This window comes from Bubalus kerabau, chromosome 5 (assembly GCF_029407905.1).
Source record: "Bubalus kerabau isolate K-KA32 ecotype Philippines breed swamp buffalo chromosome 5, PCC_UOA_SB_1v2, whole genome shotgun sequence".
NCBI lineage: Eukaryota > Metazoa > Chordata > Mammalia > Artiodactyla > Bovidae > Bubalus > Bubalus kerabau.
The window spans coordinates 10,900,131-10,961,078 of record NC_073628.1 but is presented as its reverse complement, the minus strand read 5'-3'; the positions used below and the strand labels follow the sequence as shown (position 1 = coordinate 10,961,078).

The window sequence follows — 60,948 nt, the reverse complement described above, 5'->3', positions numbered from 1 at the left end:
AGCCCAGGCTAACAGGGTGGGGGGGCCAGCCTCCATTATCGCGGTTGACGCATCTCCCACGTCAGCCCCCTTATCACCCCGCCCTCCAACTCTCCCTACAAGGTGACCCCGGGAGGGGGGATCAGGGGAGGGCATCTCCTCCCCTGCTGATGCCTGAGAGCACGGGGGCGCCTTTTCTGAGAGTCCGCCCCTTGGTGGGGCCAGGCCAGGCCAGGGGGAGGGCCCGGGGCCCCTGCTGTTCCCTGCTGAACCTTTCTGAGGCTGTTTCCTCCTCTGGGCTCAGCACCCTCGCCCTCATTATGAGGGTGGTAGGCACACACACTGAGGGGGAGCTGGTCGCTCCTGACTCCGACCCCAACTCCCTCTCCACCTGCAGCTGGGCCCGGGGTGCAGGAATCTCCCCCAACCCCATGCGCCACCCCCGCCCCCCCACCCAGGATGTGTGGTCCAGCCCAGCCAGGCCCGATGCTCCTGGCTGCCCGCAGCTGGGCCGTCTGGAACCGCTGCCTGGAGGACAGGGCAGGACAGAGTCAGCGAGTCTGGGCCCAAGTCCGTGAGGGTGAGCACCTCATTTGCTGCTCACGGCACCCCATAAGATGGGGACACGTTCACCCCATCTTATAGACAAGACGAAGGGACTTGCTCGTTTTACACATCTGGGAGAGGGGATGGAGGGGCAGGAGCCAGTGGGTCCGTCCAGATGCAGACTGTGGGCCCCTCCCCTCCTGGGGGAGTCCAGGGGGCCTTGTGGGCTGGGGACAGCAGTGTCCCTGCCTGCTGGAGGGGCGGCAGGTGGTGACTGTGAAGGGCTCTCTCTCCACGTGGACACAGGTAGGGGGCGGTGGGTGCTGGGTCTCTGCCCTGGCTCACATCCACTCCTCCCCGCAGGCCACGACATCAACGGCGCCCTGGAGCCTTCCAACATAGACACGAGCATCCTGGAGGAGTACATCAGCAAGGAGGACGCCTCTGACCTGTGAGTGGCCCCGCCCCCAGCCCCTCGGGCCTCACCTGGGAGGCGTGACAACGCCCCGCCTCCGAAAGCCGCTCCTCCCCCTCCCCCAGCCTCCGAGCCCTCTGCGGGGTCCACGCTGCCCCGCGGGTGGGGCCCCGGGAGGGGCTGGGGGCCCCCGCTGGCGCTGAGCTTCCTCCCTTCTCCGCAGCTGCTTCCCTGACATCTCTGCTCCAGCCAGTGCGGCCTCCTACCCCCATGGGCAGCCAGCGATCCCCGGCTCCAGCGGGGTCCACCACCTGAGCCCCCCGGGGGGCGGACCCTCCCCGGGGCGCCACGGGGCCCTCCCACCCCCGAGCTACAGCGCCCCGCTCAACTGCAACAACAACAACGGCATGGGTGTTGCTCCCAAGCCCTTCCTGGGGGGTTCTGGGCCCCCCATCAAGGCAGAGCCCAAGGCTCCCTATGCCCCCGGGTGAGTGAGGGCAAGGAGTGTGGTGGTCGGGTTAGGACGCAGGGGCCCCGGGCCAGGCAAGGCGTGGGCACAGTGACAGTGGGCCTGGGGCTGAGGCTGGGCAGTGGGGAGCGGGCTGCCCTGTGGGTAGCAAGGTGGTGGTGGTGGGCGGGGGCTCCAGGGCTAGGCCGAGGAGGCTTTGTGCTGAGGCAGTGGGCAGCTGAAGATTCCGAGCAGGGGAGTGATGAGGGCTGATGTAAGTTCTAGAAAAGGCTCCACCCTGAGCTCTGTGGAGAGTTGGAGGGGCTGAGACCAGCAGGACTGTTTGCATTCAGGGGCACTTCCACCTGCAGGCAGGCACCCCAGGCACCCAAACCCCTCACGGCGCTGTTTTCCGTGGCCCCAGGGAGTTGGCCGATGGTGCAGGTGTGGGACCTGAAGTCAGTGCAGCTGTGGGGACAAGCCAGCCTCCCCCTTCCAGGTCCCCCCCGCACCGCTCCTCTCCAAGGAGCCCACGTCCCCGCCTGACCCAGGGGCTCAGCCTGGGCCCAGCTGTGACCTGAGGTTCTAGGCGGCCACCCGCCTAGCCCACGTAGAGGCAGGGAGCATGGGTTTGCCAAGCCCTGCAGAGGTGCTCAGAGAAAGTTCTGGGTCCACCCCCAGGCTGAGGCAGGGGGCAGGGGACCCCGTCTCTGAGCAGAAGGATAGTGGGGTGCTGGGAGCATGACACCCATCAGACAGCCAGGCTCCATCTCCAGCTCCACTATTCCCAACCTTCTGGGATTGCAGGCGGATTCTTTACCAGCTGAGCCACCAGGGAAGCCCATTCTTCCGGGTACTGACCCGCAACCTCGGTTAGGGCCTCAGCAGCTGCAGCTGTAAAGGGAGCCCCAAATGCTTCTGCCCCATCATGTGACTGTGAGAATCGGGGGAGGAAGCCCAGAGGAAGTACTGGGGGACAGTGGCCATGTCCTGGCTTATAGGGGGGAGGCCAGGCAGGGGTGAGCCGTAGCGGTAGAAGGCAGCTGGCTGCTTCAGGCTGAGACGCTGTCCTAAAGCTGTGCGGACCCTGAAGGGTAGGGAGGGAAGAGAACTACCACCACCTAACGAGTGTCTGCTGGGTGCCTGCTGCAGTACCCCAGGCCTGTATGTGAGCTCATCAGCTGCCCCAGTAGCCAGCTCCTGGGGACCCCAAAACCAGCCAGCCTGTGCATAGAGCCCCGTCTCCCTCACAGCAGGATTCAGATGGCGCACTGAAGCCATTTCCCAGGGAGAGAAAGCGCGTGTCCAGAGCCACACAGACACTCCATGGGCCCCGGGCGGCTCCCACTGCCCCACCCCTGCCAGGCCCTGTTCTAGGTGGAAAACAAGGCAGGCCCGCCTCTCCTGCAGTGGGTCTAGTTGAGGAGGGAGTTAGTAATCAGTAAATCAGCAACTCGAGCGCTGTGAGTTAGGAGGAAGAAGGCAAGTCCTATGGACTTGGCGTGTGAGTTTGCAGGGGCTAGAGGGAGAGAAGGGCCTTTACACAAGATCACTGTCAGGGCAGTGCAGGCTGCAGGGGGGGAGATGGAGCTGGAGAGGCCCCGGTCCGCCCGCCGGGCCGCGAGGCCCACAGCAAGGACCAGGTCCCCATCACTTCTTCCTGTCATCCTCACTCACGGGTCCTGCGGGAGCTGGTGAGGGGTTGGCTTGTCCAGAGGAGCTTGGGGACCCTCAGTTAGCCCAGGGCCATGTCTGCAGTGACTAGGCTGCCTCAGACACTGCCTGGGCCTGGTGGTGGGCAGTCTTCCCAGATGTGGGGGCCACGATGGCCAGAGAGCCAGCCCCCTGCAAGTGGCCACCGCCTTCCTGTTCAGGCGAGCGTAGGGTTCATGTAGGACGTGCTGACCTCTCAGAGGCGAGTCTGTTCTTTCTCGCCCGAACCACTGATAACACAAAACCTATGAGTGCAGGCCTGGCAAGCTGGCTCCCTGCCCAGCCCACACCTGCCCATGGCAGGGCAGCCCCTCCGGTGACCTGACGTTTCCCAGGCCCAGCCCCCTAGGGCCCCCTAGAGTTTCCAGGAAGTGGGGCTTCAGTGGGTGCAGGAAGAAAAAAGCTGGCCTGGCCTTTGGCTCTGAGGAGGGAGTCCCTGAATCCCTGAATCAGCCTCAGGGACACAGCGGACAGGCCCCCCTAGTGCCCTGTAGGTCTGAGGGGATGCAGGGTGGGAGCCCAAGGCCCCCCACCTGCAACTCAGCCCCAGGCCCTGCCGGGCACCCCAAGGGGGCTGGTAAAGAGAAATGCCTGTAACGGGGGAGGGGGGAGACCTCAAGGCCTCCAGCCCCTGGGTCTGTGGGACCCTGCCCCGCAGAAGAGCTGCCCGGCTGGGAGGCAGGGGTCCCATGGCCCAGCCAACAGCCCTTCCCTCTTCTCCACAGCACCCTGCCAGACTCTCCCCCAGACTCGGGCTCCGAGGCCTACTCCCCCCAGCAGGTGAATGGTGAGTCCAGCGGGCACCGCCCTCCCCCTCTGGGGTTTGGGCAAGTGGTTGGGGCAGCCTTATCGGGAGGGAGGGAGCGAGCCGGGGGTGGGGGTGGGGGGCCAGCGGCCGCCCAACAGGCCCAGATTATCGCTGGTCAAATACTCCCCGGCGCTGGCTATTGTTTCCCTGTGGGCGGGTGGGGAGCCGGCCGGCCTCTGAGCAAGTGTCCCTGCCGGTGATGCCACCCGCCTGCCCGCCTGCGCCATCATGGACGCACCCTTCGGCGGTGAGTGGATGGCTGGGGGAAGCAGCCTGGGTGCAGCTGGCTGGGCCCGACGCGCCTCGGGGGGTGCTCAGGGGTGCCGTGGCCCCCAGGTGGCCAAGAGCAGAAGGATGGCAGGCAGCCGTCTCCCTACGGCCCAGAGAGGGGTCAAGAGTTCTGTTTATCTTACCAGAAACATCTCTGGAATGCCTCCTGGGGAACAAAGGGAGCTGGGGCTTCCCCCCCTCAGGCTGGGGGGCTGGCCCCTGGGAACCCGGTAGAGGGGCTGCCGGAGGGAGGAGGGCCCCCCCCGACCGCCGTAGGACTGCACTGGGGGTCCCAGGAGACTCCTTCCTGAAGTCCAAAGGAGGAGCAGGCCTGCGAGGGGCTTGGGAGAGAGCCTTGGGACGCGGGTCCTCCCCAGGGAGCTGGGCCAGGCTCGGCCCAGGGAAGGAGCGGGCTCAGATGGGGTGAAAGGCTGCCTACCCCCTGGACAGGGTCTGGCCTCCCCGCCCAGGCCTGCAGTGGGATTGGGCTGCCCAGCCTCCTCCCATGTGGGATGAGTGGGAGGGCAGCCCCCAGGCTGGGCTCAGGAGGGGGTGGGTATGAGGAGACCCTGCTCCAGGGAGAGCTGGTGCCTGGAAACCTAATGTCCACCCGCACTCCCCTTCTCTCCCACAGACCCCCATCTCCTGCGCACCATTACCCCCGAGACCCTGTGCCATGTGGGGGTGCCCTCCCGCCTGGAGCACCCGCCCCCACCTCCAGCCCACCTGCCAGGCCCCCCACCGCCCCCGCCGCCCCCACCGCACTACCCCGTCCTGCAGCGGGACCTGTACATGAAGGCTGAGCCTCCGATGCCCCCCTATGCCGCCATGGGGCAGGGGCTGGTGCCCACCGAACTCCACCATGGCCAGCAGTCCCAGATGCTCCACCAGCTGCTCCAGCAACACGGAGCTGAGTAAGAGCTGGGCAGCCTCCTCGGGGGTGGGGAGATGGGCTGGTGGGGGCAGGGGGTTTTGCTCAGGGCAGCACCTACAGGACAGAGACAGAGGTAGGTGCAGGGATGAACCCAGGAAGGGCAGAAGGCTCTGACCCCCCAGAGATGGGGATCAGTGAATGTATATGTATATGCCTAGCAAAGCCTAGGGTATTTACAGCCAAGGCCAAATGCTCACCATTAACTTATTTGATGAGCATGGCCATCCCTGTTGCCCAGATAGGAAAACTGAGGCTTGGTTGGGGCAGGGGGGATGCTTGCCAGGTCACGGAGGTAGGAAGGGGCAGAGCCACAGCCTGAACTCGGGCCGGTGCTCTTACCCACATAGCAGTGACTTTCTAACCACCACGGAGTCCTCAGTTTTCTGAGGAGGTTCTAGGTGTAGACCCAGAACTACTTCCGCTCTGACTCCAGCTGCAGAATTATCTTTTTATCAGTTTTGGACATTTGAGATTCCGTGAAAGATTTCATTCAAGCAAAGATTCCACTGGCAAAGCTTTTTGTAAACCAGAAGGGGAAGGGGTGCTGCGTAGCCCCCCCAAATCGTCAGCCCCTTTTCCAGGAAACTCTCCCAGCCTTGGTGGTCCAAGCCCTCTGGCTTGTTTCTGGAGGCTGCTCTCCAAAGAGCCCTCACTATAACGGGTGATGCTGAGAATGACCCCACAGGGAAGGGACAGACTCATTCATTCCACCAACGATTCTGAGCACTTGGTGCACCAGGCCAGTTGCCGGGGGTGATGGGGACACATGGGCGAGTCAGGTGTGGCCCTGCCCTCCTGGATTCCACAGCCTGGGGGGCAGGGAGGAGGGACAGACACAGAATGATAGCACAGCATGATGGGAGAGCACAGAGGAGGTAAAGACGCAGGCTTCCTGCAGGAGGTGTCCACTGGGCTGGGTGTATCCTGCTGGAACAGGGCAGAGAGGGGAGCCAGGGTACTGCCCAGTGGGACAGGTCAGGGGGGGCACTGGTCCCCATGATGCACACCTGTATCCCCCAGGCTCCCCCCACATCCCTCCAAGAAGAGGAAGCACTCGGAATCACCTCCCAACACCCTCAACGCCCAGATGCTGAACGGAATGATCAAACAGGAGCCTGGGACTGTGACGGCCCTGCCCCCGCACCCAGCGCGAGCCCCTTCCCCACCCTGGCCTCCCCAGGGCCCGCTCTCACCCGGGCCTGGCTCCCTGCCCCTCAGCATCGCCCGGGTCCAGACACCCCCTTGGCATCCACCAGGTGCCCCCTCACCAGGTACACGGCTGGCCTGCTCAGGCTTTTGAGTTGGGGGCGTGGGGCCTGGGGCTCAGGGACAATGGCCGTTCCATCTCTCCAGGTCTCCTGCAGGACAGTGACAGCCTCAGCGGCTCCTACCTAGATCCCAACTACCAGTCCATCAAGTGGCAACCGCATCAGCAGAACAAATGGGCGACACTGTACGACGCTAACTACAAGGAGCTGTGAGTGCTTTGTGCCCCTTCCCTCAGTAAACAATCTGCCTGCCAATGCAGGAGACCCGGGTTCCATCCCTGGATTGGGAAGATCCCCTGGAGAAGGAAATGACAACTCACTCTGGTATCCTTGCCTAGAAAATCCCATGGACAGAGGAGCCTCGCGGGCTACCAACCATGGGGTTGCAAAAGAGTTGGACACGACTTAGTAACTAAACCACCACCACCACCACCACCAACCACCCCTCCTGGTCATGCTGTCTGGGCAACCCCAGCCCTGGCTTCAGGATCCTAGAGCAGGGCTGGAAGCACCCTAGGAACAAGATAGTCCCCTTTCACAGAAGAGCAGACGGGCTCAGGGGAGAGCTAGGACTGCCACTCAGGGCTCCTGATTCCTGAGCCGGCCCGAGGCCTCCTTAAGAAGGTGGTGTCGGCCAAGGAGGGGCCAGTGGGGGTGAGTCTGGCAGCAGTGGGTGGAGAAGGGTATTTTCTGGCTCCTCCTCCCCGTCCCCCCTCCTCCTGCATTCCAGGAAGGTAGCCGGAAGCTGAGTGTCAGGGAGGCCCTTCCAGCAAGCCCCCTCCCTGCAGGGGAGGGACCAGTGGGTGGGGGAGGACTGGTCAGAGGCTGCTCCAGCATTCCTAGCTCTGCTCCAGCACCCACCCATGCGGATTCAGCTTCCTGGGACCCGGCCAGGAGCACTCTGGGACCACTCCCCTCACTCCCACGGAAGGCCAACAAGGGGTGAGAGCATGGCTCACCATCAGCTCACTTTGGACCTTCCTGGGACTGGACTGGGCAGGGTGTCTGGGACTTGCCTTCTCACAGCTAGTCCAGCCTCCTGGAGTTGGGGGTCCCTGGCTTTGTGGGGTTGTTAGCGTGAAGCCCTCAGGGCTGGGGCAAGGAGTTGTCCAACCGATGTAGTGGCTAAAGGATCCTTTGAGACCCTATCTGAGTGGCGGGGAGAGGTCTTTGGATGTCCAGCCCTATGGCCTGGTGAAGACCCCCCCCCATTCCTACGGCCATGCTTCTCAGGTCAGCCCTGCCACCCCAAATCCCAAGGCCAGGAAGTTGACACCTGAGGTCCACCCCAGTGTGGTCCAGGCACTTTCTGGGTGTTTCCTGGGTGGTCAGGCAGATGAGTGGAGCCCAGAGAGGGAGATGCAGTGAGCTCTGTGTCTTCCCGTAGATGTTAGCCGGGCCCAAAGGCCTCTCCAAGTTTGGAAACATTCTCCCTGCCCAGCTTCCTCCAGGCAGGCCTGGGCATCAGGGGCACTGCTTGTGCCTGGGGACCTGGGGGAAGGCGGGCCACCAGTCTCCCTGTGTCCTACCCGCTGGAGATCCCCTGAAGAGCCCAGACCTAGAACACCTTCCCAGCAACAGATGGGTAAACTGAGGCTGAGTCGAGGCTGCCCAGAGAGCCCCCTCCCCACCAGGCAGGAGTCAGGATGAGGATGTCTGGGGGCTTGAGCAAGCTGGTGGGCAGGGGATGGGCCCATGCAGAGCCGGCGCCTGGTTCCACCGTTTCCATGGCAACCAGCTGTCAGGCACAGTGAGGCTCCACAGACGCATCCCCTCTCACCCTGTCTCCCTGGAGGGAGGGGGCCTTCGGGCACCTTTCTGGGAAGAAGCCAAGTGTGGTGAGGGGCTGTCAGGCCCCCTCGTCAGGAGCTCACTCCCGTCCTAGGGTCTTGCCCAGCCTCCCCCATCACCAGGGCGCAGTGGTCCCAGGCACGTAAGGGAGGAATATTGGCCGAGGTATTGTCACACCAGAGCTCAGATCCTCCTGGGGAGCTCAGTTTCCATATCTGAGAAGTGGGAGCAATCCCGAGAGAGGTTTGAGGATGGGGGCACCAGGTAGGAAATTGGCTTGGGGACACAGGCCACAGACGGGACAGGCAAGGCAGGCCCGGCTGGGGGCCCTCGGTCGAGTGTCCTCGCCTGCCCCCAGGCCCATGCTCACCTACCGCGTGGATGCTGACAAGGGCTTCAACTTTTCGGTGGGCGACGACGCCTTCGTGTGCCAGAAGAAGAACCACTTCCAGGTGACGGCGTACATCGGCATGCTGGGCGAGCCCAAGTACGTCAAGACGCCCGAAGGCCTCAAGCCCCTGGACTGCTTCTACCTGAAGCTGCACGGAGTGAAGGCAGGTCTGGGGCTCAGCAGTGAGGGTGGGCAGGAGGCCGGGGGAGCCGAACGAGCCCGGGGCCAGGTGAGTGTGTCCTGAGGAGACTCCTGGGGGCTGAGTCCAGCCCCCCTCCCCACCTGAACCCCCGTGCCCGCCCCTTAAGGGTCATGCCCCCAGCCCTCTGCTCAGTTCCGCTTCCCGTTTCCTTCTCTACCCTGTGACCCCAAGTCTGTGCACCCAGCCAGGACCCCGCTCCTGACCCTGCTGTCAGCTGCCTCACTATAGCACCCCAAAATGAGTTCCCTGCAAACTCGCCCTCCCCAGGCTCTCCTCTCCGGGAATGGGGCTCCGGGGCCCTGGTTACCCAAGCCATGAATCTGGGACCTGCTTGCCCACCTCTCACCTCGCACTAGGCCCTGCTCTCTCTCCTGGAACTTTCCACAACCTGGTCCCCTCCTCTCCTCCCCGCACCTCTGCCCAAACCAGGCCAGTTCCCTCCTTATCTGACCACCCACAGCCGGACTCCTGTTCCACTTGAGACACAGGTGGGCCCAACATTCCCCATTCAAGGCCCCCAGGACCCCGTCTCCCCCATCCACCCCAGCACGGCCCTGACTGCTAGGCTGAGCCAGCAGAGGCTTTCGGGACCCCCATCCTCACCCCGGCCCTGGTTTGCTGTGCCCAGTCACAGCCCCTGCCTCCCCCCAGGCGGCTCCTTCTCTGGGACGCCCTCTGAACCCCACTGCCTGCCTCCTCCCCTGGCTGACCACTCCTTGACCTTCACCGTTCACTCTGCTGCCTCCTCGGGGACACCTGCCCTGAGGCCCATTTTGACTTGAGGCCCCTCCCTGTCCAGCACCTCCACGGTGGTGGTGGTTGATTTTGAGCCCACGAGTTCCCTGATGGCCTGGCCGCGTGTGTCTCCTTCCGTGTCATGAGTGGGGCCTGGCATTGCCGTGGCTCAGCTGGTGCTCTGGAGGGCTTGAGAGGCCTGGGAGTGGCATGGATTCTGGGGAGTGTGGTTTTGGGTGTGACTGGGTGTTTGTGAATGGGCTTCCCGGGTCACTCAGCAGTGAAAAATCTGCAGGGCAGGAGACAGGGGTTTGACCCCTGGGTCGGAAAGATCCCCTGGAGAAGGGAATGGCTACCCACTTGCCTGGAGAAGCCCGTGGACAGAGTAGCCTGCTGGACTACAGTCCTTGGGGTTGCAAAGAGTCAGACAGGGCGGAAGCGACTTAGCGTGCACGCATGGGTGTTTGTGGAGGCTGATTTGGGATGTGTACTTGGAGATGGGTGGAGTGCGTGGGTGTGAATTGGTGGCCAGTGAAGTTGCCTGTGTGTGTGTGCTCACGTGTGTGCACATAGGTGGGAGAGTGGTGTGGGTGTGGGCTCATGGGGGGTGCGGCGGTATAGGAGAATGCACAGGAGTCTGTGGGCAGAGGGGAGGGTGGCCTCAGTTTCCTCAGGAGCTCCCACTTCGCTGGGCCTGGGCTGAGAGGCTGAGGAGGGCAGGACCAGGTGGGGAGACCCTGGGCCCTGAAGTGCCCTTGGCCTCTGCTCCTCCCCCAGCTGGAGGCCCTGAACCAGTCCATCAACATCGAGCAGTCGCAGTCGGACCGAAGCAAGCGGCCTTTCAACCCCGTCTCGTGAGTGTCTGAGCCATGGCGGGGGAGGTCCCCAGGAGGGCTCCCCTGGCAGGAGCCAAGGAGGGCCAAAGGCACCCACAACGTGCCCCTCCCACACATTCCTGACCCTGGGGCCCCTCCATGGCCTGGCTCTCCGCAGCCCCTCTTCCCTGGCCCCTGAGTACCCTGCCCCTCCTCTGCAGGGTCAATCTGCCCCCCGAACAGGTCACGAAAGTGACTGTGGGGAGGCTGCACTTCAGCGAGACCACTGCCAACAACATGCGCAAGAAGGGCAAGCCCAACCCCGACCAGAGGTGAGCGGGCTGTGTCCCTGCCCCGGAGCCCCTCCATTTCTGAACACCAGGGGCTGGAGGGTGTCTCCCCGACTCCACCCCCACCCCCGCCCGCGCCCGCCCGTAGCATGCCAGGAACGGAGTCCCAGAGATTGACCCACTTCCCAGATGAGGGACCTGGGTTTCAGAGCCCTTCACCACTTACCGATAGGAGAGCGGAAGCTGGCTTCCTATCTGTTTCCGCCCCCTAGTGGACACTCAGGTTCCTTCTCTGCAGTGCGTGCTTAGTCACTTCAGTCGTGTCTGACTCTGTGCGACTCCTTGGACTGTAGCCCCCACCTCCCACCCCAGGCTCCTCTGTCCATGGGGATTCTCCAGGCAAGAATACTGGAGCGGGTTGCCATTCCCTCCTCCAGGGGGTCTTCCCGACCCAGAGATCGAACCTACATCTCTCTGTCTCTTGAATGGACAGGCGGGTTCTTTACCACTAAAGCCACCTGGGAAGCCCCTCCTCTGTCTGGTGGGGTGGTCATGCTCTCCACCCGGGTGCCGGGAGCCTGGGGGAGATGACCAAGTGCACTGTACATCTGACCCAGGAAGGCTGGTGGAGGTGGGAGGGGAATGGAGCGGGACCCTGGGCGCCTCTGAGACCCTCTTATGTCCAGGTACTTCATGCTGGTGGTGGCCCTCCAGGCCCACGCACAAAATCAGAACTACACACTGGCCGCCCAGATCTCAGAGCGCATCATCGTCCGGGTGAGGGCCACCCCCCCACAAGGGGCTGAGAGTCCTCCCTAGACCTGGGAGAAACAGCACCCAGGAGAAATACAGGGTCTTCAGGGGTCAGGAGCTGGAGTGCTGATCCTGTGTGTCCCTGGGCAAGGTTCCCACCCTCTCAGGGCCAGTATCTCCTTCACAATAAAGTGTGGAGGTGGCCAGGACCCGGTTGGTGGCTTTTCTGAAAGTTGCAGCCATGGGAGGACAGTTTAAGTTGGGCATAGGGGTGTGAGGAGCTCCGGCTGGAGCTGGAGGGGTGGCTGTGGGGTTTCCCCCTTTCCCAGGGCGCTGCGCGTCCCCCAACCCCCAGGACTGATCCAGCCCCAACTCCTGCCAGGCCTCCAATCCAGGCCAGTTTGAGAGTGATAGCGAGGTGCTGTGGCAGCGGGCGCAGGTGCCGGACACGGTCTTCCACCATGGCCGTGTAGGCATCAACACGGACCGGCCCGATGAGGCACTGGTGGTGCACGGCAACGTCAAGGTCATGGGCTCGCTCATGCACCCCTCGGACCTGCGGGCCAAGGAGCATGTGCAGGAGGTGGGGGCAGGGCCGAGGGCGGGGACTCCCTGAGCGGGGAGGAGCCGATGGCAGGGGCGGGGCTATCTTGTGGGCGGGGCTCCTAGGGGCGGGGCTCCAGGGAAAGGCCTTGGAGGAGGTTGGCCCTGGGTCTCTGGATCCCACCACACTGGTGGTAGCAGGGTCTACCCCCTCCACACTCCTGCCACCGGAAGGGCCCAGGAGGGGAGGGGTTAAGTTGGGCCCTGGTTCCCGCGCAGGTGGACACGACCGAGCAGCTGAAGAGGATTTCGCGCATGCGGCTGGTGCACTACAGGTACAAGCCGGAGTTTGCCGCCACTGCCGGCATCGAAGCCGCTGCGCCAGAAACGGGTAAAGATCTAGGGGCTGGGATCCGGCATCTGGTAACCTCGCCCCTGTCCCTGTCCTCTGGAAACTCTACTTCCAAGAACCCCTTCCCTCGACTCATGGAACCCCGCCCCTGGGAATCCTGGCCCTCTGGGAGACCTGTCCTTTTGCCCTGAGCCCCTGCACTTTGACACTGGAAGTCTGGCACTTGTGGTCCCGGGATCCCCGCTCCTCTGTTCCCTGCATGAATCTGGCCTTTATTCTCCTGGATCTCTGTCCCCTTTCCCTTGTGGTCCTTACTTCCGAGAATCTGCCCCTACCCGCACCTACCCCTTCGAACCCCACACCTTGATCCCTGGAACTGCCACCCTGCTCCAGGGCTCCCTGGATCTCAGATCTCTAGCTCCCAGAATTTCACCCTCACCAGTCCCAGTCCCTGCCTACATTATGGTGCTGTGGGCAGACCTTCCTCCAACACACACTTGGCTTGTCCCTCCCCAGGTGTCATCGCTCAGGAGGTGAAGGAGATCCTGCCCGAGGCCGTGAAGGACACAGGAGATGTGGTCTTTGCCAATGGGAAAACCATAGAGAACTTCCTGGTGGTGAACAAGGTCTCTGGGTGGGGGAACTGGAAGGAGCCCAAGAGGCAGAAGGGTGGACCAGCTGGAGGGCATTCAGCACCGCCCCCATAGAGACAGGGCACTGAAGTGCAGAGTTGGAGCATCCCCTCACTCCAGTCTTCCCTCATGCTGCTTCTAGAGCCCCCTCCCCACCCTACAGGGAGAGGTGGAGGTGGGAGATGAGGACTTGGCCAGTCTGTGGCTGTGTGATCAAGGGCAAGAGGAACCTCATGAGAGTCATCTTCCTCTCCTGCAAAAGGAAGGAAACAATCATTACAGCTGAGAACTTCTCATGTTGTTTTGTTGTTCAGTGGCTCAGTCATGTCCGACTCTTTGTGACCCATGGACTGCAGCACGTCAGGCTTCCCTGTCCTTCACCATCTCCCAGAGTTTGCTCAAACTCATGTCCATTGAGTTGGTGATGCAATCCAGCCATCTCATCCTCTGTCATAGGGTCATGGCAAAGTTTAAACACATGGTTTGTTGAGGATGATGTTTGTAACTTTCCTGGCATGAGGCTGGGTGCCAGTGAGCATGTCCTAGGTCTTGGCCTCTGCTGAAGTCTTAGACACTGTGTCCATCAAAGGGGAGATGGAGGCGAGAGGCTCTGAGGACCATGGGTTCTGACCATGGGTGGGGAAAGGTGCACAGGTGGGATGGTGTTCAGAGGCAGGAACAGGGAGCTGGGGGAGCTGAGGCTGGACGAGAGGTGAGGCTGGCCTGGGTGGGGCTTCGAGGGCTCCCTCCTGCTCCCCCATGGGCCCGTGGCCTGGGCCCCCCAGGGGCTGACTGTGCCCTCGACACTGGCCATTTCCTGCGGCAGGAGCGCATCTTCATGGAGAACGTGGGTGCCGTGAAGGAGCTGTGCAAGCTGACGGACAACCTGGAGACGCGCATCGACGAGCTGGAGCGCTGGAGCCACAAGCTGGCCAAGCTGCGGCGTCTTGACAGCCTCAAGTCCACCGGCAGCTCGGGCGCCGTCAGGTGGGGGCGCGGGCTGGGGGAGGGCCTGACCCCCTTCCCAGGGGCACCTCTGACCTGGTCCTCTTGCTGCAGCCATGCAGGGAGCCAGTTCAGCCGGGCAGGCAGCATCCCCCACAAGAAGAGACCCCCCAAGGTGGCCAGCAAGGTGAGGGTGGGCAGGATGGGGGGCAGGCTGGACTGGGGCCTCCCCATCCTCATGGAGTCTTTCCAGCTGGTGCCTCTCCCAGCTCACTGATTAGAAGCACTTCCTCGTCCCTCCCCTCCCGACCCTCTAGCTCTCCCAGCTCCTGGTTCCTCCTCCCTCTCCCTGTGCCTGCTGGGGAGATGAGTAGCCTTTGTCCCCCACCTCCAGCAGAGCCCACGGTGGGCAAGACCACAGGCTCCCTAAGTCTGGGCCTTTGTCCCCTTTTCTCTTGGTCCTCAGTCATCATCTGTGGTCCCAGACCAGGCCTGCATTAGCCAGCGCTTCCTGCAGGGAACCATCGTGGCCCTGGTGGTGGTCATGGCCTTCAGGTGACTGGTCCTCCAGACTCTGGGGGTGGCTGGCTTGGGGCATCGGGCTGCCTGCAGGCCTGGGCTTGGGGGAGCAGGAGGCCATGGCCTGGGAGATGAAGTGGCTGAGCTCTCGGGGAAGGAGCGGGGGGCTGCCTTATCCTGTCTCCTCCTCCCCCCGAGACTGGGGAGACCCACATACAGCCATCCCTTTGAGAGCCTGTCCCCTGGGACCAAAAACCACAGGCCCCCATGCTGGGGAGAGGGCGCTGGTCCGTGGCTCTGGCTCTAACAACGGCCCTTTCCTGCGGCCCCCAGTGTGGTGTCCATGTCCACATTGTACGTGCTGAGCCTGCGCGCCGAGGAGGATCTGCTGGAAAGTGATGGGTATGTCCCTGGAGGCCTGGCTACCAGCTGTCACCAGGCCAGGTGGGGCTGGGCTGGGCGGCCAGGGTCAGAGGAGCCCTGGAAAATGTCTCCTGTAAAGGGGGCTCCACCTCAAGATCTGACCCCACCGGGGGTTTGTCGGGGGGGGCGGTGGGGGGTCAGAACGTCCCCTGGTTTGGCGGAGGAAGCAGCTGCTTCGCTGTCCTGCTGAAGCTGGTATTGCTTCTCCAGGTAGCTGGGTCTCCGTGGGGCCCAGGTCAGAGCAGGGGGTGGGGGAAGGAGGGCCAGGGTGGGGCCTTGGGCTCTTCTGCCCACTGTCACCCTCAGCCCTTGGGCCATCTCTGACCGTGTCTTCTCTCTCTCTCCTCCCCTTGCCTGCGCCCCCGTTTCCTCTCTGCCGCCCCTTAGCTCTTTTGCCGTGTCTACTTCCTGTCTTCTGGCCCTGCTCCGGCCCCAGCACCCTGGGGGGAGCAAGGCCATGTGCCCATGGTACGTGTCTGGACCAAGCCCTCTCCCTGCTGCCTCCTTTCTGCCTTCCCTGTCCACCTCCTCGCGTCCTTCCCGCTTCTCTGCAACTCCTAGCCCAGGCTCGCCCAGCCCCTCTGAGCTCAGCCCACCCTTCCCCAGCAGGTCCAGCCAGAGCTTTGGGACCACTCAGCTCCGACAGTCCCCCGTGACCACTGGGGTGCTGGGCCCACAGCCCTCTCTGCTGCTGGGTGCGTGCCGGGGGTGGGTTTGGAGTGGGTAGGTTGGGGAGCGGTGGATGTGTCCTGGGTGGGGAGCTGTGCTGACCCCTCCGGCTCATACAGCCTCTGGTTGTATGGTCCTCAGGTACCACTGGCCCGACCCGCTCAGCCCCAGCTCCGGCGCTCCGCACCTTGGACCTGTGCTCTACCCACCCCTGCGCGGTCATTTGCTGCTCCTCGCCCAGCCCCACCCCCTCCACCGACCCTAGTCTGGGCCCCAGCCTTAATCCCAGTCGTGGTCTCAGCCCTAGTCCCAGCCCCCCCACCAACCGCTCAGGTATGGCTCGCCTGGGGCCCAGGGTTTGGCTTGAGGGGTTTTTTACATGAGGCCTAAGAAAGGCCCCAAGGACCCATTAGCGGGAGGGTTTGATCTCCTGGAGCCCAAATAAGGTTCTGGAAAAACATTGAGACCAAGAGACAGAGGGGAGTGACCTGGAGTCCCGTGGGGCCCTCGAGACAGCTGGATAGGAGGCTGCCCACGCCCTCCTCTCAGCCTGGGCCTGTCTCTCTCCACAGGCCCCAGCCAGATGGCCCTGCTGCCAGTCACCAACATCAGAGCCAAGTCCTGGGGCCTGTCAGCCAATGGCATTGGCTACTTCAAGCATCCAAAGAGCTCAAACCCCGTGGCCAGCCCTGTGGTCCCCTTCCCTGGGGGCCAGGGCAAAGCCAAGAATGGCCCCAGCCTTGGTCTCCATGGCCGGGGCCGCCGAGCGGTTCCCGAGCCTGGCCTGAGCCCTGCTCAGCCCACTCAGGCCTGGGGCCAGCCAGGTACCTGCCCTACCCTCTGCCCACTTCAGCCCAGCCTTGCAGGGCTCACTGGCCAGGGCCCATTTCAGCCCATCACCAGACTCCCTGGGTGCAGAGTTGTTGGTCCACATTCACTGAACGTGACTGAGTCCCAGGAATCAAGCCAGGCTGATTCTGTAGCCTTGTATCGATGGCCTTGGTTAATCCTCAGAACACTCCCGAGAGAACAGAATCGTCCCCATTGTTCACACGAGGAGATTGAAACTTGGGTGAAGTGACTTCCTAGGATCATATAGTCTGTTAGTGGCAGAGATGGAATTTGATCCCATGTCTGCCTGGCTCCTTCTGTGTCACCCTGCCAGGGCAAGGAGGGTACTGTGGTCCCCCCAGTTTTCCAAACCTCAAACTTTTGATTTTAACAAAGCTAGAGAACCCTTTACTGTATTCATTTTCAAACTGGGTGTCTCCGAACTTCCCCCACCCTCCACCCCAGGCTGCCTAGGAGGTTAAGGGGAGGCTGAGAACCTTCCTGGTTTCAACCAGGCACCTCTGGCTCTAGGTACTGGGCCTCTTCATCAACTTTCATTTGATGGGTTTTGTGGCTTAAAGGAAAAAAAAAAAAAAGCTTTGAAACTGCTTTGCTGAGATTGAAGTTCAAAGTGATGGGGAAACCCCACGAGGTAGATGCTCACCAGGCACCATTTCCTGGGTTCCTGCTCTGTGGCTGGCTCTGTACAGGGCACCCGGGGGTGATGGAGGCGGATGAGCCATGCCCCCGAGGGCTCACAGACACGAACAGCAGTGTGGCGAGGCTTCCCTCACCTGTCCTGAGGGGACACAGAGGCAGCTTGGCGACTGGGGAGGGCACGGAATCTGGACTGAGGTGGGGATTCATCAGGGGAGGTGTCCCTGAAGGAGGTGACATGGAAGTTGAGTCCCTGAAGGACAGCGGGGCCCTGATTTGTGTGTGTGAATACTCCTACCATGGCTGATTTCAAGCTACCAACTTGACATCCCTGAGCCCCGAATTGGGGAGAAATGTGTGCAGTCAGGAGCAGAGTCCTAAAGAGTGGGCTCCTGAACGCTCCTGGCAGGGGTTGTGGATAACCCATCCCTGCTCCTGGGTGTTCTGGGTCTGTCAAGGAGGCAGACCTTGGGCTCATGGAAACTGGAGAGTCCTGGGGCTGCTGGGGAAGGTGGTGGTGTGACCTCAGTCTAAGTGGGAGCTGGAAAGAATAATCTGAAAGTTATTCATGCTAAAGTGTGAATGACTGATCCAAGCCAAGCAAGGGAAGATTTGACTCCTCATTTGCGTCCTGACTTGTCACTCTCCTTCCTGCCCCAACAGCCTCTCTCCTTGCAGACCCAGTGCCATCCCTGACCTCCATCCAGGTGCTGGAGAATTCGATGCCCATTACTTCCCAGTACTGCGCTTCAGAGGATGCCTGCAGGTGGGTTTGGCTGCCTCCCTATACGCCCCCAGGACAGGTTCCCTTGGGTGACATGAGGCCAGGGGAGAGGATCTTGCTCCCCTCAGGGAGGAAGTTCCCTCACAAGGCGGGGCAGCCCCTTCCAGGCCCTCGAAGGGCTCCCCTCTAGTCTGGGGGCTGAGGAATTGATGGGCGTTAGGGGTGGGGTGGCAGGGTGCCCTTGGGTTGAGGAGCCAGCTTGGCCCTTTCAGGCCTGGAAACGTCACCTACCACATCCCTGTCAGCAGCAGCATCCCCCTGCACCTCCGCCTAACCCTGCAGATGAAGTGAGTGCCAGCCTGGGGGATGGGGGCGTGGTGGTCCGGCGACCTGGGGGAGGTTGGGGGGAGCTGAGGGGGCTGCTGGCTCTCCTGCCCGCTCCGTGCTTCACTGGCTGTGTGACCCAGCAGTCTCCGGGCCTCAGTTCCTCATCTGTGAAATGGGCTGTGAAGAGTGTGTGGGATGGGGGATGGGAAGGGGCTTGTAGCCATCAAGGGCCTGGACAGATGTGCCTCGTTGACTGGCCGAGAGGATTCAGTGGCCGGTTTCTGTGGGGAGAGGGAGGCCGAGTGGAGGGCTGGCTGGGAGGGGCCTGGGGTGGAGGAGCTCGGAACCCCAATTCCCCACTGACTGGGCCTTCCCCAGCTCCTCGTCCCCCGTGTCCGTGGTGCTGTGCAGCCTGATGTCAAAGGAGGAGCCGTGTGAAGAGGGGGGCTTTCTACAGAGCCTTCACACCCACCAGGACACCCAGGTAAGGGGCGACTGGGAACCCATGGGCCAGCCAGGCCAGAGCTTCCTCTCCCCGGCACAACTGAGCCCCCAAGTAGGTGAGGAGCGGGAGCCAGGGTTAGAGCAGAGGCGTCTCCACAAGGGACCCTTTGGGACCTGGGCCTCTGTGCCCCAGGGAGGGGGTGTGTACGCACCCCTCCATGGCAAGTGTCTCCCGGCCCTGCCCTGCCCAAGGCCTAGCCTGAGGTGAGCACAATGGAGGAGACAGAGGGCGTCCTGGGAGCCCGGCAGGGAGAGCTGACCTTGTCGGGTTGCAGGGTCAGGGTGCCTGCCTGCAGGTCATGCTTGATTAAGACGAGACCTGAAGGACGATGTGGGATCAGCCGGGGGAAGGAAAGGGGACAGCGTCCCAGGAGTCGGGGAACAGCATGTACAGCGGCTGGGCCACCAGGGAGGGCATGGTGTGCCGGCAGAGTTGGAAGCACGGTGAGGATCATGCCTCAGAGGAGCCAGGAAGGAGGCTGGAACTCAGGCTTGGGCGGGGGCGGTGACTCAGTCCCATCTGTGACTTTGGAAGGTCTTGGGCTGCGTGGAGGGGGCTGCCTCATGGTCTGGGAACCAGGCGGCTGGGACCCAGTCACTGTCCGGCTCCTCTCTGGCCACATGACGCTCAGCACAAGTTAAGGCAGTTTCTCCTCACCGACTTGTGTGTTTATTCAATCAATATTTCTTGGGGCGTCCCCTGTCCCCGGCCCTGGGCTGGGCCCAGCTGAGGGGAGCCAGAGATGGGGCAGAAACAGACGTCGCCTTCGAAGAACGCAGTCCCTCGCCAACAAGAAAAGAGGTGCAGAAGTAGCTGGCGTAGAGGATGGAGTGCTGAGAGCCCTAAAGAGGCTCAGGCCCCAGGGCCTGGCAGACAGGGGAGAGCAGAGATGGGTGAGCCCCAGCTCAGCCACATGTCGCCATGCGAGTTTAGGCAGATAACTCAGCAGTGTCCTCATCTGTAAGCAGCACCTCCTCAGCGGCGTGTAGCCAGGACGAGCTTAGTGAGACACTCCCATGGGCCCGGAGCACCGTGGTGAGAGGGGAGGCAGTGAGACAGGAGGCCGAGGGGCCCTCAGTGCCGGGCAGAGCATGCAGATGGTGGCCCCTACTGCTCCCCAAAGCAGAACTTGTGCCCTCCAGCCTCTCCTGATTTCTGCTTCTCACCTCTTGTGGCTCAGTTGGTAAACAATCTGCCTGCAATGTGAAAGACCTGGGTTTGATCCCTGGGTTGGGAAGATCCCCTAGAGAAGGGAAAGGCTTCCCATTCTAATATTCTGGCCTGGAGGATTCCTTGGACTGTATAGTCCATGGGGTCACAGAGTCGGACACGACTGAGTGACTTGCACTTTCCTTTGTAAAACCTGCTACAGAGCCCGGGGCTGTGATGGTCATGGCGAGGAATGCAGGTTGGGACCGGGTGGGGGTGGGGGGCTGTGCCGCTGTCCTGACCCCTCTTCCCCTCCCTCCCCAGGGCACCTCCCACCAGTGGCCAGTAACCATCCTGTCCTTCCGCAGATTCACCTACCACTTCCGGGTGGCATTGCTGGTGAGCAGGGTTCCCCACCTCCCAGAGACATTCAATGTGGGACTTGGGGGAGAAGTGGGCGGGGGGCGTTGAAAAGCACACGGTGGGACCCGGGGCAGAGTCAGGTGATGACGTCAGCAGGGGGCCTGCCTCCTGCCTGACTCTGGAGCCACTTCACTGGTTCCCCCTGCCCTTCCACCCAGGGTCAGGCCAACTGCAGCGCGGAGGCCCCGGTCCAGCCGGCCACGGACTACTACTTCCACTTCTACCGCCTGTGTGACTGAGCTGCCCTCTGGAGGCAGTGCCACACCAGGGCCCGGGGTTTCCCGGGCGCCCCTGCCACACTGGATGCAATGGTGTTACACTGGAGCCCGCCGCTGGCACTTCTTTGGAGACTGAGCCGGCCTGGCCCTCCCCGCACCTGGTGAAACTGGAAGTCCTCACACTGGAGCTGCTGTTCCCGCTGGCGGCACCCCCACACCACGGACGGAGCTGGAGAGAGACCTGCTAAGCCAATTCACGTCTATGCAGACATGGCCGATGCAGGCCTGGCGATGTCAGTGCCCAGAGGTGGGGGAAGCTGTGACTCTGTCCAGAGCCCACCTTCCCTGCCTCCCCTTCTGCCACTGGGAGCCGTCCCTTTTTGGGGAGAGGACCTGTCTGCCTTTGGTACTGCCGGGGACTTGGCACGAGCCCTCAGAAACCTGGCCGAGTCAAGAGTTGGTGGAGGGCGGACAGCCCTCTCTCAAAGCTTCTCCCTGGGGAGGGTTAGGGAGCAGACGTTTTAGGGTTTGACTGTTACTGGACTCGGACTTCTAAGCTTTAAGCGTGGCCCAGGAGGTCTCTTCTCCTGGAAGAGCTTGGCTCCAAGAGCTCCCAGGGCAGCTGAAGCCAGCCCTGGATGGGCTGGCAATTGACCATGTGCCTTCTATACACTCAGTGCCTGGCTGAACCAGGGGCGGGGCCAGTGGGCCAGGTAAGCCTTGGATCCTAGAACCTGGAGTATCCCAAAGGGAAGTTCCCTGTGCAGCCACACAGCCTGGGCTCCAGGGAGCTTCCATTGGTCTCTGAGCAGAGGAGCAGGAATCCATGCAAAGCAGCAGGCTGGTCTTGGCTGGTGGATGAGTGGATGCAAATAGCTTTTGCTGTTATTAATGAAGTAATTACTAAAATGCACTTAAACCAGGGCAGGAGTAGAAGAATGGAGATGGAGAGTCCCGAGTGAACCAGAGCTCTGGCGGTCTCTTGAAAGGCAGGGCCCTGGCTCTGATCCGTCCCTGGGAGCCTCGAGACACCCTCCCCACTCTGACCAACAGGACGGGCCTCTGCCCCGCCTCCTGTCTGCTGGTGGCCTCACCTTCCCAGGTCAAGGGCCCCATGCTGGGCTCGGCCAGCCAGGCTGGTGGCCCTGTGCTCGGCAGTAGGCCCCAGTTCTGCCCCTCCTCTCTGGAGCAGAGCAGTGGGTTTGGGTTACTGAAGCCTTATCTCAAGTGCCAACGTTAACCTTTCTTAGTGGATATCTAGAGCCTTCTGAGGCCACAGCCAGGCTCATGGAAGGAGTGGAAATCACTGCGCAGTGTCTGCCGAGGGTTCAGAAATGTGGACAGAACTGCTGTCCTCGCCTGGTGATGTTCTGCTGCCTCTTTGGGAGCCAGGCCTTGCCCCTCCTGCTTCTCGTTCTCAGCTTTGAGTGGGAGCCTTTCAGGGGAGACCTGAATCCTAAAGAAGCCTAGGAACCATGGACCCCGTTCCACTATGGATATCAAGCACTTGTCCACACTGGCAAGATGGGGGGTAGCCAGGATACCTCACCTCCCAGCCCCTCCACAGTGGGATTCCACGCCCTTCGTCTGACATAGGAATTAGACAGTTCCCCACACCACTGCTTCCCTGGTAGCTCAGTTGGTAAAGAATCCGCCTGCAATGCAGGAGACCCCCTGTTCGATTCCTGGGTCAGGAAGGTCCGCTGGAAAAGGGATAGCTACCCACTCCGGTATTCTTGGGCTTCCCAGGTGGCTCAGCTAGTAAAGAATCCATCTGCAATGTGGGAGACCTGGGTTCAATCCCTGGGTTTGGAAGATCCCCTTGAAAAGGGAATGGCTACCCACCCACTCCAGGATTTTGGCCTGGAGAATTCCTTGGACTGTATAGTCCATGGGATCAGAGTCGGACATGACTGAGCAACTTTCAGTTCACCACACCACACAGGTGGCTGAGCCTTACTTAGCACTACTGTTCTTCTCCCCACTGCAGGAACCCTCCATAAATGCCATAAACCTGCCGAGCCTTGCCCCTTGTGACAGGATTCTGGGGCTTCCTCAGTGGGGCTGCAGGTTTCTTGGACCACAGTCCCTTAACTGGAGTTAAAGTACTTAAACTGGAAAGTGACCCTCCACTGCCCCCTGGAGCCACCTGGACACAGCATTGCCCTAATCTGGTTAGCAGCTGGCTGTTTCCATGCCTGGGGAAGGGGTCCTTTGTGTGGAGGCTGGGGCCAAGTGGGGCTCCAAGCTGCTCAAAGGTGGGGGGGTGGGGGGGGGGGTCAACCTTGGACCAAAGTTGCCTTAAGCCCAGGGAGGCAAAAGGGTTTCAGGAAAGGCCAGTGGGCCACCTGCTGGAGGCTGACAGCTGCCCAGCGGGTGCTGCTGACTGGGTGTCTTGGCTGTATCCCCTACCCATGGTCCAGCAACCCACCCCTCCCTTCCTCTCTCCCGTTTGGCATTTACTCCGGTAGCCATTGGGCTAATCTCCCCAAGCTTCAAGCTGTATATAGGGCCTCTGAATGCACAAGCACCCCCGTCCACATTACAGCCTCCAAGAAAGCCTGCATGTGCATAGCGCACCCCCTCCCTCCAACATAACTGCCCCCCACCATCCTTCCCCTGAGCTCTGACTCGTATTTATCGTACCAACTCTGACTCGAGCGGGCAGAGGGAAGTGGCCCCAGGCTGCTTGCTTCCTGTCCCCTGTTCTTTTCTGAAATAAATATACGTATATAAATAAATGTATAAATACTGCTTTGTATCTGAGCTTGCTTCCTGTCTTCTTGAAATTGTTCTGGGGCAGGATGGGGGTGGGGGGAGGATGGGGTCATCTGTGGGGCTGGGACCATGTGGAGCCCAGAGCCTGATAGATGCTCTGTACCCCATTATCCCTCGTAGCTTCAGGCCTGGGAATAGGACGCATTAGCCCCTCCCCCTAGTCACACCCCACAGATCTACTGCTGCCCGGCCTGGGTTAGAAGGAGCCACCTTAGGGACAAGCTGAGCCTTTCAAGGGTCCCTGGCTACACTGAGAGGAGGGGACTGACCCTGGGACAGACTTAACTGGTGTGGGTTCCTAAGGAAGTTTACTCTAGAAGCCGCAGAAGAGGGCAGGCTCAGTCCCTTCCTGTCCACAGGAAGCCCTCAATTCTAAGGATAAGACAGTCCCCACATTCCCCTCCTAGGCAGAGCGCAGGGCTTCCCAGCCACAGGAACTATCTGGGAGGCAGCAGAGACACAGGAAGGGGAGGGACTGGGGAACCATGGGTCCCAGCACCAGACAGGATGTCACATCTGCCTTTATTGTAGCAACAGGTGGGACACTTCCAGCCACAGTAAAAAAAAAAAAAATTAATTTACAAAAGCAGGGATTCAGTGAAGCTGCCCGGTTGGAACCTGAAAGAGAAGGGTATCAGAATGAGAGCAGGGACCCATCTTTCCATCAGCTTCCCTCACAGAGCCCCTCCACTAAGTGACTAAACATCAGTCAAAATTTATCTTCAATGACTGAGAACGCTGAAACCGACTAAAATGGAACTCCTGGCAGCAAGTCCTGGATCCTGGCCCCCCGCCTGGCCACTTGCTGATGGCTCCCCAGCCACTGTGCGTGATGTGTAAGAACAGAGATGGAACCACATGAAGCCTGTGCCCACAGCCCAAGGCAGTACATTCCAGCACCAGACCCACGTCAGACAATGTGGAGACCTCAGATCTGACACAGGTCCCACTCGGCTCAGATTCCCATCAGGGGACAGGGAAATAAGCCCATGTGTCTGGTGTCCCTCTCCTTTCTGCTCAGTCTGTCTCCATTAGCCAAGGGGTCACGCAGGCCCGAGGACCCCGATGTGGGGGTGTGGAGGTTTCTCCAGCGTCCCACCCTGTCACCGCTCTTACCCTTGGGAGCTCATATGTAGATGCCGACCCAGAGCAGCAGGAAGAGGACTCCAAAGCCCATGAAGAGGGAGGCCACCAGGGAGATAAGGAGCTCTTTGTAGATATCCCGGGTGTACTTGGTGGATGTGACCTCATAACTGGCAGGGTGATTAAGGAGAAGCAAAGGGGTGGACTATGCAGGGCAGGGAACCCAGTCAAGGCATCTCTGGAAGAAAGGCATGGGCTGAGAGCTTTCCAGGAGGCTGGTCTGGCTCTGTGCAGCTGGGCAGAGGGGTCCAAGAGATGACCTAGACCCTGGTGCTCCTACTGTTGGGGCCCGGTTCAGGAAAGCAGGAGAGACTCCACCTTGAAGCCTGTCATGCATCTTAAAGACAGGATATGAACCCTGCCCAGGAAGTGAGGAAACCACTGCTAGTGTGAACCAGGTCTGGAGACTTCCCTCCCCACGGACGGCAAACGGAGATTACACTAAGGTCAGGCGACCCCTGTTAGATTAACCATGGAGACATCCCCCCTTGATGTATAATCACTGTCCCCCCCACCACCACCAACCTTAATTGTCTGTTCTCCTAGCACCTACTTATTGTAAAACTCAATCATGTACAACAAAGGGATTGCTAACATGTAACCAGTCAAGTAGTGGGGGGTATATAGCTGGGCCTCTCAGAAACATCAGGGTCCTTGTTGGGAACCGATTCCCCTTGGACCCGCTGGAGTAATAAGCTGTGTTCCACTGTCGAGTGTCCTCCAAGGTGTGCTTTGCAACTCTGATTCCACAAGACCCTTCCACCACCCAAGGTCACACAGCTAACGAGCAGCAAAGCTGGGACTAGCCCTCTGATCTCAACACCTGAGTATATCGCTTCTTATAACACTTTTCAACTTCAGGTCCCTGTGCCCAGCTTTCAGTCCAGCCAGACCCTCTGCTTACTATGAAACCTGAAGAGCAAACTGAGCTCACCAGAACTTGGAAAATAAGGCCACAGCCTGACTTGGAATGTCAATGGCCCCTAGCCCTTCAATTTCTGACTGTCCTGCTTCATGCCAGAACAAAAGTGGCTGGGTGCATGTACCCAGTGTAGTTCCTCCCTCCAGTTCCCACATCACTAACTCTGGCCCACTGGCTGCTCAATCAAAGGATACACGAAGAACCAGGCGGTGAAGAACATGCCAATGGCCAGCAGCACGACGGTCAGGTGGGGAAAGACAGCCGGGTTCACGGGGCTGGTGTATCTGCTCATGGCCTCAAGTTCCTAGGGGAAGGCATGAGATCAGAGCCACTGAAGAATCACAAGACTTCAACCTGGGAGGATACGGGGTGATCGGAGCCTCATGCTGCTGTGACTGCAAGAAGCTTATTTCAGCCTGGGAGACAGGGACATCCTTCCTGGTTCCTTTGACAGAACCACTGTTAAATGATACCTTTTGGGAATGACAACGATTATGATGACATCTTAAACTAAGGTGGTACTTTGTCTTTCCAGTAGGAGATGAGAAGGGCAGCTAAGAGTCAGAGGCTGAGACACACAAGGGGACTGATTAGCTACAGATCAATAGTCCTTAACATTTTTTGGTTTTGGCTGTACCATGCAGTTTGTGGGATTTTAGTTTCCTGACCAGGGAATCGAACCTGCGTTCCCTGCATTGAAAGCGCAGAGTCTTAACCACTAGACTGTGGGGGAAGTCTGGTCCTCAACATTGTCTGAGGCCACTAATCATCATGGGAAAAAACAAAACAAAACATGATGAAAGGTCTGGACTCTTTGCCTGGGACAAATGACACACAAGAAAAAGTGTGCGGGAGGGGTGAGTCCCTTCACTGTTCACCTGAAACTATCATAACATTTTTCTTTAATTGGTTATACCAAAATACAAAATAAAGTGCTTTTTTTTTTTTTAAAGAAAAAGTTTGCTTATGGTTTTAGGAGCTTTATGGACCCATGTCTGAGCTTGGTAGACACCAAGCTCAGAATCCGCACTGAAAGGCAGACTCTGAACTGGTACCCAGGCCTCAACTTCTAATTCTCTATTCTTCCCACTACACAATTAAGGAATCTTGGGATCTGCAAACAAAAGACATAAGTCAAAATTCTGACTCTACTAAATACCATGAATCTCAGTAAGTGATTATAATATCTCTCTCAAAAGGTTGATGTATGATTTAAGACAAACGTCATAACATCTAACTCACTGCCTGGCATAGAGTAGTTGCTCAATAGGTGTTTGTTTCCTTCCCAAGGTTATAGGGAAGATCATGAGCTAATGCTTGTGAAAGAGGGCTGTAAAAGTAAAGTTCCGTACAAATGTTAATTTCCATTGTCACCCACCAGCCAATGTTTAAATCCAGAACATAACAACTCTAGACAAGTAAACTGAGCCCATTGTTCTAAGAGACACTGGAATTCAAATCAGTAAACATTTATGCCCACCCCCCGCCCCCATAAACGATAAAGACAATCGCTGCCATTGACTTGAGCCTCCAATTGCAGGCCCCGTGTTTGGCACTGGGAATACAAAGATGAATAGACATCATCCCAGGGCTGGAGGCACGTCAGATGGTGGTCACTAGGAGGCGTGGCAGATAACAAAGAAGTCCATGACACGTGACAAGAGGGCTGTACACAGGTTGTGGGGGGCTCCCAGGATAGAGGGGGCAAGTGCCCGAGACAGTTGGAAGTGCTTCACCAAGAAGGTGACTTTTTGCCCAGGGCTGGGTAGTATGAGTACGAGTTTCGCAGCAGGGAGAAACTTGTCCGATAGAGGTAACAGTTTGACCACAGGTAACAGAGCTAAATGCTGGAAGGTATTAAAAAACGCACTCACATTCCTCATCCTTATAAATCGCGAGATCAGAAGCCCAGTGCGATCAAAACCTTACCTAAGGAGTCGGCCCCTTCCCCGCCCCTCAGTCCAAATCGAAGGATCCAGGGTCCTCCCGCCCTCTAGACCTCGGGCACCTGACGCTCTGTGAGAGAAACTGGCACAGGACGGACCCCGGGGGTCCCCAGAGCCTTGTCCTGAACTTCCCTCAACCTTCTCACCATTTTGCCGGGCACAGGATAATCCGCCACTCCGCTACAGGAAGAACACGTCGGCAGGAGCAGGCGCGCTGTTCAACCGGAAGGGGAAATGCAGTCACGCGGTTGGCATTGTGGGGCTTGTAGTCCCGTGGTTTCGGGTATGGTGGGATCTGGGGCCTTCGGGAGCCCGGGGTGGAGTAGGAGCAAGCAGTGGAGAAGGGTAGGGTCAGGTCGCAGAGCAGGTCCGTCCGCCCTGGCGGGACTGATTGCCGTGAAAGAAGCTGGCCGAGGGCGCTGGGGCCTGTACTACACTTCCCAGGAGGCTTCGCGCCGCGGCAGGTCACGTGACGGGAGCGCGGGCTTTGGAAGGCGGTGAAGCGAGAGGGTACCAGAGACCGGTGCTGAAGAGGTTTCGGGGCAGAGGCGGGAGTCGGGCTGAGTTCTGTTCTGGGCCACCCGGGAGCATCCCAGAGGCCAGGTGAGACCCTTGGGAAGCGTCTCTGAGAGCGTCGGGCCCGTTTTGCGCCAGCTGTTGGGGAAGGCAGGCGGCTGCCGTGCGCTGGGCGGAGCGAGCGCGGGATTCAGACGGGCCCGCCACTTTGCAGCTGTGAGTCCCGGGCCAGTCCCTTAATCTCTGAGCCTCTTTCTTCATTTGTAGAAAGAGGATAACTCCCACCTCATGAGGTCGCTGTGCATTGTGACTGAGCTCCTGGAGGAGATACGTTTTTGACCTGCACTTGTTCATATCGCTTTCCTCCCTGCCAGTCTTATCCCAGCCTTTGTCTTAGGTTCCCTCATTCTAGCAAAGCTTGAGGCACGAACCAAAGGATCGAGTGGGTTCTGCTGGGGGAACGTTTATGAACACCTAATGTTTGTCAGAGGTTTTCGTTTGATATCTCAGTTAACCCTGGCAGTAATTCTGCAAGGCAAGCGTGGTTATCATCTTACTTGGTAGATGAGAAAACCAATCCTGAATGGCTTAGTAATGTCACACGCTTGGAGAAGGCAATGGCACCCCACTCCAGTATTCTTGCCTGGAAAATCCCATGGACGGAGGAGCCTGGTAGGCTGCAGTCCATGAGGTCGCTAAGAGTCGAACACGACTGAGCAACTTCACTTTGACTTTTCACTTCAATGCATTGGAGAAGGAAATGGCAACCCACTCCAGTATTCTTGCCTGAAGAATCCCAGGTACGGGGGAGCCTGGTGGGTTGCCGTCTATGGGATCGCACAGAGTCGGACATGACTGAAGCGACTTAGCAGCAGCAGCAGCAGCAGCGATGTCACACGCTAAGTGACTTAGTGATCACTGTTACCCAGGTGGTAAATAATGGTGCCTAGATTCAAGGCCACTGCCATTCACAGAGGAACTAAGATGAGATAGACATTGAAGAAAAGGGCTGCAGAATGGTGGGAGGAGGGTACAGCTGAGCAGAGTGAGACAAGGCAGTCTTATCCCAGCCTTTGTCTTAGGTTCCCAGACTGTAAAGGTAAGTTAGTGTGTTGGACACACCACCAATGGGTACATGATGACTTTAAGAGGCACCCCCCAAATCCTTTTTTAAAAAATATTTATTGGCGGCTGTGGCGCATGTGGGATTTTAGTTCCCCAACCAGGAATCAAACCTGTGCCCTCTGCATTGGGAACACAAAGTTTTAACGATTGGACTTCCAGGGAAGTTCCTTCGAATCCTTTTGAATATTTATGCGTTTAACATGTAGTAAAATATAACTGATAAAGCACAGGTATTATTGCTTAAGATGAATTCTCTTTTCCAATTTAGTTTTTAGAAAATGGTGTTCATATAAAGAAAATTTTAAGTGAATGAAAGTATAGGTTTTCATGGGAAGTTGCACAGAATTGTGAGGGTGGTTTAAGCCTGACTGAAGTTCGGAAGATACTGTCCTAGGAGATATTTTGTTAAGGAGTCAGAACCACAGAACTGTGGTACTGGGCTAAGTGACTGTAACGTCTCTGGATCAGGACTCAGGGTGGAGAAGGAGCTGTGGAGTTCACATTTCAGACTTAGTGGTGGAGAAAAAATACCAAGGGAAAGACTTAAAACATCATGACAGAAGTAGAAACTCTTTGAAGTGCTGAGCAGATGCCAAAGAGAGATTAGAGAAGTGTTATGAAAACCACATTACCCTCACACAGATGTTATTCCTGCCAGTTCTTCAAAGCTGCTGTGTTGCCCAGAGAAACAGAACAAACAGGATCTAGAATATGGATATATGGGAAGACTGACTTTAAGGAATTGGTTCAGGTGATTGTAGGTGTTGGAAAGTTGAAAATTGTAGGTCACGTCCACAGGCTGGAGACTCAGGTAGGAGTTGATGATTGGTCTTGAGGCAGGATTTCTTTGTGAAACCCATTTTTGTGCTTACGGCCTTTTGGCTGATTTGATGAGGCCCTCCCACACTGTGGACTTCCCTGCTGGATCAGATGATAAAGAATCTGCCTGCGATGCGGGAGCCCCAGGCTTGATCCCTTGGTCAGGAAGATCCCCTCTTGCCTGGAGAATTCCGTGGACACAGGAGTCTGGTGTTGCAAAGAGTCAGACATGACAGCGTGACTAACATTTTCACTTTGCCTCAATGTGGAATGAAGTCTCCTTTTCTTAAAGTCAACTGATATAGATGTTAACCACATCCACAAAATACTTGCACAGCAACACCTGCATTAATGTTTGATTAAATAATTGGATATTGTGGCCTTGACAAATTGACATAGAACTAACCCTCAGAGCTGCTGAGAGGAGGTGAGCTGGAGGAGTGAGTTGGGAATAAAGATCCAAAGGAGGAACGGATGTGTTGTTCATGAATTGGCAAGAAGAGAGGTACTCCTAAGTTTGTTTACCACTTTAGACATTTGGTTGCCTTTTTATCTGTCTTGTCTCACCTTTGTGTAACCAGGATTTGTGTGTCGTTCAGGAGGCAATTCTGCCATCATGGTCCCTGGGCTCCTCAAGCTGGCCCTGGCCTCCTCCTCTGGCCTTGCTGTAGCCCTTTTTGCATGCTAGCCCTGTTTCTGCCTTAGCCACAAAACTTTTAAGTTCCTCAAGGACTTGAACGTCTTATCTTATCCTCTCAGCATGTGGTTTAGTTCTTGATACTCAGGAATTCTTAGTATTAACTGAGTGGACTCCTGTTAATTGAGTAGACTTTCTTGCTGTACATTTCTTGATGACTTGGTGTCCTTTTGTTGTGCTAAATTTGTTTAGCCGAAGGCATGACGTTGATGACACAGCGCCCCTGGTAACCCTCCTGCATCCTTTAAGTACCTCCTTGTCATACCCACCTTTTCTTTTTTAGTTGTCCCTCCTGTATTGCTATGGGAATTCAAGGACTGGCCAAACTGATTGCTGATGTGGCCCCCAGTGCCATCCGGGAGAATGACATCAAGAGCTACTTTGGCCGCAAGGTGGCCATTGATGCCTCCATGAGCATTTATCAGTTCCTGATAGCTGTTCGCCAAGGAGGGGACGTGCTGCAGAATGAGGAGGGGGAGACCACCAGCCACCTGATGGGCATGTTCTACCGCACCATCCGCATGATGGAGAATGGCATCAAGCCCGTGTACGTCTTTGATGGCAAGCCACCGCAGCTCAAGTCCGGGGAGCTGGCCAAACGCAGCGAGCGGCGGGCTGAGGCCGAGAAGCAGCTGCAGCAGGCTCAGGCCGCCGGGGCCGAGGCGGAGGTGGAAAAGTTTACCAAGCGGCTGGTGAAGGTCACCAAGCAACACAACGACGAGTGCAAGCATCTCCTGAGCCTCATGGGCATCCCGTACCTCGACGCGCCCAGTGAGGCAGAGGCTAGCTGTGCGGCCCTGGTGAAGGCCGGCAAAGTCTATGCCGCGGCCACAGAGGACATGGATTGCCTGACGTTCGGCAGCCCGGTGCTCATGCGGCACCTGACTGCCAGTGAGGCCAAGAAGCTGCCCATCCAGGAGTTCCACCTGAGCCGGATCCTGCAGGAGCTGGGCCTCAACCAGGAGCAGTTTGTGGATCTGTGCATCCTGCTGGGCAGTGACTACTGTGAGAGCATCCGGGGCATCGGGCCCAAGCGGGCCGTGGACCTCATCCAGAAGCACAAGAGCATCGAGGAGATTGTGCGGCGGCTGGACCCCAACAAGTACCCCGTGCCGGAAAACTGGCTCCACAAGGAGGCCCAGCAGCTCTTCCTGGAGCCTGAGGTGCTGGACCCGGAGTCTGTGGAGCTCAAGTGGAGCGAGCCCAATGAAGAAGAGCTCGTCAAGTTCATGTGTGGGGAGAAGCAGTTCTCCGAGGAGCGAATCCGCAGTGGGGTCAGGCGGCTGAGCAAGAGCCGCCAGGGCAGCACTCAGGGCCGCCTGGATGATTTCTTTAAGGTGACCGGCTCCCTCTCTTCCGCCAAGCGCAAGGAGCCAGAGCCCAAGGGAGCCGCTAAGAAGAAGGCAAAGACTGGGGCAGCAGGGAAGTTCAAAAGAGGAAAATAAATGGGTTTCTCTTCACGATACCTCTGTGACCCCAGGATGTTTGCCGCTACCTGCTAGAGCTGGCACTGGAGAAACCTTCATGGGGGTGGGGAGGGGCTTTCATTGCTTCCCTGGCACCACCCTGCTCAATAGTGCTTTTCCCATTGTTACTTGATCTCATGGCAGGAACGCCACAGAGGTACGTCATTGTCTTCTTTTTTAGCTCAGGAAAGTATGTCAGGCTTAAGCCGCCTCTCAGGCAATTTAATGGACACTGAATCTATTGTTACATGAAAGCAACAAGTTTTGAAGAAGAGAGGGAGATAAATGGTGGAGATGAAAGAGTGGGGATGATTTCCTGCCTGGCCAACCTGGTGGCTAGTGGGAGGTGACCGTGGAACCAGACTGCTGCTCTCTCTGGCTCAGCCTTGACCCGCCCCAAAGAGTAGCCATCAGGCAGATGCATTGTCTTAAACAGATGGGAAGAGCTGCTGAGAAGTAAGATAGGCAGAGAGCCGGAGTCCCTGGAGTTGGCAACAAGGGTTTGATTACCAGCTTTGTATCCTGGGGTGGGTAGAAACTTGAACTTGCTATGAAATTTCATAGGCATAAGGTGGTGGAGTGGTTCTCACGGCCTTCCTGAAGCATTTGAGTTGAAACTTTGGGATAAGATGCTGTTTTCGTGTGCTGTTTTTTTAAGGTATGAGAAGAAAAGATTCAATAAAAGTATAAAAAGTAACCAGAATGTCCTGTTCTTTGAGAACATTTGAAGACACCTCAAGTGCCCCAGACTTCAGGCAATATAAAATGTTCTTTTCACTCCAAGGTAACATGTTAGAATTACACATTATTAACAGCTGATTTGAGAGTGGCCAGAAGATGGCACCATGCTCCACAGGATGGCCAAGGCAGCATTGGAGGTCCTTTAGCCATGAAGCCTGGTTTACCTTGCTGGGAAAGGAGTTTTAATAAATTGAATGAATTTCTAGTTTTGCACCTACTGTGTGAGATAAAGGAGCTCCTTTGAGAAATCCTCACAATTTAGATCAACTACATCATAGCATCCAGGCATTTACTTTACCAGTTTATAAATCATGAAAGCTGTCATTCAAAAATCACTTATTTCCTCCATGACTTAAATTTCAGGTTACTCTTCTTCATAGAGTTGGAATGTTGTGGTTTCTTTTTTTTTTTTTTTCACCAACATAACTTTTATGAATAAAACATACCCTCAGTAAAACAACATTGTAATTCAGTTATACTTGAATAAAAAATTTTAAAAACAGTAACACAACATTGTAATTATACTTAAGTAAAAAGTGAATCAAAAAATATATCTGGATAGGTGTGATGTGATATCTATTGTGATTTTGATTTGCACTTCTCTGCCGTCTATGGGGTTACACAGAGTCAGACACGACTGAAGTGACTTAGCAGCAGCAGCAGCATGATTAGTGAGGTTGAGAACATTTTCATTTATCACTTCACCATTTTTACTTAATTTTGGGGAGATGTCTGTTCAGTTATTTGGTCCATTATTGAACTGGATTATTAGCCCTTTTTTGGAACTTGATTTATAGTTATTTCTTAGTTCTTTTTCAGTCATATGGTTTTAAAATTTTCCCATTTTGTTATGACTGTTGAAGAGACTTCTTTCCTATTGTGGAGTCTTAGAACCTTGGTGAAGATGATTATGCCAGTATGTATGAGTTTATCTGAGGGCTCTATTCTGGCCCATAGGTCTATCTGCCTGTTTCTATGCCAATACCATACTGTTTGGATTGTTGTGCCTGTGTAATATATTTGAAATCAATAAGTGAAGCCTCCATCTTACTGTCGAGATCGTTTTGGCCCTTTGGGGTCCTTTGTGTTTTTATATGCATTTTTCAAAAATTTTTATTGGCATACAGTTGCTTTTCAGTGTTGTGTTAGTCTCTTGCTACACAGCAGAGTGAATCAGTGATGTGTTGGTGTATATCCTTTTAAAGACCAGTGGTGGTCAGATATTTTAAGAGTAAAGTATCTTTCAAGTGAAATCTTACGTGAAATGTAAGACTGTAAGAGCTCCTCTGGTTGAAGCAGGAATGAGATACAGTCTCCCCAGGAACATCCCACAACCAGGGGCCTCTAAACCACTAGTGTAGACAGAAAGTTCTGTCCTTAGGGCAGGGATCTTAGTCTGATTCTAGCAGTTGACAGACCAGTTTTCCAGATTGAACCAAGCCACAAAACTTGAGTTCCGTTTTTCTTTTTGACTCTGCTGCATAGCATGCGGGATGTTAGTTCCCGACCTGGGATTGAACCCTGCAGTGGAAGTCCGGAGTCAGCCCACACTAATAGTGACGGGGGCCCAGAAGTGGGAAGACTCAGGAATTACTGCCTTGACGCAGTAGCCCCAGTTAAGGGCCTGTCTTCTTGGGTGGCAGGTAGAGTGCTTTGTCTTCGGAATTACCTGGTCTTTTCTAGAAGTTTATTAACCACTGCAGGGAGAATTAGTCCTGCACATTTTATTTAGCACATTCTAATATTCTTGCTCGGAGAGGAGAGCTGTTCTAGTAGGGCACTGGTTGAAAGGGCATTGCTTTGCAGTCCAACTCTGACGTAAAAGAGTCAGCAAAAAGCAGTCTTATGGAGATCACCTACACGGAGATTAGATATGAGTTTAAAAGGGTGAGGTCATTGCCTCATGATAGGAGATGATGCACTGAGCCCTGAAACCACTTAGTGTTTGCAGGCCGTCTACACTGAGCACTGAAACCGTTTAGTGTATGCAGGCCGTCTACACTGAGCGCTGAACCCCCTTAGTGTATGCAGGCTGTCTACACTGAGCACTGAACCCACTTAGTGTATGCAGGCCGTTTACACTGAGCACTGAACCCACTTAGTATAGGCAGGCCATCTACACTGAGTGCTGAAACCGCTTAGTGTACACAGGCAGTCTAGCATTTAAACACTTGAGTGTCATGGGAAGGGGTTGGCCTTCTTGCCACAGTTCATCCGAACCTTGGTGTTTTTCAGAGGGGTCTGACAATCCTCCCTGTACCCCAAGGGGGCTCATGTTCTAGACAGTTAGAGCTGTAGCGGTAGGTAGTAATCTGAAGCAGAGGAACAGGCAGCCCTATCAACAGGTACAGGAAAGCATCATGGATTATAAATGAAGAGCCTTTGTTTGGTCAAATTAACTTTTATTTCTCAGTTTGATTTCATCGGCACATGGTAACAACACTGGTACACACAAAAAGGATACTGACAACAGGGTCTACTTAAAAGGCCTGTGGCAGAGTGGTAGGAAGAGGAAAGTAACAAGACAGCCTAGAAGTTGGAGTTTTTAAAAAGTGAGTTCAAATGTTAGTGCTGCCACATCTATGACCAGAGAGGCAATGTATCCTCTCTCATCCTGTTTTCTCCTGTCATGGTGTGGATCCTGTCATTGTGAGATCTCTCATGTTATCTTGCAGCTCTGAGCTTTTTGTTACTCGTCTGTCCCTTTGTGGCCATGTGAGACCACACTGGGCCAGAATAAGGGGAGAAGGCCACAGTGGTTGAAGTGCTTTGAGGACCTGGACTTGGCTCAGTAAGACCCACTAGCTTTGCTCAGATTGGGCAGCCTGGGCCCAAAGCCAGGTGGCCTAATAGGCTAGGTTTAGAACCTATTCTAGAGTGAAGAGCCAGTGAAAGCAGACTCTCCAATCTGCTTCTCAGTTGTTCTGCCCCAATGGAAAAGATCTAAAATCTGTAACCTGGTTTCCTGTGTGTGTGTGTGTGTGTATGTAAAAGTCTATTTTAAGTAACTGCAAACCCTGTTAGGTGGTGCCTCTAACCCCACCCCAACATGCCCTAGGCCCTTCATCGCCCTGATTATCACTCTCATCTCTTCGCCATTCTCTTCCTAAACTAAATACGAATGCTCCCAGGTCTCTGCTTTTTTCTTCTAGTTTAAGGTTCTCTTTCCAGTGTCCAGAATACTCATTATGCTTAGAGAAGATGCTGTTGAACAGGTGAATTGATATCACCTGAACTGAAAGGCTGTGGGGGTGGGGATGTGAATGCTGATAACCTGTGGGGCACAGTCCCGGCATTCCCTCTCTAGAGATGGGTTAAACTGTTTTCAATCTTTTTTTGGGGGAAAAAAAAAAAAACGGGATTAAAAAATTGTATTTCAGTGTTAGACTGATACACTTTTAAGAGATTCTCCTAAATTCCTACCTGGTCTCCAGCAGAGAGAGACACTTGAACATAGTTGCCAGAGTAAGGATTCTAAAGGACAGCCATGATGGTCAGACTTCTGTTTTTTATCTTCCTATTTCTGATAAGAACTAAGTCATTTTGAGCAATGCCCCTGCTCAAAAGTGATGCTGTAACATAATTTGTTATAGAAAATCTCTTAGAGCCATTATGTTCTTTGTGACTGAACTCTTGTGTTTTCATCACGATTAGTGATTCCAGTCTCTCCCCCGGCCTGGTCACTTGTGCTCACTTGACTGCTATTTTTACTAAATTTGGAATTACAAGTAGGGGAGTACAGGGAAACCACTGGGAGCCCCAGTTTGTTTCTATGGAGAAGACTGAGTGCCCCACGTGCCCAACTTGCTTATGGAGCAAGAAGTAGACTCTGCATCCTAGGAGTGTTCTGTCCCTTGGGTGATAGTTAAGAGAAGCAGTCAAAAGCTGAAAGGATTTTTAATGGCCAGCGACTCCACTGGCAGCCTCAGGCTCCCTTGGTACCCTAGATGGAACTCAAGACCAAATCCAGTAGTGTTAGCAGCCTTCAGGGCTGCACACCTCCAACAGCACAGCCCTGGCCTCTGCTCCCCTCTGCCACCCTGCTTCTCAAAGTGGAAAAACTGCTTCTTGAGGAGTCGGAAGCAGGCATGGGTCACACCTAGCCCTAGAGTGAGTTGAGCTCCCAGGCCACGCACTATGCCAGGCCTCAGAATTCTAAATCTTGCCCAGGCGGTTCAGCTGCTCTATCTTCCTCCAGCCTGTGAACCTCTTGAGGTTTGCAAGCCAGGGTAGAGAAGGCACCAAGAAGTGGACCAGTGGGCTGAGCGCCTCCCCTTCCTGGGTGAAATTTCAGTGCTGAATCTCTTCCTGATTTCTGGGCTCAGTAGACCTTCCCTATTCCCACACCCTCCTGCCTCCCTCTTAGCTCACCAGCCACCTGCATCTGCCAAACAAAAAAAAAGAAAGAAGACTCAGCCCTGTCCCAGAAGCTCCACCCCTCCTTTCAGGGGGCTTGTGTGTTTCCCCCACCCCTTTGGGTCTTAGATCTATGCCTGGAAAATAAAGGGGAGGGGTTTGAGTGCAAACCTGTTGTCTCCTCAAACCCACCCCCTCTGAATATTAGGATTGTAGTGGCATTGCCCCCAGGCTTCCGTCTGCTTTGGTGCCATAACCCTTCTTGCAGAGGGAGGCGGCTGTTATTGGTGGAGATAGGCATCTAGCCAGAGCTGCCCAGACTCCTTCAGTGAGCTGTGGGGGCAAGATGAGGGCAGGTGGTGAGGGAAACAGGCCGGAGCGGAGCCCAAAGGCAGACCACCCACAGAAGTACAGCAGCGAGGCCCTTCCAGAGGTGATGCAAGGCCCCTTTGCTTGGTGACCCTCCATTCCAGAAGACCCGGGAAGCACTGCCGTGGTTCCCACCCTGCACTCTTATCACCGACCCCGCCACCTTGCCCTCTTCCCAAGCTCAGATACTCACTGGACAATGTCAGCGAAGGCTGAGAACAGGGGCTTGGACTGGTACTTTATGCCATGCTTGGCACACAGGGACTGCACCAGGGGAGCCACTTTGTGGTAATTGTGTCGAGGCATCGTGGGGAAAAGACTTCAGGGATAACAGGGACAGTCAGTGGCTCCAGCTTCTCTGTCCCCGCACCACCCCCTCCTCCCCCTGCTATGTGAACCCTCCCCAAGTCCCTGCCTCCCCGGCCTCCCTACTCACTGGTGCTCAATCTGGAAGTTGAGGTGGCCACTGAACCAGTCATTGAAGGCTGACTTGTGGACGTTGCATGTTGCCTGGAGCTGGAGGGGAAGGTCAGAGGGAGCATGGCTCTGGGTACCCGATGAAAGGGCCAGCCCAGCCTTCTTCAGGCAAAGCTGGCCTGCTTCAGTCACTCCCTTCTCCACATGGTGGCAGGAGAGAAATGTCCAGCTAACGAGGCAAGGTTTGGGTCTGTGCCCACCCACCCTTTTAATTGTGTTATGCCCAGGTCTTTCAAGTGACTGTGCCTTACCTGGGTGGAGACCCAGTCCATGTTGCGGTCATGGTCAATGTGCATGGGGATGTGGTTCATCTGTGAAACCCACACAAACCAATTGCTTTCCAGGAACCTGGTGGGTAAGGCACCCAGATAAAATCAGTACAAGCAGAGCCCAGAGTTCTCACTCTCCATCAAATAACTGCTCCAGCCCAGCACCTTCCCCAGCCAACACTCCCAGACTAGACTGGTTATTCCCAAACGTCTGCTTCTCTGCACCAGCCCCTGCTCCCCCATCAAGTACTACCTGACCATGAAGGCAAGCCCCAGGAAGCCTTTCAGTCCCAACAGCGGCACGTAAGTGAGGAAGATTCGGATGTAGAAAGTGATCATCCAGGCCAAGTCCTGCAGCAAGAGGCAAGAGAGCCCTGTGATGCCACAAAGCACCTCTCCTCTTGCAGCGCCTGTTTCTCTGCATGGAGCAGCCACCCTCCCTGGTCCTGAGATTGGGTGGTCACAGCGGCCTCTCTCAGCTGCCCCCTCCAGTGCCATCTAGCACTGCTGCTCTGTTCTGAGCAGCGCCCCCAGCTCTCCTTGCTTATTTCCTTCACAGGTGCCAGGTCTCCCTGTCTCCAGTTCCCCCCAACCCATCTCTGTCCTCCTTCTGGCTGCCAAATGAATCTTCCAGGATCACAGCTCAGTCCGTGCCAGTACCCTGATCAAACTGTCAATCAATTTCCTGCATCACTCTCCTTCCCTGACACCCAAGTCCAGCAACCCTCATCCAGTGACCAAATTCCCCCATTAATTCCCAGCTTCTCTGCTCAGAGTCCATTCCCACTTCCCCACCTCTACCTGTCCACGGCCAGCTAGAAAAGATGTCATGAAGTCCTTTCTGATGCCTCCCATCCAGCCAGGTGCAGTCAGCTCCCTTTTGGAATCTCAGAACCTTCAACCTATACCTTTTCTCTGGTTGTAATCACATCCTGCTTCATCAGACATTTCCTGAGAGTAGGGGCCGTCTCTCATTCCTCTTCCCCCTACCCAGCCTGGCCCCTGCTTTATGCCAAGCACAGTGACCTTAGGAGATAGTCGCTGAATGAAATAGGGCATCAGAAGTCAGGTTGCCTGCTGAGCCCAAATCATCTCATCTAGAGATATGGGAGGTCTCTACCTGGTTCTGCTACTTTGCTCTAAATTAGGCCTGGAGTAAACCCCAGTGGGATTTTCTCTGGGGAACCCCATTCCCAGCCCTCAGAGTACTGGAGACAAAGGATGTGGGATCTGGGGGCTATGGATACTTACCACCCACTTCTTCCTCTGGATAACAAAGTAGAAAATATACCACTGGAAGTAGACAGGCAGCAAGGCTGGGGGCCCAACTGGGGACGAAATGGAGACATGGGAGGAAGTGTGAGCTGCAGAAGGGTTGCCAAGGGCCAGCTGGTATGGGACAGATGGCCTCCAGCACAGGGCTGCACCTCTGCCATCTCCTGTTGCCCCTCCAGCCACCCCCCTGAATCCATTAGGACCGACCAGGCACTGAAAGTGGGCATGAATGCCAGTCTGAAGAAAGGGGAATCTCCCATGGATGCTGAGAGGGTGAGGGGAAGGGCGTGGCATTCTCTTCAGTGGAAGAGGACGGGTGGGGAAACAAGCTTCACTTGGTGTGGAAGCTGCCCTGCACCTATGCCTTGAAGAAGGAGCTGCTCTCCCTCCCCGAGCTGAGCTGCCCTGTCTTCAGCCCTGCCTCTGCCTCTGCCTCCTCCTGGCCCTATGCCCATCCTTGCACCCATCAGCCCCCTGCTGCTGGCTGCTCCACCGCACGGGTGAAGGGACAGGAGCTGGAAAGTGTGTGTGTTGAGTGGGGGGACCCTGCTGATCCTCCACAGGCTGAAAGCTCACTTCCCTAGACTAGGGAAATGAGCTGGTCCCACCCAACCTGAAGCAGCCTGGAAGTCAACTATGGAAGGGGCGCAAGAGCATCTCTCAGAACTGGGAGTTGAAGCAGCTCATCCACTGTGCTAGTCGGTTTCCTTCTGTGTCCCTTCTCCGCAGGGCCCTCAAGTTACCTATAACCCAGCATCACGATGCTCACCCATGGCTCTTCTATCCTGATGTGCCATGGATTCTAGCCTTTCTTCCAATGTTTCTATCCCATCCCTGTTTCTCCATAGGGATGGAATTCCAGGCAGTTAAGATAAATTCCCTTGAACTAAAATGAGATCAATGGAATCATCCCCGCCTTGGGGGAACGGCTGACGTTTAAAATTCCTTAGACATTATGGAAGGGGTAAAGAATCTGCCTGCAAAGCAGGAGGCCTGGGTTCGATTCCTGGGTTGGGAAGATCCCCTGGAGAAGGAAATGGCAACCCACTCCAGTGTTCTTGCCTGGAGAATCCCACGGACAGAGCCTGGCAGGCTACTGTCCATGGGGTCGCAAGAGTCGAACACGACTTAGTGACTAAACCACCAGCACAGGCATTATGGAGCAGATCTTTAAAGCAGCACCAGTCTTCAGAAAGAGCTTAACAACTTCCCTGGTGGTCCAGTGGTTAGGAATCCGCCTTGCAGTGTAGGGGTCTTGGGTTTGCCCCCTGGTCAGGGAACTAAGATCTCACATGCCGTGGAGTAACTAAGCCCGCACTCCTCAACTACTGAGGCTGGTGCTCTCCAGGGCTGGCACACAACAACTAGAGTCTATATCCACAGTGAGGTTCCTTCATGCAGCAGCTAAGACCCAACACAGCCAAATAAACAGGCATTTTTAAAAAAGGAAGAAAGAAAAGAGCTTAAAACAACCATAGAAATGTTGTCTCTTCTGCTCCCTCTTGCGGTCCAATCCTCCCGTTGCTAGTCTAGCTACCTTTTGTCCCCCAGGGAGTTGGACTGTGCCCCACCTTGACCCTGATGTATGCTTGACAAATCAAAGTGAAGTTTCACAGGTTTAATCAGGCTTCCTCCCCACCACTCAGTTCCCCTGTGGAAGCCAGCGTGGGCCTGGAGGAACTAGTTTGATCCCAACACCAGTGACCTTTGACCAAACATTAGCCTTAGAAGCTAAGACTTTGCCTTGCAGGGAGTAACCTGTTCCATGAGGAGAACTTCCTCCAGCCTTAACTTCAAACACTGTCATCCCAGGAGGCTTATTCCCTACTCACACCCCAGTTGGCAGCCCCTGCCAAGGCAGCGGCCCCCCTGGTGCTGGAGGATACTCACTCAGGAAAAAGTATTTGTGCTGGTGGTTGTAGGGCATGTACTTTTTCTTCTGTTTCCCGAGCTGGGAAGGAAAAGCACACACATCAGCACCCACAGGCCAGTCACCCATTGCCCTCCCCTTGTGACGCTGGCTCTTCCCCGAGCAGGAGCAGAAGCCTACAGCGGGGCCGTCAGTGTGCTGGCACCATGGAAGGCGCCCATAGGCCCAGCCTGACCTCCAGCTCCTGGCACATGAAGCCCAAGCTGCTGGGCTTGCTAAGCTCGCCATACCATGGATGCAGCTTGGTAGCTCACACCTGTACAAGGCATGAGCACAGCAGAGCCTGGGTGTCCTCAGGGCTCCCCATGTTCATCCAAAGACATCCTTGAAAGGTTTCCAGGGCCCCCCACCTCCCCTTCCTGTCTCCATCTGGTACTTTTTGGACACCAGGGTCTCCACAGACAACCATCTTCACCCGTATATGGGCCAGCAGTCTCTCTATGTCCCAGCCCCTGACCTCCAAAATCATTCGGTTTCTTCAGATGTCAACATGAACTTTATAAAATCCCTTGAAAGCTAAGCAATACATGCCAAATATTTTGGGAAAGAATACCAAGAACAGCTTGGCAATCTGAAGGTCCTGGCAAGCCAGCAGGTGGTAAGGCGAGCTGCTGCCAGTTCAGCCAGGGTGCCCTAATGAGAGCATTCAAAACCATGACAGCGGAACTCTGCACTCTCCTTCAACAGCTCCTTCTGCCCCATGTGCCCTCGTTGATTCTGATGACCAGACGACCACAGGGTACAGGAGGAACTCTACCCCGGAGCAGGATACCCCAGAGCTCATCCTTCCTTCATAAGTCCATTTGCTGTTTTGACAGAACATTTACTGAGACTGTGCCAGGCACTTTTGCTAAATGCAGCATTCTTCCTACTTTAACTGATTCATTCAACAAGTATTAAGTGTCTGTGTGCCTGGCACTGTTCTAGGTGTGAGTATACAGAGATGAGCAACATAAAATTCCTACCCTCGTGGAGCTTATAATCTTAGGAGAGGGAGCTGGTAATGACCTTATAGACAGAGTCGAAGATAATTACAGATTAAAAACAGTAAAATATGACTGAAAGGGAGGGAGGCAGTGTCTTGGGTAGGATAGTCAGATACGGCCTCCTTGGGGCCCTGACATCAGAATGGAGACCTGAATGATGAGAAGGAGCCGTCAGTGCTGATGCTGGGAGGAAAAGCAGGTAAAGCGGAGGGAACAAAGGTTTGGGGTGTTCAAGGGACAGAGGAAGGCCAGTGCGGCTGGGAATATAAAAGGGAGAACAGTCAATAAAGCCAGAAAACTTGGGATGGGCAAATCACGCTGGCCCTGGGAAGGCTACAGGAAGGAGTTTGGATTTTATTCCAAAAGTGATGGGAAGCCCTGGTTGGCCTTCAGCATTTGGCAGGATCTGCTTTGCCCTTTAAAGGCTCACTCTGGCTAGTGGTGGGGAGAATGAACCACAGGGGTCAGGCAGAGTTGAAGGGAGACCAGCAAGGAGACTGAACCAGTATTCCAGATCTGAGATGGACCAGACCCAGGGATGGGAGGCAGAGGAGATGGAGAAGTCTATGGATTGGGAATATGTTTTGAAGGCAGCATCCCATCCCAAGAAACATTAACTAAGAGGGAGAAGCTGGAAGAGAAGTATCTGCCATGTTTGGTGGAGTAGGTAGGTAGAACTCTGGCCTTCTTGTCATGGAACTATTGCAGAAGGGAGCTCTGTCTGCCGGCTGCCTCCTTGAATGGCAATCAAGACTGTAATGGCCATTACAATGCTGATAACTGCCCCACTGTGTTTCAGCTCTTGAAGGCCAGTAAAGTTATCTCTATATGAAGAGTTCCCTACATTTCCCATGTTCTCCAGGGGAGCTGGAAGGCACTGGGACAGATGCTCCTGGGTCAGCCCAGGGGTCAGTGCTCAGTCTGGACCCTCTGAGGCTGAACCAAGAGCCAAGCAGTCTGTAACCCACGCATTTCCTAACAGACAGCCTATCCTCAGCCTTGTAACTAAACAAACCAAAGAAAAAAAAAACAAAAAACAAAAAAACCCCCAAAACACCAGAGAGTTATTTTGGTCCCAGAGCATTCTCTATTTTTAGTGTCTACAGAAAGGAATTTCCTAAAAACCCGAGTACCAAGAAACAACAGAGGGGAAAAAAAGAAGCAACAGAGGCAGTGGTATGAGAAGGTTCCCTTCCACTTAAGACTCTCATCCTTTTTTAAAAAAAATCTTTATAGTGGCAACAGAAGTGCTACCAGGAGCCTCATGCTGTGCCCAGTAAACAACCCACACTGCTCTAAGGAGCCACCTGAGCCAGGGGAGGCCAGGGCCGGTATGTCATTTGCACAGTGTTGGGCACATAGCAACCAAGTAAGTCTCTTTTCAGGAAGTGGGAAAATTAGAACCTTGTGGTCAGAGGAAATACAAGCCCCAAGCTAGGGGTTCCTAGTGCTAGGACGGCCAGTGCTGCCAGAACCTTCCCATAGAGTTCTTCTCATGGCCAGAGAGGAAGGAGGGCCAGGCTGTCTCGAATTCAGGCCTGGAACTGAAATGTTTTTAACAACCGTTTAATTCTGGGTGTGCTGAAATGTCACAGCATGTCATGGAGTGGGGGAGGGGGACCTGGCAAAGCTCTGACTACTGCCCAGAGCCTTGGGACAAAGGGTTTTAAATCAACTTTTCAAAGAACTCCACTGGCCACTCACAGCCTTCTGTTGCCTAGCACTCACTACAGGCTCACAAGGTCTCCCAGCCACTCTCAGGAATTCATCCCATAGCGGCTGCAGTGTAATTGTTGCTCACAGCTTCAGATGGCAACTCAAACCCAGTGCTGACCACCCTGAAAGTCAGACTAGAATCAGGTGGGCAGGAGGAATTACTCAGTGGATGAATATTCTAGGCAATGGGTGTCAGAGGTGTAATCCAGTCTAGCTGTTGTGGGGGAGACGATGACACAGTAGGATGCGAGTGGGATGATTACAAAGTGCAGGGGGCTGACTGCCTGGGGTGGGGGTGTCTAAAAAGCACCTGCGAGGAGGACCATCCATCGCCTTCCTTCAAGGTTGAGCAGCGTTTGCACAGCAATCTGGTCATCCTTTGGGTCCTTGGCAGCACGTGGTACCTTTCTGCAACAGCTATTTGCTGACTTGAACTCACTACGAAGGACTTAGTCTGTCCTGGGCAGCCTGTTTATTCCCTATGGCCTCCCACGACTTCCAAACAGTCGCCCGGCCAGCCCGGCCTGCAATGTCTTACCCACACAGACCAGCCCAGTGAGCACTTCCCCACAAGCTCACTGTGCTGGCTGGTTTCTGTGCTCCAAGAGCATCACTGATACCTCTGCTCACCTCCACAGAGAGGACCTTCCCCAGGGCAAAGAAGAAGGGGTGCATGTTGATGTCGGGGTCTTTGCGGAAGCAGTTGGGCTTGGCATGGTGCTGGAAGTGCAAGTGGTTCCACCAGCTGGCAGGGGCCCCCTACAGAAAAGTGGGGTGTGAGTATGAAAGCCTTGTGTCCCCTCTCCCCTGGGCAGCCCGTCGTCAACTTGAGTTTCAGAGAGTTCCTCCCCATCCCACTGACCTTCAGGTGACCGATCACAAAATGATGTACCAGGTGGTTCCACTTAGAGGTCCCGAAGACAGACAGGTGTCCAAAGTCATGCTGCAGCCAGCCAGCCTGGGCCTGAGTGAGAAGGGTTAGTGCTGAGAGCAGCCCAGCGTCCATCTGAACTGACTCGGCCTCTCCCCCTTCCCTCATCCACCTGGCCTGTGCTGGCCAAACTGAGTACATCCAGAAAGGAGTCAGGAAGTCTGGGTCCTGCCTCTGCCACCAACTCACATGAGAGCTGGGGCCAGTCACTATCCCTTCTCTGTTCTTTGGAGTCTCCAGCTCTGGGCCTCTGTGACTTCTGATGGACTAAACATCCAGAACTACAGACTGGGACGGAGTGACAAACTCAGGCAAGCAGGAGGCTTAATGAACAAGTGGGTTATGATAGCCAGGTGTTGGGGCAGTGTTGTGGTGGGGAGCAGGGGAAGCCAAGCTTTACCGAGAAACCAGAACCTTGGTTTTTTGACACACCTGGACCATGACAGAATCTGAACATGAAGTTTCTGAGGAGACATGCCACAAGAAGAAGGGAACCCTGGGAGGAGCAGCTAGAGGCAGTGGGAGAAATGGAAGGTGTGTGTGTGGTGAAGATGAGCAGAGAGAAGCCACAGACAACAGAACAGGCGTTCTCTTCTTGTACCAACTCTCCTGCTGCGTCCTCAGTGGCCTCCTAAGGGGTACAAAGAACTTACCCTACAGATGCTGGGTGAGGCAGGGCTCTCACCTGAACTATACTGAGCAGCACGGAACACAGGAGGAAGGGCACCAAGGACGTCCCAAAGAGCCAGAGAGTGAGCCAGGCAGCGATGTCCAGCAGCAGGATGTGCAGCAGGTACAGCAGGAAGAAGACAGGGTTGGCCTTCATGAGCCCCATCCGCTCCACCGTGGCCCGCAGCTCCCGGAACTCATGAATCAGCTCTTTCTGTAGAAGAGTGGAGATGGAAAGGCTGTTATTCTCCCCAATGCAACCCAGCACTGGAGCCAAGATCCCTCTTAAGCTCAAGGTACTCCCACTGCGATAACTGAGGAAGCCCACAGTCCTAGGTAAAGGTACCACAATGCCAAGGATAACAGGAGGTGCTGTGGGATCAAGTGTAAGACCATTTGGTCTCTGGAGTTAAACAGAATCATTCTACCCTTGCTCTGCCACTTACTGACAGTGTGATCCTTGGTCATGTTGCTTAATCTCTGAGCCTCAGTTTTCTCATCTGGAACTGTGAATTATATGATGTTATACTTGGCACAGAGTTAAGTGCTCAGTTGATTGGTCTCGGGTTGAGGATGGTGATGGTAGTGGTGGTGGCCTTGTGAGAACCACAGCTTCCAAAGGCCCTGAAACCCAACAACTATGTGGGAGAAGCAAGGATCTCAAGATTTGCAAGAACTACTGACTGTGGTCACCTGTGAGCATATGGAGGCCTGTCTTCTACCCTCTGCCCCTCCATCACCACAGGGTCTCACATTCTTAGTGGGCTCAAAGCTGGGCTGCTCCGGAGACAGCTCTCCAATCAGGAGGGAGTTCATATACTTCCTCACAAGGCCCTTGTTGATGTGGAACGCCACAAAGGGATCCTGCAAGGATGGGGAGAAGACAGAACAGTGAGGAAGTCAGCCCTGCCCCCTGGGCTTGTGGAGGGCTCACACCAAAGGCCATCCTCCTGATCCTGCAAGGACACTGCACCCAAGTTCAAACGGAGACCACCGCCCTCCAGGCAGCCTCCCTTTGAAGCTGCTCAGACTAGTCCCTAGTGTCCACCACTCAAGATCACCCACAGCATCTGTGTTCTGTTTTTTCCTGTGGTCATGTATGGATGTGAGAGTTGGACTGTGAAGAAGGCTGAGCGCTGAAGAATTGATGCTTTTGAACTGTGGTGTTGGAGAAGACTCTTGAGAGTCCCTTGGACTGCAAGGAGATCCAACCAGTCCATTCTGAAGGAGATCAGCCCTGGGATTTCTTTGGAAGGAATGATGCTAAAGCTGAAACTCCAGTACTTTGGCCACCTCATGCCAAGAGTTGACTCCTTGGAAAAGACTCTGATGCTGGGAGGGACTGGGGGCAAGAGGAGAAGGGGACGACAGAGGATGAGATGGCTGGATGGCATCACTGACTCGATGGACGTGAGTCTCAGTGAACTCCGGGAGTTGGTGATGGACAGGGAGGCCTGGCGTGCTGCGATTCATGGGGTTGCAAAGAGTCGGACACGACTGAGCAACTGATCTGATCTGATCTGAAGGGTACCACACCAAGGAACAGGAAGCACAGGGAGGGGGGACCACAGAAAGCCGCGCCTGGGCTGGCCTTTCCTCTGGATGGCTCATGAAACGTGAGGAGGGAGACTTCTTGTGTCCACTAGGGGCTTGTGCATTTCTCCTACTTTGCTCCACAGCTGTTCTGGTCAGCCTTCCATATTTCTCCTCCCACTCTGAACACCCCATGCCCTGGCGCACCAATTTTGGTTCTCCAAGGTGGGGTCCTCAGTGACTAAATTGATGAGATCAACGTCCTGAAGGTCAGACAGGCCCCAGGCCCTAAGGCAAAGCCACTACCGAGGAGGGAGCCGGGGCGGAGTCGGCGATCAGTGGCACCACAAGTCCGGACCAATCGCGCTCCCGGCTGCAGCCAGCCCCGGCCCCCAAATCACACTGCAAGAAGCCCCAGCGTTCGGGCCTGCTCCGTCTACGCATGCGCCAGTCCACATCTTCGCCTTCGGCCACAGCCTGCGCGCCCCAGTGGTCTCTCCGGAGACTAGCACAGCCTCCCAGGCTTGGCGCGTGCGAGGGAGGGGCTGGGCCTCACACGGTTAGGCTCCACCGCAACATCACAAGAACCCTAGTGGCCCGAGGGGCGCTCTGAGAAAGCAGGGAGAAAGCTGGGAACAGTAGAAAGGGTCGCGGCGCCAGGCGAAGGATATAGGGTGAGAGGACACAGCGAAGCAAAAGCTCCAACCTCTGGGTCCCAAGGAGTACCCCGCTCTCCACCAGCTCTGGAACTCAGAAGGGAGGTGCTAGCAGATTGTCTAGAGAGAGAAGCGGCAGAATTGGGGCTGGTGAGCGCGCTGGCCCGAGGAAGGGATGCCACCAGCACCGGGCTTAGAGCCCAGGAGTGCAAACAGCTGTCCGCTGTGGCGAATAGCTGGAGACCCTGCTGGACTGAGGCTGAGTGACCTCCCCACGGGATTCCAGGACTGCTCTCGGGTCCTAGCTAAGTGTATGCTGGTGCAGGCTCCCCACCTTCCGCACAATGGCCCCATTCCTCCCTGGGCACGAGCAGGTGCTAGGCGTCTCTGGCCAGTGCTGCCCCATCCCCTCTCTCTTCTTCACCCTGTGCAAGGGTTCCCAAGACAGCAGGCGCCATGTGGCTTTCCCCCAACTCAGTTCTCCGTCCTGCCTGCACTCGCCAGCCTAGCCAGGCACGCTCGGTCCAGACGCCGCTGCGCTTCCCTCCCAGCCACCCAGATAGGTCAAGAATCCCTCTCCCCACCACTGACCCCTCCCCTCTCGGTCTCGGCAGGTCCGCCGTCGGGAAGCCCCGCACCCCGGAGCTTCTCTCTCCTAGCCCTGCTCCCCGGCCTGCCCACGCTTCGAGACCGCAGATTCCGGGCCGCCAACAGAGCCCACAGAGCGGTGGCGCGGCCCTTTGTCTGTGCGTGCACATTGCCAGCCTCCGTCCCTACTCCCCAGACTCCACTTTTTCACCGCCTCTCCTGCCCTTGCATCCCGATTTGGCAGCACACCCAGTCACCCAGCAACAGGTACGCTCCTGCGCCTCCCGGCTTTTCCTAGAACTAGAGAGTGTTCAACCACGACTGCCAAACTTCCTGTCTCGCGCGCTGAGCCTCCAGCTCTAGCCGTCCGGTCCCGCTTCCTCCGGTGCCCTCGTCTGGCAGCGCTCACCGTGGCATCCTGCCCCGCGTAGTGGCTGATGACCCGGGAGCCCCCGGGATGCCGGCGGACGAATTCACTGATGTTGTACACCTTTCGGTCAATCACGAGCCACCGCTCTTTTTCACGTCCAGAGCGCTGAGCCACTTCGTCCCAGGTGAAATAGCGCGGGGTCGGCCCCTGGGCCGGGGTCTCGGGGGCCATCGGGGCCGGGCAACAACGCGCGCCAGCTGGGTGGCTGCGGTCAGGCGCGGGCACAGGCCCCTCGGGGTAGCGCGCGCCGGCCTCGTAGGCTCCGGTAGCCGGTCCGCTGGTGCGCGTCCGGATCCCCCCCGCTTGCGCACCGGGTTTTCAGCCACTGAGGGGTGTTGGCGCCGAGCCCACTGCGCGCGCTCCTATTGGTCGAAACGCGTGGCGCGGGGAGCAAGTCCCCGCCTCCCCGCCCGCCCAGCTCCGACTTGCGCTTCGGGAGGGTCTTGGCAGGAGGGCGGCGGGCCGGAACGCGCGCCCCCTTGCGGGCACCTTGCTGGGGTCGCCGCCGGATCCCACTTTTCGACTCTCGCCTTTCGCTCACAGGGGGCGCCGCGGACTGGATAACGGTTCCTGTGAAGACTTCTGGGTGCGGGGCCCGGCTCGGGGAGGGGGGCACCGAGTGCGCGGGCGCCCTGGGCCTCTAGGGTAGGGTGGGCTCGGCCGGGGTGGAGGGCAGTGGGCAGAGGATGAGCCGGGTGAGTGGGTGGATGAAGGGCGGGCCTCGTTGCCAAGGAGGCCTGCCATGCCTACAGGGTTGAAGGTTTTGGGGTTTGGCGAGGGGGTGTGGAGGGGGCTGTCCCAGGGGCCTTGTCTTTGGAGTGGGGGCATCCTCGCTTGTTCCAGACCGTGACCTGATGAATTCTCCCGCTTTCTCCCCATGTAGCTCCACCGGTTGAGTGACTGGAATGAAAGTCAGAACCCTTGGCAGTTACCTTGCAAAAGCATAATTATGGGGTGTTGGCTCTGGAGGTGGGTGGGAATAGTTAGTGCTTTACTGTGCTCAGTATAACGTTAAAAATGCCCTACAAATGTTATAACCCTGTTTGCCTTTTTTGCTTGTTGTTTTCATTTTTGTTCTTTTTTTTTTTATTATTCTCCCAATTAACTGCCATCCTTAAATAAAAAGAAGTGGCCCAGCATCTCCGAGTCTCTGTGAGGCCCTGAGTGAACAGCCTGGATCTTCCTGTTGAGGCATCCCTCCTCTATCTGGAGGCACCTGCGAGCTGCAGGATGCCTTTAGGTAGCTTAGGGGCTTGGAGCTCTGAGCTTTCCGAAAATGTGAAAAAGAACACAGAAGCTTCCGGGTTGGGAGGGGCGGGGGCAGTTAAGAAGCCGTTAGAGTTATGAAGAAGCTCAGTTCATGTGTTAAATTTTATTTATTCAGAAAGCACTTTACAAAGCACATACTATTTGCCAGGCACTGTTTTTAGTACGTTGTGAACGTTCAGTTCAGTTCAGTCACTCAGTCGTGTCTGACTGTTTGCGACCCCATGAATTGCAGCACGCCAAGCCTCCCTCTCCATCACCAACTCCCAAAGTTCACTCAAACTCACGTCCATCGAGTCGGTGATGCCATCCAGCCATCTCATCCTCTGTCGTCCCCTTCTCCTCCTGCCCCCAATCCCTCCCAGCATCAGAGTCTTTGCCAGTGAGTCAACTCTTCGCATGAAGTGGCCTAAGTATTGGAGTTTCAGCTTTAGCATCATTCCTTCCAATGAACACCCAGGACTGATCTTTAGAATGGACTGGTTGGATCTCCTTGCAGTCCAAGGGACTCTCAAGAGTCTTCTCCAACACCACAGTTCAAAAGCATCAATTCTTCGGCACTCAGCTTTCTTCACAGTCCAACTCTCACATCCATACATAACCACTGGAAAAACCATAGCCTTGACTAGCCGGACCTTTGTTGGCAAAGTAATGTCTCTGCTTTTCAATATGCTGTCTAGGTTGGTCATAACTTTCCTTCAAAGGAATAAGCGTCGTTGAATTTCATGGCTGCAGTCACCATCTGTAGTGATTTTGGAGCCAAAAAAAAATAGTCTGACACTGTTTCCACTGTTTCCCCATCTATTTGCCATGAAGTGATGGGACCAGATGCCATGATCTTAGTTTTCTGAATGTTGAGCTTTAAGCCAACTTTTTCACTCTCCTCTTTCACTTTCATCAAGAGGCTTTTTAGTGCCTTTTCACTTTCTGCCATAAGGGTGGTGTCATCTTCATATCTGAGGTTATTGATATTTCTCCCAGCAATCTTGATTCCAGCCTGTGCTTCTTCCAGCCCAGCGTTTCTCATGATGTACTCTGCATATAAGTTAAATAAGCAGGGTGACAATATACAGCCTTGACGTATTCCTTTTCCTATTTGGAACCAGTCTGTTGTTCCATGTCCAGTTCTAACTGTTGCTTCCTGACCTGCATACAGATTTCTCAAGAGGCAGGTCAGGTGGTCTGGTATTCCCATCTCTTTCAGAATTTTCCATAGTTTATTGTCATCCACACAGTCAAAGGCTTTGGCATCGTCAATAAAGCAGAAATAGGTGTTTTTCTGGAACACTCTTGCTTTTTCCATGATCCATCGGATGTTGGCAATTTGATCTCTGGTTCCTCTGCCTTTTCTAAAACCAGGTTGAACATCTGGAAGTTCACGATTCACGTATTGCCAAAGCCTGGCTTGGAGAATTTTGAGCATTACTTTACTAGCGTGTGAGATGAGTGCAATTGTGCGGTAGTTTGAGCATTCTTTGGCATTGCCTTTCTTTGGGATTGGAATGAAAACTGACCTTTTCCAGTCCTGTGGCCACTGCTGAGTTTTCCAAATTTGCTGGCATATTGAGTGCAGCATTTTCACAGCATCATCTTCCAGGATTTGAAATAGCTCAACTGGAATTCCATCACCTCCACTAGCTTTGTTCTTAGTGATGCTTTCTAAGGCCCACTTGACTTCACATTCCAGGATGTCTGGCTCTAGGTGAGTGATCACACCATCGTGATTATCTTGGTTGTGAACATCTTTCTTGTATAGTTCTTCTGTGTATTCTTGCCACCTCTTCTTAATATCTTCTGCTTCTGTTAGGTCCATACCGTTACTGTCCTTTATCGAGCCCATCTTTGCGTGAAATGTTCTCTTGGTATCTTGAACATTACATTCATTTAATTCTCTTTAACAACACTTTGAGGTAGGAACCTTACTTACAGATGGAGAAATTGAGCCCCTGGGAGCTGAAGTATTTTGTCACACAGTTAAGTGGAAGGATTGAGCTGAGAACACCTGGGCTCTGCTGTCTCTCCTCTGATTATACTAGTGGGATTCTGCAGCCCAGAGAAAGGAGGCTATATTCCATGCACTTGAAATAGGGTCTTTGCCCGTAGGAGTCAGGAGACTAGGAGAAATACAGCTAGATTTCTGGTAGGAAAGAACCTTCATCCATTCAACCCAAATCCCTCATTTCTTGAGACAAAAATGGAGGTTCAGAATGGGGAAGGTAAGTGTCCTGGCTTCTAGGTAAGCTGCCAGGCCACTGTGCCTTGCACAGGAATGTGGCCCATGAAGCTCCCCCTTAGCACAGCCAGTTTTCCATTTATAAAAAGAATATGCCCAACAACTTAGCTGTGTAACACAGGAAGTGGGGGGCAAGGGGCTTGTGGAGGATGAAGTCATGGGATTTCTTCAGTGCAGTTGTCTTCTTACCCCTTACAGACCAGTATAGTAAACCTACTACTTAACAGGTAAGACTGAGATCCAAAGAGCAGGAGCCACACATTGAAGTAATGAGAATTTTTTTTTAAAAATGGGACCTAATTAAACTGAAAAGCTTTTGCACAACAAAGGAAACCATAAGTAAGATAACCCTCAGAATGGGAGAAAATATTTGCAAATGAAGTGACAAAGGATTAATCTCCAAAATATACAAACAGCTCAATGCAACTTAACATCAGAAAAAACAATCCAATCAAAAACTGGGTGGAAGACCTCAATAGACATTTCTCTGAAGAAGACATACAGATGACTAACAAACATGTAAAAAGATGCTCAATATCACTAATTATCAGAGAAAGGCAAATCAAAACTACCACGAGATATCACCTTACATGGGTTAAATGACCATCATCACAAAATGTACGAACAGTAAATTCTGGATGAGCCCCCTTGCACTATTGGTGGCAATGTAAATTGATACAGTCGCTGTGGAGAACAGTATGGAGTTTCCTTAAGAAACCCAAAATAGAACTACCATGTGACCCAGCAATCCCACTGCTGAGCATATACCCAGAGAAAACCATAATTCAAAAAGACACATTCACCCCAGTGTTCACTGCAGCACTGTTTACAATACCAGGACATGGAAGCAACCTGAATGTCCATCAACAGAAGACTAGGGAAAGAAGATATGGTACATACATACAACGGAACACTACTCGGCCATAAAAAGAACAAAACTGGATCATTTGTAGAGATGTGGATGGACCTAGAGACTGTCATACAGATGAAGAAAGTCAGAGAAACACAAATATGGTATATTAATGCATGTATGTGGAATCTTTAAAAAAAAAAAATGGTGTAAGCGATCTTATATACAAAGCAGGAATAGAGAACAAAAGTATGGATACCAAGGCAGAAGGGGGGATGGGTGAATTGGGAGATTGGGATCGACATATATACACTCTAGATTCTACATATAAAATAGATAACTAATGGGAACCTATTGTGTAGCACAGGGAACTCTACTCATTGCTCTCTGGTGACCTAAATGGGAAAGAAATTCAAAAAAGAGGGGATATATGTAAACATAGAGCTGATTCACTTTGCTGTACAGATACTAACATAATATTGTAAGGCAACTATACTCCAATAAAAATATCTTTAAATAAATTGGACATTTGGGGCTGGGAATTTACCCTGGGACTCATTTATACTTTTCAGGTCCTCTCTGCAGGAGTTCCTAAACTGGATTCAATGAACGGGTTTAATATAAGTCCTTCCTGGTTCCAAAAAGAAGTGGCAGGGTCAGCGTTGCTGTCCTTGTTTCTCTGGTCACCTTCTTCTTCCCAGGCCTTTAGACCTCCCTGTACAAAATGAGAGAAGGCAGGCCTGAACAGATAGGCCCCAGACCTTCAGATTTCCCCAGGAAACCAGTCTGCAGTGCCCCAGCCATCGATGTCAGCTTTTTGTTGGTCTTTTAATATAACTTTACAGTACGTGCGTGCGTACCAAGTTGCTTCAGTCATGTCCAACCAACTCTTTGCGACCCCATAGACTGTAGTCTGCTAGGCTCCTCTGTCCATGGGATTCTTCAGGCAAGAGTACAAGTAGGTTGCCATGCCCTCCCCCAGGGGATCTTCCCAACTCAGGGATCAAACCCGTGTCTCTTAATGTCTCCTACATTGACAGGCAGGTAGGTTCTTTACCTCTACTGCCATCTGGGAAGCCCATATTTAAAGTGAAAATTTAAAGCAAAAAGGAAAATTCCCTTTTTGTTCAGTGGTTAAGACTGTGCTTTTACTGCCTTGGGCCTGAGTTCAATCCCTGGTCAGGGAACTAAGATCCTGCAAACTGAGCAATATGCCCCCCGCCAAACCCCAAAATTGCAATGCTGAAAAAATTTTAAACATAGATATTGATTTATATTTATGAGCATTTCCTTAGGATAAGTTCCATGTGTGTAATTAGTGCACTAAATGATAAAAACATTTTTAGATTCCTGTTTAGTGTTGCCACATCGCTTCTCTGGAAAGTTTGTTTATTGAGCACATACTTTGGGTGATTTAGTTTCGCTGCAACTGCCAACACCAGAACAAGACAGGAATGCAGATCTACCTGGCCAAATGTCTCCCCACCAGCGCTGTGAGCTCTAAACATTCAGGAATGAAGCACGACCACTTGGGATCTCACCAGTCCCCCACATTCTATCCAAATAATTATAATCTCAACCTGCAAGCACATTCTATTCTAAATGCATTTCAGGCTTAGAAAAGGCTCCATCAAGTTCCAACAAGACATAGCAAGGAAGGGAGGCAGTGTGATAGAAAGAGCAAGGATTCATATCTGAGAGACTTGGGACCTAGTCTGCTACTCCACTTGCTGCTGTGTAATGTCATGATAGAAGTCACGTCAACCTCGCTGGTTACAGGTTCCATATCTAAACTAAAGAGGCCAGATTCCTTCCAGTACTAGTAATCCATGTCTTTTGATGAAAGTGTTACTTAAGATTCCATATCTCTGGTAGGTATTCACTTAGAGACAAGGCTTTTGATAACCATTCCTTTCTTGGATAGATTATGCAGCAGTTGGCTGTCATTGAAGGCAAATTTGACACTCCTGTTAGGTTTCTGCCATTTTTATTATTGAAAATTACTGAATTTTTAAAATAATTATGACTTTCACCACAAATTAACAAATTGTTATCTAGTGTACTTGGTTCCAGCAGTTTGGCCAGACCAATAGTGTTAAGGTCTCGTATTTCGCAGGCAGATTCTTTACCAACAGAGCCACCAGGGAAGCCCAAGATAATATGTGTACAGTTCTTTTCATACAGGGTTTCCCTTGTGTGGCTCAGCTGGTAAAGGATCTGCCTGCAAAGCAGGAGACCTGGGTTCAATCCCTAGGTCAGGAAGATCCCCTGGAGAAGGGAAAGGCTACCCACTCCAGTATTCTGGCCTGGAGAATTCCATGGACTGTATAGTCCGTGGGGTCACAAAGAGTTGGACACAACTGAGGGATTTTCTTTCCCCTTACTTTTCTTTTCATACAACCTGTGTCCTCTGAGCCTCATTATTTAAACAAACAAACAAAAAAAGAAATTCCTTAGTGGTCCAGTGGTTAGGACTCTGTGCTTCCACTGCAAGGGACACAGGTTCAATCCCTGGTTGGGGAACTAAGACCCTCCATGTTGTGCTATGTGGCTCCACCTGCCTCCCCCCATAAATTAAATAAGATCAGATATTATTGTCTCCATTTTGTCATGAGGAAACTGAGAAACTACCATCAGGCAGTAAGTGATGGAGCAGGAATACTGTGACCTGTGATGGCTTTTGATCTGTGACTTTCCACAGATACTCCTCTGCAAAGCCCAGATCCACTGCTATGCTGCTAAGTCACTTCAGTCATGTCTAACTCTGCGCGACCCCATAGACGGCAGCCCACCAGGCTCCCCCGTCCCTAGGGTTCTCCAGGCAAGAACACTGGAGTGGGTTGCCATTTCCTTCTCCAATGCATGAAAGTGAAAAGTGAAAGTGAAGTTGCTTAGTCGTGTCTGAGTCTTTGCGACCCAATGGACCGCAGCCCACCAGGCTCCTCCATCCATGGGATTCTCCAGGCAAGAGTACTGGAGTGGGGCGCCATTGCCTTCTCCTTGTGACCTAATCCTGCTGCTGCTGCTAAGTCACTTCAGTCATGTCTGACTCTATGAGACCCCATGGACGGCAGCCCACCAGGCTCCCCCGTCCCTGGGATTCTCCAGGCAAGAACACTGGAGTGGGTTGCCAATTCCTTCTCCAATGCATGAAAGTGAAAAGTGAAAGTGAAGTCGCTCAGTCGTGTCCAGCTCTTAGAGACCCCATGGACCACAGCCCACCAGACTCCTCCATCCATGGGATTTTCCAGGCAAGAGTACTGGAGTGCGGTGCCATTGTCTTCTCCAGACCTAATCCTAGTGAAGCAGAAAATCTTATTCCTGACAACAGTAATTGGACCAAGGGTCAGAATGTGACCTCAAGCTCATTAGAGCCAATCCCGGAGCATATATGTGGGAAGCAGGGCCTGGGGAAACATCCTGCTGGGGTGGCTTCAGTTCAGTTCAGTTGCTTAGTTGTGTCCAACTCTTTGCGACCCCATGAATTGCAGCATGCCAGGCCTCCCTGTCCATCACCAACTCCCAGAGTTCACTCGAACTCACGTCCATCACGTCAGTGATGCCATCCAACCATCTCATCTCTGTCGTCCCCTTCTCCTCCTGCCCCCAATCCCTCCCAGCATCAGGGTCTTTGCCAATGAGTCAACTCTTCACATCAGGTGGCCAAAATATTGGAGTTTCAGCTTCAACATCAGTCCTTCCAATGAACACCCAGGACTCATCTCCTTTAGGACGGACTGGTTGGATCTCCTTGCAATCCAAGGGACTCTCAAGAGTCTTCTCCAACACCATAGTTCAAAAGCATCAATTCTTCAGCGCTCAGCTTTCTTCATAGTCCAACTCTCACATCCATACATGACCACTGGAAAAACCATAGCCTTGACTAGGCGGATCTTTGTTGGCAAAGTAATGTCTCTGCTTTTGAATATGCTGTCTAGGTTGGTCATAACTTTCCTTCCAAGGAATAAGCGCCTTTGAATTTCATGGCTGCAATCACCATCTGCAGTGATTTTTGAGCCCCCAAAAATAAAGTCTGACACTGTTTCCACTGTTTCCCCATCTATTTCCCATGAAGTTGATGGGACCAGATGCCATGATCTTAGTTTTCTGAATGTTGAGCTTTAAGCCAACTTCTTCACTCTCCTCTTCGACTTTCATCAGGAGGCTCTTTAGTTCCTCTTCACTTTCTGCCGTAAGGGTGGTGTCATCTGCATATCTGAGGTGATTGATATTTTCGCGGCAATCTTGATTCCAGCTGTGCTTCTTCCAGCCCAGCGTTTCTCATGATGGACTCTGCATAGAAGTTAAATAAGCAGGGTGACAATGCACAGCCTTGACGTACTCCTTTTAGGTGCAGCCATTTTTTCTATCACATTGAGATGACCTTCCCGCAGTAAGAGAGAATCAGGCCAACAGGGCAAGAAAAGCAGAGACAAATATCAGCTGTTGAATTGCTGCTTCCAGAGGCCCTGGCTTCTGAAGCGATTTAGTTCTCTGGGAAGTCTCATATCAAAAGCAATCACAGATCACATTAGTATTCCTGCTCAATCACTTACCGCCTGATGGTAGTTTCTCAGTTTCCTCATGACAAAACGGAGACTATAATTTCTGATCTATCTTACTTAATTTTTTTTTTTTTTTTTTTTGGCTGTTTAGCTAGTCCTCCAAGCTAGGTGATCCAGTAAATTTATTTGTTTCTTTACACCAATTAGAATTTCTTTCTTTCTTTCTTTCTTTTTTGTTATTTGCAGCCAGGAAATGAACCCAGAACCTCTGACTCTCAGGCACCAGGGTTCTTTCTTCTAATGTTAATAATAGCAAGGAGTCATTGAGCACTTCAGTATACCAGGCAGTGTGCTAAACACATCACTTATTTACTGGGCCAAAACTAAGTCTCAACCCAGAAAGGCTGAATAGGGGACCTTGGAAAAGAGAAACCCCTTCCCCAGGTACCATGACATCTGAACTATCTTTTTTAAAGACTGGGGAGATTAAAGTTTTTGTAAAAAGTGTGGCCAAATGATTCTGAAACTGCATCTCCCTAAAACCGAATTCCCTAAAGTCCCATACCGTTTATAATTAATCTATCTAAAACTTCATCCCTTTCCTGTGCCTTCTGACCCCAATCCTGTGCTAACTGAGCATTCATCAGCCAGAGTCAGATAACTAAAATTACCATGGTTGATAACATCAACTACCCACTGAAATTTCGAATCTAGATATCTTCATTAAACATGCAAACTCCGTTGTTTTTTCAGGGCAAGATAAGGTAACAGATCCTTGAATAATGTACCACTTAGCCAGAGACTTGTAAATCAAAGACATGCTGACTCCTGAAACTATGTCTAAGAAATATCATAGAAATTTCACAAGATGATTAATCCCCACCTCTTTGTTCTTCCCACCATTTGAAAACTGTGTATTTATTTACTTTGGCTGCCCTGGGTCTTAGTTGTAACATGTGGGATTTTTTAGTTGCAGGATGGAACTCTAAGTGGAGGCATGCGGGACCTATTTCCCTGACCAGGGATTAAATTCCAGGCCCCCTGCATTGGGAGCACAGAGTCTCAGCCACTAGACCACCAGGGAAGTCCCCCACCTTTTTTTAATTTATTTTCAGCTGCTCTAGGTCTTTGTTTGGGCACACAGGGTCTTGGTGCTTTGGGCTTTCTCTAGTGGGGGCGAGCTGGGGCTACTATCTGGTTGTGGTACCGGGGCCTCCCATTGTGCTCGATTTTCATGTTGCGGATCAGGGGCTCTAGCACGGGTTCAGTAGTTGTGGCACACGGGCTTCATTGCCCCATGGCATGTGGAATCTTCCTGGACATGGGATCAAACATGTGTCCCCAGTATTGGCAGACAGATTCTTAACCCCTGGACCACCAGGAAAGTCCTATTCTGCTCCTTTTTAAAAAACCCTCACTCAAAGACCAAGTTAGAATAGATCTGAGGCTTGTCTCCTATTCCCTTGTTTGGTGCTCTGCAATAAATCCTGACTTCGCTGCAAACACCCTCTGTCAGAGTTGGGTTCTCTGTGCCACAGGCACCTGAGCCCTTGCTGGGTTTCAGTTCTTCCCTGGTGGGGAAGGCTCCCCAGTGGAAGGCTCCAGATTGCAGTACACTCAAAGAATCTGCCTGCAATGCAGGAGACATGGGTTTGATTCCTGGATCGGGAAGCTCCCCTGGAGAAGGAAATGGCAACCCCCTCCAGTATTCTTGCCTGGAGAATCTCATGGACAGAGGAACCTTGCGGGCTACAGGCCATGGGGTCACAAGAGTCAGACATGACTGAGTGACTTTCACTACTATTACTACTACTTCTACAATGAAGGAGCTAATCCTTTCCCTGCCTTCTTCCTGCTTAATACTTCCTCATTCTTATTAGCCATTCTGGTTTGATAATGTGCAATGGGTTTTTTGTTTGTTTGTCCCCCCAACCCCACCCCTGCACTACGTGGCATGAGGGATCTTAGTCCCCTGACCTGGGATTTAACCCACTCCACCCCTGCAGTGGAAGCACTGCAGGCTATTATGGAGTCTTAACCACTAGACTGTCAGGAAAGTCCCTGCATTGCATTTTTTTTTTTTTTTTTTTTCCATGTGGACTATTTTAAAGTGAAAGTGTTAGTTTCTCAGTCATGTCTGACTCTTCGTGACCCCATGGGCTGTAGCCTGCCAGGCTCCTCTGTCCATGGAATTCTTCCATGGCAAGAATACTGGAGTGGGTTGCCATTCCCTTCTCCAGGGGATCTTCCTGATCCAGGGATTGAACCTGGGTCTTTTGCATTGCAGGTGGATCCTTTACTGTCTGAACCACCTGGGAAACCCTGCATTGGAAGGCGAAGTCCCCCACTGGACTGCTAGGGAAGTCCCCCTACATTACATTTTTGAGAGAAAGGCTTGATGTAAGTGCAAGATACTTTCTCTGCTAAATCATTATTTTTTAAAAATTTGCTCTTTTTAAAAAAATAATTGAAGTATAATGTATATGTATGAATGAGTCCCTTCACTGTTCATCTGAAACTATGACAACGTTGTTAATCAGCTATACCCCAATACAAAATAAAAGGTTTAAAAAAATAATTGATGTATAATTGACATATATTAATTTCAGGCATTAAAACATAATGAGTGAAAAAGGTGGCTTAAAACTCAACATTCAAAAAACAAAGATAATGGCCTCCAGTCCCATCACTTTGTGGCAAATTGAAGGGGAAAAAGTGGACGCACCTTTTTTGTTTTCTGGGGCTCCAAAATCACTAGGGATGATAACTGCAGCCATAAAATTCAGATGCTTGCTCCTTGGAAGAAAAGCTATGACAAACCTAAACAGTGTATTAAAAAGCAGAGACATCACTTTGCCGACCAAGGTGCATAGGGTCAAAGCTAGTAGTCATGTACAGAATTGGGCTATAAAGAAGGCTGAATGCCAAATAATTGATGGTTTTTAACTGTGGTGTTGGAGAAGACTCTTGAGAGTCCCTTGGGCTGCAAGGAGATCAAACCAGTCAATCCTAAAGGAATTCAACCCTGAATATTCATTGGAAGGACTGATGCTGAAGTTGAATCTCCAATACTTGGGCCACCTGATGCAAAGAGCCGACTCATTGGAAAAGCCCCTAATGCTGGGAAAGACTGAAGGCAAAAGGAGAAGGCAGCAGCAGAGGATGAAATGGTCAGATAGCCTCAATGACTCAATGACATAAATTTGAGCAAATCCCAAGAAACAGGGAAGGACAGAAGAATCTGGTGTGCTTCAGTTCATGGAGTCACAAAGAGTCGGTCATGACTTAGTGACTGAACAACAACAACATGTATCATGATGATTTGAAATTTGTGTATATTGGAAAATGATCACCACAAGAAGTCTAATTAACAGCTGAATCATTTTAGATTGAAAAGTCTAAATGTTCATATCATTACATTTAATTACGCTTAGGCTTCATGGTGAAACCTGATCTTTGACTGCTTGTACTGGGTTCCCTG

General features: G+C 54.0%; 4 protein-coding genes across 6 annotated transcripts; 2 read left to right on the top strand and 2 right to left on the bottom strand.

The window, feature by feature from the left end:
- Positions 1 to 596: 596 nt before the first annotated feature.
- Positions 597 to 20,379, top strand: MYRF (myelin regulatory factor). The gene is made up of 27 exons (XM_055583712.1): positions 597 to 655; positions 887 to 976; positions 1,164 to 1,427; positions 3,827 to 3,888; positions 4,814 to 5,093; positions 6,134 to 6,384; positions 6,467 to 6,590; positions 8,531 to 8,726; positions 10,278 to 10,354; positions 10,537 to 10,647; positions 11,292 to 11,382; positions 11,741 to 11,941; positions 12,181 to 12,292; positions 12,770 to 12,879; positions 13,712 to 13,872; positions 13,945 to 14,017; positions 14,297 to 14,385; positions 14,683 to 14,751; positions 15,160 to 15,240; positions 15,382 to 15,467; positions 15,583 to 15,774; positions 16,014 to 16,265; positions 17,608 to 17,695; positions 17,926 to 18,000; positions 18,359 to 18,464; positions 19,959 to 20,033; positions 20,216 to 20,379. The coding sequence occupies exons 1-27, from the start codon at positions 597 to 599 to the stop codon at positions 20,294 to 20,296; spliced, it is 3,456 nt and encodes a 1,151-aa protein (XP_055439687.1). The 3' UTR covers positions 20,297 to 20,379.
- A 3,179-nt stretch (positions 20,380 to 23,558) lies between these two features.
- Positions 23,559 to 27,344, bottom strand: TMEM258 (transmembrane protein 258). 3 transcript variants are annotated; one of them, XM_055581098.1, is made up of 4 exons: positions 27,211 to 27,344; positions 25,313 to 25,422; positions 24,170 to 24,306; positions 23,559 to 23,671 (listed from the first exon to the last, which is right to left on the bottom strand). In XM_055581098.1, exons 1-3 carry the CDS (start codon positions 27,211 to 27,213, stop codon positions 24,180 to 24,182), a joined length of 240 nt encoding a protein of 79 aa, XP_055437073.1. In that variant the 5' UTR covers positions 27,214 to 27,344; the 3' UTR covers positions 23,559 to 23,671; positions 24,170 to 24,179. The 3 variants fall into 3 exon arrangements, with proteins under 3 accessions (XP_055437073.1, XP_055437074.1, XP_055437071.1); XM_055581099.1 differs by lacking the exon at positions 27,211 to 27,344 and adding an exon at positions 27,048 to 27,185; XM_055581096.1 differs by lacking the exon at positions 27,211 to 27,344 and adding an exon at positions 26,993 to 27,127.
- A 162-nt stretch (positions 27,345 to 27,506) lies between these two features.
- On the top strand, positions 27,507 to 32,384 carry FEN1 (flap structure-specific endonuclease 1). Its single transcript, XM_055581095.1, has 2 exons — positions 27,507 to 27,667; positions 30,505 to 32,384. Exon 2 carries the CDS (start codon positions 30,524 to 30,526, stop codon positions 31,664 to 31,666), a length of 1,143 nt encoding a protein of 380 aa, XP_055437070.1. The 5' UTR covers positions 27,507 to 27,667; positions 30,505 to 30,523; the 3' UTR covers positions 31,667 to 32,384.
- A 2,425-nt stretch (positions 32,385 to 34,809) lies between these two features.
- FADS1 (fatty acid desaturase 1) lies at positions 34,810 to 48,911 on the bottom strand. The gene is made up of 12 exons (XM_055581094.1): positions 48,593 to 48,911; positions 46,160 to 46,270; positions 45,423 to 45,620; positions 44,669 to 44,770; positions 44,437 to 44,565; positions 41,065 to 41,125; positions 39,151 to 39,227; positions 38,153 to 38,250; positions 37,882 to 37,978; positions 37,590 to 37,669; positions 37,347 to 37,472; positions 34,810 to 37,117 (listed from the first exon to the last, which is right to left on the bottom strand). The coding sequence occupies exons 1-12, from the start codon at positions 48,782 to 48,784 to the stop codon at positions 37,066 to 37,068; spliced, it is 1,323 nt and encodes a 440-aa protein (XP_055437069.1). The 5' UTR covers positions 48,785 to 48,911; the 3' UTR covers positions 34,810 to 37,065.
- Positions 48,912 to 60,948: the final 12,037 nt, after the last annotated feature.

Excerpts from the sequence above, each read along its gene's own strand:
- FADS1 (XM_055581094.1), bottom strand. The coding sequence starts at position 48,784 with ATGGCCCCCGAGACCCCGGCCCAGGGGCCGACCCCGCGCTATTTCACC. Across the intron at positions 46,271-48,592 it reads ACGCGGGGCAGGATGCCACG|GATCCCTTTGTGGCGTTCCA; the intron begins GTGAGCGCTGCC and ends CCATCCTTGCAG. Across the intron at positions 37,473-37,589 it reads AACTTCCAGATTGAGCACCA|TCTTTTCCCCACGATGCCTC; the intron begins GTGAGTAGGGAG and ends TTATCCCTGAAG.
- FEN1 (XM_055581095.1), top strand. The coding sequence starts at position 30,524 with ATGGGAATTCAAGGACTGGCCAAACTGATTGCTGATGTGGCCCCCAGT.
- TMEM258 (XM_055581096.1), bottom strand. Across the intron at positions 24,307-25,312 it reads TTCACCGCCTGGTTCTTCGT|TTATGAGGTCACATCCACCA; the intron begins GTATCCTTTGAT and ends TCACCCTGCCAG.
- MYRF (XM_055583712.1), top strand. The coding sequence starts at position 597 with ATGGGGACACGTTCACCCCATCTTATAGACAAGACGAAGGGACTTGCT. Across the intron at positions 977-1,163 it reads AAGGAGGACGCCTCTGACCT|CTGCTTCCCTGACATCTCTG; the intron begins GTGAGTGGCCCC and ends CCTTCTCCGCAG. Across the intron at positions 10,648-11,291 it reads AAGCCCAACCCCGACCAGAG|GTACTTCATGCTGGTGGTGG; the intron begins GTGAGCGGGCTG and ends TCTTATGTCCAG.